This window comes from Clupea harengus, chromosome 19 (assembly GCF_900700415.2).
Source record: "Clupea harengus chromosome 19, Ch_v2.0.2, whole genome shotgun sequence".
NCBI classification, from domain to species: domain Eukaryota; kingdom Metazoa; phylum Chordata; class Actinopteri; order Clupeiformes; family Clupeidae; genus Clupea; species Clupea harengus.
This window is the reverse complement of record NC_045170.1, coordinates 24,321,077-24,386,346: the sequence shown is the minus strand read 5'-3', so window position 1 is coordinate 24,386,346 and position 65,270 is coordinate 24,321,077. Positions and strand designations below refer to the sequence as shown.

At 41.8% G+C, this 65,270-nt stretch overlaps 3 protein-coding genes and 1 long non-coding RNA gene across 18 annotated transcripts in view; 3 read left to right on the top strand and 1 right to left on the bottom strand.

Annotated features, from left to right (window-relative positions):
- clasp2 (cytoplasmic linker associated protein 2) overlaps nucleotides 1–18,990 on the bottom strand; it is a 64,414-nt gene extending 45,424 nt beyond the window's left edge. For 13 of the 14 annotated variants that reach the window (XM_031586206.2, XM_031586211.2, XM_031586209.2 and 10 more), the window contains exons 1-7: nucleotides 18,179–18,990; nucleotides 12,449–12,527; nucleotides 11,897–12,000; nucleotides 11,369–11,460; nucleotides 10,987–11,062; nucleotides 9,566–9,663; nucleotides 5,821–5,885 (exon numbers count right to left, since the gene is read on the bottom strand). In XM_031586206.2, coding sequence (XP_031442066.1) covers nucleotides 5,821–5,885; nucleotides 9,566–9,663; nucleotides 10,987–11,062; nucleotides 11,369–11,460; nucleotides 11,897–12,000; nucleotides 12,449–12,527; nucleotides 18,179–18,376 — 712 coding nt within the window. In that variant the 5' untranslated portion in view covers nucleotides 18,377–18,990. Of the gene's footprint in view, nucleotides 1–3,065; nucleotides 4,325–5,820; nucleotides 5,886–9,565; nucleotides 9,664–10,986; nucleotides 11,063–11,368; nucleotides 11,461–11,896; nucleotides 12,001–12,448; nucleotides 12,528–18,178 lie in introns of those variants that run through there. The other variant, XM_031586217.2, reaches the window with a different exon arrangement.
- Nucleotides 18,991–21,340: 2,350 nt separating this feature from the next.
- On the top strand, nucleotides 21,341–36,394 carry LOC105907716 (programmed cell death 6 interacting protein). 2 transcript variants are annotated; one of them, XM_012836082.3, is made up of 18 exons: nucleotides 21,341–21,671; nucleotides 24,877–24,925; nucleotides 25,277–25,346; nucleotides 26,003–26,130; nucleotides 26,301–26,454; nucleotides 27,640–27,740; nucleotides 28,136–28,252; nucleotides 29,326–29,548; nucleotides 30,003–30,126; nucleotides 30,644–30,821; nucleotides 31,648–31,759; nucleotides 32,363–32,532; nucleotides 32,698–32,946; nucleotides 33,595–33,729; nucleotides 34,419–34,513; nucleotides 34,708–34,840; nucleotides 34,927–35,108; nucleotides 35,362–36,394. In XM_012836082.3, the coding sequence occupies exons 1-18, from the start codon at nucleotides 21,466–21,468 to the stop codon at nucleotides 35,552–35,554; spliced, it is 2,619 nt and encodes an 872-aa protein (XP_012691536.1). In that variant the 5' UTR covers nucleotides 21,341–21,465; the 3' UTR covers nucleotides 35,555–36,394. The 2 variants fall into 2 exon arrangements, with proteins under 2 accessions (XP_012691536.1, XP_012691535.1); XM_012836081.3 differs by having other exon boundaries at nucleotides 28,121–28,252.
- A 4,362-nt stretch (nucleotides 36,395–40,756) lies between these two features.
- Nucleotides 40,757–46,757, top strand: cyhr1 (cysteine/histidine-rich 1). Its single transcript, XM_012836083.3, has 5 exons — nucleotides 40,757–41,268; nucleotides 41,765–42,122; nucleotides 42,781–43,019; nucleotides 44,035–44,246; nucleotides 44,397–46,757. The coding sequence occupies exons 2-5, from the start codon at nucleotides 41,817–41,819 to the stop codon at nucleotides 44,786–44,788; spliced, it is 1,149 nt and encodes a 382-aa protein (XP_012691537.1). The 5' UTR covers nucleotides 40,757–41,268; nucleotides 41,765–41,816; the 3' UTR covers nucleotides 44,789–46,757.
- A 3,339-nt stretch (nucleotides 46,758–50,096) lies between these two features.
- On the top strand, nucleotides 50,097–53,279 carry LOC122133783. The gene is made up of 2 exons (XR_006152984.1): nucleotides 50,097–51,332; nucleotides 52,533–53,279. It is a non-coding gene; the product is annotated as an uncharacterized LOC122133783 (long non-coding RNA).
- The last annotated feature ends 11,991 nt before the right edge of the window (nucleotides 53,280–65,270 follow it).

The following is a 65,270-nucleotide window of genomic DNA, read 5'->3' as shown; positions in this document are numbered from 1 at the left end:
AATGTCAAGTGACTTCACATTCAGAACATGAAATAGTCAAGTATTGCTCACAATGTCAGAAGAATTGTTGATATTGATGATAAATCCTTTGTATTGTGTGTGCTTGTATTTAAAGTGAACCAAATGAATATGGCTGTGTGTGGTTAGAGCTGCACCTTAATATGTTAGGATAACCTAATAGCACACCATGTCTACCATATATATTATACACTATTTCAAGTGATTCAAACTTTTCAGCACAGCATGCAACTGTTGTGATGAGTCAACCAAAATGTAATCCTTCTTTCCCTGGAAAACAAAAGGCTTGACCTTGACCTATAGTGCCATTGCACTTACAACTTTCAAATACGAAGTCTAATTCAAGCAAACAAATGTTACGTTAAGATTTTTAGCCTTCAGTGTTAGAATTCTGCACCCTCTCAACAAGTGTTGTTCATGGCCCCATGCCGAACTGACTGAATAGCCCTGCTATCCTGCTATTCTGTATACCACCACAAAGAGTACAATGTACTACATACTGCTGTCATTTACAGTATAGATGTATGCCGTTTTTAAGGACATCTGTGTCCAATTTAAGGCCCCCTTGTTATGCATTAAAGTTTGGCTGTGTTAGGAAAGTTGTCGCCTCGCTAGTTTTCATCATAAACATCCATGCCAATGTTATTTATGAAAGAATTCGACGTAGGCTGTAACCTTCTTGGCGTCATCCCTGTCTCACGGAGATTTGTAGTTTTTCCAGATTTCCAAGTCATTGACCTGTTCTGTATCCAGGCTAGCATCCAAATAAATGAATCTCACGTCAAAAAATTGATCAGTCTTCATCAATCTCACGTCAATAAACCTTGGAAGTTTGCAACCTTAAAAACATAACTCAGCTAGCTTGTAATAAATGACACCTATCATATGCATATTAAAGCATGTCACCACAAAATTGTATTAGATTACACATACTCCACATTCAAACGCTTAGAAAACTATGTATATGGGCTGAAAACAAGAGCAGTATTTCAGCTAAATTCAAATTTTTCAATCAAAAATTTATTTTTTTATTATTCCTTGGTTATGTTTGTGTTCATCTCCAACGTCCCAATAAATAAAACTATGCAGAGTCCTATTTGTGTAAAATCTTGTGATATTACTCTACCTTGTAAGTCTACATGCTTCGTTGGCTTATGCTGTTGTCTTTGCCTGTTCCATATCCTTCAGCTTGTCAACAAATACACGTGTACACTGTCCATAAGGGGTAAAACAGTGGTGTAAAAGTGAGCTACCCTCCGCAACTTTAGGGGGAGCCAATTCTCACCGAATGGGGCTTTAAGGGACGCAGAAAAGAATATAAAAATTATTTTGTGACATTTTTCTTTATCTTTCTAAGCTCCTCATAAGCCATATAACCAATTCCACTGCCTGAGATACTACTTGTCTCACCACCAAAGCTGCTACAATTGTAGACTACCCTTATAACAGTTCCCATGTTGATAACTGTAATTCTTACTGCATTCTTACTACCTTTAAGCGTGTGATATTGTGTGACACATTAAACTAAGCATCATAACATTTAACATGCAAAGGTTAGCGTCCTGCACATGATTCATAACCATTTATTAATTTTACTTTAAACATGCAAAAACAAAATTGACCCCTTGACCTGCAGAGAAACTGAAAGCCTGTGTTTGAGCCAATAGTCCAGATATGTCCTGGAATGTCATGTCAATTATGTGAGTGGGTTTCCCCCTAGCTCCCTTCACTTCACTGGAATGCATCAATAACTGAAAGTGGATGCAAAAGAGCTTGGAGCATGATCAATGCAGCGGGAGGCTGTCCATTAAATAAATGATGCATGCCATTCTTTTCTATTACTAAACGTTATGTTAAGGAGTTAGGTTACATTTTGATATGGTATGGGGAAGGTTTGGATTGACATGTCAATTATGTGAGTGGGTTTCCCCCTAGCTCCCTTCACTTCACTGGAATGCATCAATAACTGAAAGTGGATGCAAAAGAGCTTGGAGCATGATCAATGCAGCGGGAGGCTGTCCATTAAATAAATGATGCATGCCATTCTTTTCTATTACTAAACGTTATGTTAAGGAGTTAGGTTACATTTTGATATGGTATGGGGAAGGTTTGGTTTGAAGTTAGGGACACATAATTAAGCAAGGTCAAAAACATGTTTTGGGTCCAAACTCCATGTGCTAGTTTGCCCTGGAGCAAGCTGGTCTATTTATGTGCACGTCGCCAGGAGAAGGGAGCCGATCCTCTCCTCAGTCCTGATGATGATCAGATTCAGCAGCCAAATTGGGGCTTTTGTGATTTTAAAAGACTCTGGCTTCTGATATTTTCAACAATAAATTCATTTGAAATGGGCTCAACACTACCAACACTGTTCAATTCCTTCCAATCATTTCTCTATATTTCCAAAAAAATGGAACACATGACATTGAGCCAAGGATTTCAAACAATTTTGATTTTTTGATTTGATTTTGATTCATAAGCACTGATGTGAAAATTTTCAAACGGGCTTTTATTGCTGTTCGTTTCAGGCTGTTAGTTCAGAGTCAAAAAGTAATTTCTCTGCATAATCTTACAATTAAAATAATAATGCAAAGAACCCATGACACACCAGACAACACACGCCGACATGATGCCAACCAGAATCATCCCTGCATACCAAAACAGACCTATTTTGAGATGGAAACAGAAACACTGTCCCCTCTCTCCTCCTCCTTCCCACGCCATCTCGCCCTCTAAATGACCGGTCAGAACAAAACATGCTAACATAACAAAACAATGACTAAAGATTGCTTAAATTCAATTTGGAACTGGGAATTCTTGAGAACTTTCCCAAACACGGCCATCCAGGAGAAAGATTATTCATTCTCTTTGCATCAGACTGACTCTTTAAGTGGATTCGTGAGACCATATGCTCAGACCCTCTGCTTCCATGATGCTTCGGAAAACTACCAAGAGAAAAAGAGGAACTAACGCTCTTCAACCCAAAGAAAAAGGAAAGAGCCACATATATATACACAGACAGACCCAGACACAGACACAGAGACACTCACCATCTCCATCGTCCCCCATAGTCATGGATTCTCTGCAGGCACACACTGACACTTCTTTCTTCCCCTCGCCCTGTCACACTGGATCAGTGTGACTCAGAGACAGGCACGGCTCTCTCTCTCTGCCACCATAACGCTCTGATTCGCCCTCTCCTCTCCTCTCCTCTCCTCCTGCCTCCCTCCTTGTATGAGCAGGGGTCACACAATGCCTCAATATCTCATTCAAAACGGCCATCTGCAGAACTAGTTAGATCAGGAGAGGGTCCAGACATCCCCTTAGAGGTCTTAGTGTTGTAAGCCCAACTCTTAACCTTCGCAGTATATAGTGAGAGACGCCTTAATCCTTACGGCCAACTGCTGCCCACCCACACAGACTGAGCAGCTGAGAAGATTCCCCACCTCTGAGGACACGGCTCCAGTGCATGGTGTTGATGTGACCAGACACCCTGCTAACGTGCACACACGAGTAACAGTCAACACAGCCTGCCATATCTTGTCGTTTCTCTTAATTTAGAACTATTCTTGGCACACTTTACAATAAGACCACATGGAAAACACACATGACGAGGCACTAACATCGACTTTGGACAAAATATTGAGGCAAATCGGCATTAACTGATTAATTTACTTTAAGGTTGTTTAGGTTTTGTGTAATTCTATGTTTTGTTCGGGAAAGCTCAAAAATTGAGGTTAAGCATTCCACCGATGTCACCAGCTCGTGACCTATGCTGACCACTCACCAGTGCCAACATCCAATTAGGGTGTTCTGTTTCAATCAATACGCAGCACATTAGCACCAAACCTGAACTTGAATGGTGTGTGTTAGATTCCTAACCCTAGAGCTACAGATTATTTGCACATTTTTGTAACATTCAAGCCACAGAAAACTTTCCATCTTCTATAAATCTGCAAAATGAGATATACTGCTCAAACCACATACACACAGTCCTCTTAAAAGGTGCAGTCTTTGATTCTAATCGCATACACTTTTTTTGTCAAATGTAGCAAATTGCTCCTTATGGTCCTCTAGCTGTCCGTTCAGTTTTTGCGCCAAAAAAAAAAATCTCTGTTGTACGCACAGTCCTGGCTCTGTAAATGGGAAACAAACGTAGTGGTTTGGACCGAGCCATAAGCAATCCAAGCCAATCAACATACGTGCTTCAGAAGCACAGAAGGGCGGGGTGAAATTTGATTGGATGTTGAGCACAAATATGAACAACGTTTTGTGAAACCAAAATCATGGACTGCATCTTTACAAGTCTTTTCAACACTCTCCCCTGCACCAATCCCCTGCCTATACTCCATGTCCCTGGACCCACCACCATCACCACCACCACCACGCTAGCTAGCTAGGAAGACAGCACTGACAAAAAGTCACTAGCAACATAATGTTTTACATTACTGCTCATCGCCATGCTGCCAAAACTTACCAGTTTTGCTGATCATCACAGAGACACAGATATAAAACCTGACACATCCTGGCAAAGTTCGACCACACAGCGAAGCTGAACCCAAACCTTCCAACTAGCGGTGGACTGAACATCAGAGTTTACAATGATTTGCACATGCAGTAGCCAGGTTACCCTATATCCTTGCAGTTGTTATTTGACTGTGGTAAGGGTCGAACAACAAACCACTCAAAGTATGTATGTGGCAATGCTATACTAGTGCTAGTTACACATAGGAGTAATTTAGCACAGTATTTCAAGAAGACTAAGGACTTGAGGCAAGTCTCTTTTCCTGCAGTGCTTATTTAAATGTGGCAGAGGTGAGCGACTGTGTACAGAAACTCTGCATACCCACTGCCTAGGTAGGGATATCTTCTTTAATGGCTTGTTATGACACAGCACTTAAAACGGAATGGTTTGACTTTTTAGAGCATTTAAATGACAAACTTTTTTTTTTTTTTTCTCGTTTAATTTTTTGCTGGAATGCCCCTTTTAGACGGATGTTTTTCATATAAGCCCAACTCACTCGTTATGGGATGGCATGTTTGTTTGGTGAGTAAAGAACAGCTTTTGACACGGACAACAATGTTCTCATTTATATTAGTATAATGAACAGTTATTTGTTGATCCACTACTCATGTTTGTCCTGGATTCACAGTTTTGATAGCATGTCATCATTCCACATCTAGTATGGACTAAAGGATATCATGGGAAAATCCTTTCAACCTTGGAACCTGTTTGTTACCAGTCCTTACTGAACAGCCTCCTGCCAGCCTGAATTAAATTTCATACGAGACAAGTCACGGAAGCTGTTGTACTATGAACATATACAAATGATGGAAAATTATGCAAAGAATATCAACAGCAATTTTAATTACACCAGACATGCAGCTACATTTATCAAAAATGGGACTAGTTTCCTAGAGGGAAGAATATGTGGTTGTGCTCTGGTTATATCATACCAATGATATAACAATCCTATTATGACACATGAAATCACTCCACAGGGCAGAGTAGATTTACTTTCAGTTTTGCTTAAATTGATTAATAATAGAATAAAACGTCATAGATATCCTAGATGAGATACTACGTTGTAGTATCCAAGACCTGAATTCTACCTAGAGTTTTCATAGAGGGTTATAAACTCTCAAACTCCTATTGTAGTGGTATTGCATCAGTTCAGTTGTAACAAGGAATGACATGTTTTGAAACTGCCTCTGGTAACAGGCAGGTAACTATCAATTCATGTCACATTGTACAATCCAGAAAATGCCTCTTCACCAGTGAGGGTGTTAGGCTACAGCCTTTACCTTGACTGAAGCTCACATTTCCAGAGTGAAGCATATCATCAAAGCGGCCCAGAATCAGCTGGAGCCTGTAAAACACAAAACACAGTCCAGTTAGAATATGAATGATTAAATATGCAAACCTCAGTTCAGTACAGCACAGTTTGATCATTTCATCCTGAAGGGCTGGTGGAGCAGCAGAGGCCAGCAAAGATTTTTAAAAAGTCAGTTAAGTAAAAGATGTAAGAAATATGATAAGTAAATAGGATGTTTTATTTTAAATACCAAAATGATAATATTTACTAAACATTTCATTATAAGAAGTTCACAATTCAAGTCTGTTAACTACAAAGACAATCCAACACAGCTGAATATGTAATACTCCACAAAACAAACATGCTGGAAAGGGTCCTTCTCATTGTTTGTCCATTTCATAGGGAACTAGAACAGAAATCCAGAAGAGAAGGGAAGAAAACTGATCTGTCCTGGGCCATAGTCTCCCCAAGGTAGAGCTCAGACAAGCACATTTCACTCACTAGAGTCTCTCAAGCACCACATATGGGGCTAAATGTTCCACATCCTTTCTGAGCTGTGATTAATGTTTACATTACACAGCAATCAGACATGAATGGACTCAAACATATAGTCTTTTTCAAAAACTAGGGGAAATGTACAGCCACTTCGATTCAGACAGGGTGCACGAGTGTGTGAGACAGAGAAAGGTCTTTTCAAATGACCCCTACACCCTCTACCCACCCAATTTCACTCCGTGTTGACACTCCTTGTGTCAATCCAAAGCAAGAAGGCAGGTAGCGGTTGTGGGTTATAACAGCAAGCTCCAAAAGCAAGGTTGAGCGAGTGCAACAGGTTTTAAGGTCTGTGATGCACCTCAACTCGACTGGTGAGTTGTTTTCCAGGCCCCATGGCCGTATTTGTTACTAAAGGAGTAATTATCAACAATAATCAGTAAAACTGATATTAGCAGGAAAATAAGTAATACACTGAAGACCGACAAGAAGCAGACCAACATTATACAACATGTGTGGGTCTAGTATGGAAAAGTTAACATAAATAAAACATAACATGATCATTTTATCAATTAAATTGTCTTTGCCTTGAGGGCATCCTGAAATTTTCCACTGATTCCCAGCCTATGCCTTCATTTAGAGTGCCCTGCCCAGGCTGCCCACGAGGAGTTTCACCCAGAGATGAAGGGCCCAGGCTGCCCACGAGGAGTTTCACCCAGAGATGAAGGGCCCAGGCTGCCCACGAGGAGTTTCACCCAGAGATGAAGGGCCCAGGCTGCCCACGAGGAGTTTCACCCAGAGACGAAGGGGACAGGCTCCGGTTTGAACAGGGGCCAAAGACACAAGGGAGGGTGATCACACCCGCCCGCAGGTGAGAAGTGCAAAAGGCATCCATACTCCCTCCATGATGTGCAAGAGACGTCGTCAGTAAGCTTGTGTATATATGCATGCGTACATGTGTGTGTGTGCGTGCACATGTGCACAGACCAATCCAAAACCCAGATTCTGTTCTCTTTTTCCCATTTTTTTTTTTCTTCTCTCCCTGTTCTCTTACGTAACCTCCAGCTGGGCACAAACAGCTTGGGGTGGGGCCAGGCTCCAGCTCGGAGTGCAGCACCACCCCTCCCCCACACCTTGTCTCCATCTGCCTCTCTGCCACTGCCAGACACTCTTGCGGATTTTTCCATTGTTTAAAGGCTTGACACACCGGCAGGGTGACGGGGGGCGATCTTTGCAACTTCAAATTTAAGTGACAAGGATTTCAAATTTCTTGACTATTAAGAGTGCACCAGCTAACATTGTGATATGTCTGTATGGACGTTCAATATTTAAACATTTAGTATGCTGTGAAACTCGATCAAACTTCTTCACATAGGACATGGTCAAATGTATAAGCAGGAAGGGATCATGTATAAACCTTGCATAAACACAAATGCCTGTACACCCTTGGAACAATTTTTACACAATATTTCATGAATTAAATCATAGAAAAGCTCCTGCCTTAAGGACATCCAAAAAGGGCTTATCCATACACACTGACAACATTCCAAAACTGGTTTGTTATGCCTGTTTCTTCTTCTGGAATATCTACATTAACCAGCTAGTTTCCTATCAGTAGTGCATGCCATTAGTTCCCCCTTCCTGCTGTTGTCACATTGGCATAGGCCTAATTAGCTTTACTTGAGATTTGCTGCACATGCCCTCAGGGTCCAGCATATCCTCAGGGTTGTCCCAACATCGCCTTGAAATATGTGTCTAAGCCATAGTGGCCGTACTGGGCACTTTCTGACTGACTTAGAATCATTCAGATTGATCGACATTAGGCATGACGATCAGAACCATCTTATCCTTGTACATGTGTTGTGATTCACGTGGAAGTTTGAGAGAGCTTGGTGCATAAAGTATGATCGTTTTAACTATTAGAGAATGAAATCCTTTGAGTTTACCGTTTAGTGTTTTTCTATGTATTTATTTCTGCAAATCTGGTGCTATTTACATTGAAAAAAAAAAAACAATTAGTGATGGTGCGATATTCAGAACGTGGATTGGTACCATTTGAAAAACAGGTTCAATACAATAATACTTGAAACAAATATCAATTCAAGGTATAACATTCAACAATTATATTATATATTAAAGGATTTCTGGGTGGTAGACTGCACCCCTGAGAGTTAAACACAGTCATTAGCCGATGTACCCCTGGGAGGGGGTCACTTCCCACCCTCTCTACTTCTAACCACTGTGAACATGGTTCAAACATACAGGGACATAGCATGAAGTTTACATTGAACTATATGAATGTACATCACATAAAACTTAGATTGTAACTGAAAATGTACGTTGTGTTTCCTACACAGACCAATACAATAATTTAAGTAGGTTTTTGAACCTTAACTAGGTGGCCGCGAAAATAACACGCATTAAAACAACAGAAATGATTGAAATATTGCTATTGGTAAATCACAGAATGTTCCCCTGTTTCCGCCAAGAGGAAAGTTAATGTATTTGTCCACCAAAGGAGAGATTTGTTTCAATCAAGAGTCGGTTGCCAAATACTCTCAACACAGATCTCTGTCGTCTTATCTTGTTGTCTAGGATTTAGTGTGGCACTACTACTGTAGCACTACTGACCTGAAAGCCAGAACGGTCAGTAGACTACGCCAAGGCATTGGAGACAGGAAAAACCTTTCCCATTCTTACACTCATACTAGCATTAAGTTTTATCCATTTCATTCAATTTTTTCCCCACGGTCATATGAGTTACTTTGGTAACATGTTGATGAATATGAGAAGATGTACAATAAGTTATTGTTTAATTGGAACAATAGATTATGTTAGAACAATAGATTATATTACAACAATAAGATTCTCAGTTCAAATTCAAAGTGGTTGAATATGCATTTGCTACATACCACTTAGCTAGAACAAGGTTTGGTGTGCATTTGTGAATATGTGCAAGACTGGTTAAAGACACCAAAATAAAAGGAAAGTTGCTAAAAATGTTCTTTGTTTTTGTTTTTCTTTTGATTAGCAGCATGCTTTACCAATTACATTTTTCAGTTGAGAAGGTCAGTTAAGGCCAGGAAAACTCATCAGATCAGAAGACACTCCTGTGTGGTACCCAAATAATTACAAAACTTGACAAGAATGCAGGTTTATTGTTGCAAACTATCTGTCATGCTTTAATCCAAGACAAATGATGGGATGTATTCCAAACGTGTGACCCTTATCTGAGTGCTTACCGCTGCTGGGGCAGTCCACTCTTGCTCAGGTCTGCCCTCACTCTCTCCCCGACGTGACGATACACATCCACTAGTGACACTATGGCGGCCTCCCTCACCTACAACAGAAAGGACATTTAACTCAGCAGACCATAACATGATAGCAATTTACACAACAAACCAGACGTTCTGTTAACGAATGCCACATGTTCATATTTGTACAGACTTTTAAAGGAAAAATGTATTCAAATAATTTGCTTTACTTTGTCTGTTTAAGGCTAGTGTCCCCTAGCTTCTGTAGAAAATCTTGCTACATAAAATAGCATAAAAGTAGCCCATTAACATTCATTAAAATGGCAGAGATATCTTTTTACTAGTACTTTAATAACCAAGCTGAACCTGGGTAGTAACACATTTTTTTCCAAATACAATTTATTGATCATTATTATCATGACAAAAAAAATCATTCCAAAGAGGCCCTTTAGTTCCCTCTTCTCTAGCTCTCTCTACTAGGAGAAAGTTAAGCAAAAGACCTTTTCCCATTCAACGCGTTCATGCCTAACCACCACTTAAGAAGAGAAATCATACATCTCCGACACACTACCAACACAATGGGCTGGTCATCCATCTGCAAATAACTGGAAACAATGCAGCTCAGGCCACCTCAACCACTTCAAGCTGAAAGTGTCAATCAAAGATCAGAGGCAGAGGTCTCATTAAGGTTATATACACTTACAGGGGTATCCCTCCTCCAGTGTCACCATATATAACTCAAAATAAAGATCCATCTGTCTGATCAACTATCTGATCTTCATCCACAGCTTTTCCGTTTCATTTATGTTCATAAGCAAAGCTCTGCTACACATAGCACAGACACCATTTTTCTGTGGAGACAGGAGCTACTTGCCTCCTCTGTGGCAGTTACTGATTACCCTCTTGCTGACACTGTGCATCGGAGTGTTAAAGTAAGTGTTTAGCATGTCAGCATGCCAACAACCACTTCTGCCTCAAGTGCCATTGTTTTGCTAGTTCCATAGGCTTGTAAGAGGGGTTTAAATACAGTATTTATGCTAATTGAGATGCCATGTCTTCTACGACCAAGGCTTTTTTCAGCCCTCAAAAAGCTAATTCAAGATTGAGGATTCATTTCACTATACAGTAGATGAAACAGTAGTACAGAATGTGGTAGAGATCACACAGTGTGATTTTTTTTATAGAGAATCTGTAAATGAATGAGCGCGCATCTGATCGTGTGCATGTATGAGCCGGGTTGGAAATCACTGCTGATATTGTCAAGAGCGACTATACCACAGTGGTTAAAGCAGAGAATAGGAATCATGTATTGGAGCCTCTGGAGACACGTAAAAAAGACGGTCACTAATTCAAATACAAACAACAGAAGATAGTAAACACAGACACTTTAAAAGGGATGACATATTTACCTGTGGGTTTTGGTCTCCAGTTAATGTGCAGAGAAATGGCACGATCTTACTGAGACTCAGCGGTTTGGCACCAAACCTGTGAAAGAGACACCTGCGAGTCAATGTGTGTGGGATTATATCCATAGGCATCCATAGGACAGCCAAGTCTATGTGCCTTGTCCTGTTTAGACTGGCTTGACCGATCTGTGCCATTTGGGAGCAAAAATCACCATAAATGTTACCATAGTAAGCTTGAAAGTATGTATGTGTGTGTGTGTGTGTGTGTAATCAGGATCCATACGACGTTAGCTGTATTTTCAAGAGTAACAATGGTCATAGTGTGTTTGTGTGGGTGATTTGTGTGTACCGGTGCACATACAATGTGTGCAATGAGTATACTCACGTATTAAGGGTGGCAACTAAGCAGAAACACACTCCTTCTCTACTGCGGAAGTTCTTGTGTTTAAAGCCGGTAAATAATCTTTCCCAAACAAACTGTTAATAGAGCATAGGTGAGAAAGCAGAGTTGATAATCAGATAAACAGCCACATCTTCAATCATTTATAGAAAACTATTCTGAACAAATGTTCTTCAAAGACATTGATCTGTGCAGAGAAAATGATCCTCACATGAACAGAGCAATAATATTAAAATCTAAACTCAAGTAACTGATACAAGATGCCACCTATTACATGCTTAATACAGGGATCGCTAATGGTCACCAAAACACATTCTTACAGATAGACAAACACCACCTTTTCCTCACCTTAAGCTAGTCAAAAGCATGCTAAATAAATGTATCAATCCAACACAGCATGTGTGCTGTGCCCTGTCTGTGTGTGTGTGTGTGTGTGTGTGTGTGTGTGTGTGTGTGTGTGTGTGTGTGTGTGTGTGTGTGTGTGTGTGTGTGTGTGGCACTGATGATGCTCACCATGGGATTGGCACTCTGCTCCATGAGCTTCAGGATGACAGCCTGGGACTGCTCACGCACCTGGTCTTTAGAGTCGCCCAGTCGGTCCACCAGCGCTGGCACAACTGCAGAGAGAAACAACATATGGATCATCAACAGATCTCATGGACTGGTCTTAGTCCATAATACATACATTACTTATCCTGTCATAATATTGTGCCATTAAGATGAATTCAGAAATACATGTCTAGTGTTCTGAGCCAATTTGGGGGATATTTCTATTTTCTCTATGCATGTTTTACATGGTATTTTACATTTTATTGATAAGATTGCAGTGTCCAAGGTTCTTGAAATGGACAAATGTCAAAACATCACCCCCTATCAAAATGAAAGGTCTACTCAAGACGAACATACCTGTATCTCACAATCTACATACAGTGTCACATGCTATACACACACACATAAAACTTCCATATTTATCAACACATACCCATACCAATACACACACACACAGGCCCACATGTGTACACACACAGAAATACACTGACATACAAAAACAAAATCACACCTTACCTGTACCCACATATCCTCTGAACCGCTCATTCAGTCTGTCAACAAATGCTGCTACAATATCGATCCCCAGCAAGGCCACCTGATAAAAACACAACCATCCAAACATGAGCACGCATATCCATCAAAAGGTCGATCAAAAGTGATGATGTGAATATTAAGCACAAACCAGAGGTTAAACCTACTAGTCATACTATAGTTTACTTCCTGATTTTCTCCCAATAATGGGCTTCAAATGGAACAGTGACTGGTGCAGTTTAATTTGACTAAGTACTTGCAAATGGATACATAACTATAGTAGCAGCAGCAGACAGTGAGAGACAAAACTTACTTAAATACAGCATAAAGCACAAAAACTTAGGTGGGATCATTTTTTTTTTTTACAATTCAGTGATGATGTCTATATGTTGCAAGTCTATATATTACTAAAATTTGAATGAATCTTAAAATGTAAATGTCATTTCAGTCATGCCTCGGAAACATGTGAGGATAGTCTTAATTGTTTAGTTTGTGCTTCTGAATTGGTGATTAGCCAATACATTTGTCATTTTGTAGTCGCAAGGTAACAGATTTGTTGGATTTCAGATTAAACTGGCCATAAAAACATGGAATATCTAAAAATGGTTGTTCCTTAGGACTCTTTCCAGTCCAGAGAATAATGTATTTATCCAAAAATGACTGCAAAAGTTTGAAATGTCCAAAAATAATGGACCCTAGAAGCAACATATCAAGGTGCAAAAACAAAAAAAAAGGAACCCTGGGCCTCATTCTCGAATATTTTCTTAAGTGTCTTCTTAAATATCTTCTTCCGAACTTCGAAAGACCAACGTAAGAAAATACCTAACTTCACTGGTGCAGAGGTGGAGGTACTGTTGCAGAATGTAGACGAGTCCATTCTATTCCACTATTGCTATATCCACGAAATTGAGTTTAGTGCTTATTTATTTATTCACTTACATTTGCAGTGTTCGTGTAGTGCTTTTTTATTTATTTTAGCGCATCACGATGCCTCGTAGAATCATGACTATTAATGTGAAACGTAATTGTTAATGATACAAATATTCTAGTATTTATTATTATAATTATTTAAATCTGAGGGTGTCTGTAGAATTGATGTGAACGCAATCACCAACGATTTCTCACAAATTCAGCCCTTAAGAACAATCTGGCCGATTTACGACTGCTATTTAGCGTTCTTAAATTCTGGTCTAAGTTAAGAACGAATCCCAGATGAGAAAACTTTCGTGAATGCCAGAATTGTCCCCGGAACGTTGTAAGTGGAGTTAAGAAGACATTTCTTCCTAACTTGTTCTTAACTGCGTTCGAGAATGAGGGCCCCCTTGTCATTCAGTCACCTTTGGTCTGTACCAGCGGATGCAATCAAAGTGGCACTGATAACAGCACTTTCAATACATCATTCAAGATGGCTGGGTGCACTAATCACGCAGAGCAAGTATTACAGCAGCACACAAGACAAGGGAAGCAAAGCAAAGTGAGGGGAGAGCATCCGACACAGCCTCAAACCCAGGTCTACGAGGTAAGAACCCTGCACCCTCACAACAAAGCCAAAGAGCCAGGCGCATTGGTATGGCAGTCAGAACACAAGTTCAACCCCTCCCTTCAGGAAGCCTGCCCATGCACTTCATGCACACAATGGTATCACCCATGCTGCCGTGCATTATCACATCATCATCATATTGTCACATTCTTTCGTCAACTAACATTCTGTCAGTGCACTGTTGGTACCCAAATATTTCTTTATTATCTATTTTAGATACTTATCTTGTTCTTGTAATCGTTCTCTTTGAAAGATAATCAAACATTTATAGAGATAGACTTTCACACCACAAGTTTCAATCTAGGTTACCATAAATCACTTTTTTGATTCTTTTGTTTTTATCCTCATCAATCCTGCATTTCCACACATAAACAGACAACTTCATGATAGTTTAGTGCAATTCACATAGCATTGTAAACCATCTAATATAACATATTTAATACATATAAGCGTGAAGCTTTGACATACTACATTGTTAACTGTGCCTATAGCTAGCTTTCTTTAACTGAAGGTGCCTAATCTACTAACTCACAATGAAGACAGATAAAGTGCTGATGAGCCTTAACCTGATACTAACTTCCAGATGAAATTTACATTACAAGAATTTTCATTGACATTGAAAGAACTAATGATAACTAAAGAACTAAACTAACTAAAGAAAATATTGCTTGATGTTGCAAAGAAAAAGAACTCAGTCAGCAAGGATGGTAAGGGACGTGTGGTATCAAGAATGGCTTTGGTATGGGTCATTCCATGTGAAATCAACAGAGGCCTGGATTAGCTTCATACTTTAAAATTAAGCCTGTATCTTCTTTAGGATCTGAGATACGGACACTTCAAAAAGAGGGCATGGTCCTAATTTAACTGCAAAATTACTAAAGTTACTAAGAAAACGTATTACAAAGTTATTCATGCTAGGTGCATGACATTTTCAGGGATTGTTCTACACTATTAGAAGTCTTTAACCTCATTAAATAACTGCAAACCACAGTTGCATATTTGCCAAAGTATGGCTTGCTGATAATGGAAGGTCCTTTATAAGGCTACTTGAGTATCTGGACCATCAGCAGTTGTGGAATTGATTATGGTCTAAAAATGGTCAAAAAGAAACACAAGCTTTCTTCAAAAACCCAAAATTACTGTTTGAAGAAATTCCATGCAAGAAATTGGCAAGAAACTGAACATAACCTCCAAAGGTGTGCACCTTGTCCTTCACAGAACACAAGAACCGTGCACGGCAGATTTAACCAAGATACTCAGAGAAGGAGGAGGCCACAGAGCATGACTGTGCAGGTGGAGAAGAACAACAGAATCTCTAGTTTGAGATCCAGATACCTCACAGGTCTTCAGCTAGCAGTTTTATTAAATATTACTGTAGCGAAGGTAGAGCGTAGTCACCCCACCCAGACTTGAACCCGGGTCTACAGGGTGCCAAACATGCACTCTGACCACAGCGCCAAAGAGCCAGGCTCGATGGCATGGCAGTCAGAGCACATACTCATCTGTAGTGACGGCACATCGTCACAAGTACCCATACAAAATACCAGTATGATCATCAGCAGTGAAAAGGCTCTGGAATGCTTCTGGAATGCTGGCCTTCTAGGCAGAAGAAGCCATATCTGAGACTGGCCTATGAAAAAGTCATATCTGAGACTGGCCTATGAAGAAGCCATATCTGAGACTGGCCTATGAAAAAGTCATATCTGAGACTGGACTAAAATGGGCAAAAGGAAACACGTACTGAGTGGAACATGACTGAAAATAGGTTATAGACAGACAAGTCTAAGTTGGTGTGTTTTGATCACAAAGAAGAAACTTTGTCCAGTACAGAACAAATATGATTGTGAAGGGGTCTGGGGGTGCTTAGGTGCTGGTCAAGTATGTAATGTGTACGTACATTATAAAAGGAATCTTTAACAGGGAAGGCTAGAACTCCATTTCACCATGACTCCATCGCCATGCCAATTTGATCCTACAACAAGAGACACCAAATTGGAGCATTGCTCCAAATTCTGCTAGACCTATTTAGTGAAAAAGCAGTCACACTGTAGTGCTGCAAAGTTGGGAATTGCTGCTAATGGAGAATTATTTGATGAAAAGCAATTTTTAATCGCTAAATAGTCATTTCCCACTGAAATAATCATTTCCAACTTGGTCAATGTCTGGATTATATATTTGATTACTTTTTAAACGTATTTGATGGACGATTCCAAACTTTTTAATGGTAGCGTAGTTGTGTGCTTCAACTTGCCAATTATATATCATTGCTGATGTCAGCAGTCTACTCTACTGTATCGGTCCATACTTGCTTAGCCCTATTTGGAAGCTGTTGTCAGGAGCTGCTCTCGGTGCATAACAGCAGACCTAGACTAGTTTAGTTTAATCCTTCTTTTGTCGGTTACTGTTTCACACACAGGTCTGGATTTCCATGTAACATGGCTTCGTCTTTAGTTCCATGCCCTACTGGTGAAATGCTCAGTTGTATTGAAGACAGTCACACATTGGATCATGCAAAACACTTTAAAATAATCAGTTCAACATATAATTTAATTTTCATATAGGCTTTTCCAAGTTATCATTATACAGATCAGACTGGGGACAGTTTCTCGCTTAATTTCTCAGATAGTGTCTAAAACAAGTGAAACTCACAGCCAACATGTGTGATGGCATCAGCATCTCTCAATCTCTGTCCAACGTTCTAAACAGAATGCACTTTGTGTGGCAAATTTGTAACTAAGGTTTGCACAAGATTTTGAGTGCACAATTGGCTTTTTTACAATTTTAACACGCTTTACCATGGTTGCAACCAGCAAGCGTAGCTAGCAGGTGAACTAGGCTAGCAATTATTATTTATTTATTTTTTAAATGTGACGCCCTTGGTTTGTAAGCGACTGTAAACAAACGCTGTAAGGACTACGACTTACAGAAAAACCCTTATCCACCACTTTATAGGTTTGAATAATGCATGGTCTTAATTTTATTTTTTACTTTTACTGGCATGTTAGAATTGTCCTCGGTCACTGTTCCAAATGTCCCCGACACGTTACAACGGTCCCCAAAAGCAATCGCTGAATTTAGATGAAAATTAAAGGACAAAGTAAGGCACATGTTTTTGAATAAGTGAGAAAAATAGAGACAAAGTATGTAGCCAATATTGCATATCTGTTAAAATGACAACTGTCACTTATGCCGATTTGTTTGCAACAAGACAAAACGTACAAGAAAGCAAACTGTGTTACAACAGTCCCCCGTCTCCCCATTGATTTTGTAGGACTTTCAATACTGTAGCAGTTTTGGATAACTGAATGAATGAGCTAAGGTAATATTAGCCTGCCATATGTGAGCCGTGTCCGTTACATAAATGTACAAAGAAATTGATTTTAAGTAGTTAATATGTTCTCAACAGCATATCCAGGCAAACCCTTAGCGAAGGGACAAACTAACAGGCAATGAATCTATTCTCATCCCAACCCAAACAAGGGTTAACGGCACACGGCTAGACAATAGCTAATGAATAATCCATCGATGCTCCGCCCAGAATAATATTGAACTGCAGACGACTAATATTTTAAAACGCCGTTATTTTAAGTCAGAAATTACACAATAACCCAAACCATGACTGTTTCCTCCCATTGTGGCCGCTATGGAAGAAACACCCATCCCTAAGGACCAGTCGGTCACCCTCTAAAAACCAACGCGCAAAAACAATAGCCCTATACCCTCCCCCGCCGCCCCAAACACACGCGCACAGACAATCATGAACAGATCTCATCATAAAATGAGCAATGCTACTATTAGCTTATTTACCGCGGACCAATTTTGGCCACAAACGCGAGAACGTGCCATACTAAAAGGCAATATCCATTACCAAGGCTTTCAAGCAAGCTGTGAATTACACAAATAGCTTACTGGACAATTGAAACAACAAACCTTCCAGTTCAAGCATTTCAATTACGGACCATCATTAGCTAGAAGCGAAATTACCATTGTCCCAAGCAAGCCATAAAGCTGGGACACACAGTTTAGGTGTGAGCGTGACAGGCGAAAGTAACGTTAGTAGGATAACAGTCTTATCAGGATGAGTGATGAGTTACGGTCTGATGTGGATGACAGGGGAGTACCGTTATAACATTATGCTACAATGCAACCTTAGTTGCTACAAATGTTAATGTTACCTTGAAATTGCTGGAGTTGACCCATCCCGTTAGTTCATCTATGGTCTTATCTAACCGTGATTTGTCCTGCTCAACATCCAAAGACCTCTGCGGATCATTGAGGTAGTCTATTAAATCTGGGCCGACCTGCAGTCGACAGGTCACGTCCTTCTGCAAAATCTGCTGGTAAAAATAGTCCATGTTGTCATTTTCCCCCATCGAAACCGAATGTATTGGGCCTGCAGAAGCCGCTAGAACACAGTGACGTTTCAGTTCCCGTTTAGTGTTGAAGAAAGCGTGAGGCTCTGTCACCAAAATCTTGGACTGTCCAGTGAGGTCGGCTTCCTCTTTTTGTATGATATGAGACTATCTATTCAATGTAGAACGCGTGATTAAATGGCAGTGTAAGACGTCCCAGTGAAGCTAATAATCCATTAAGTTGTTGGATAAACGCGAGATATTCAAAACGTCATAGTTGCGACAAGGAACGGTCACTGACGCGCATTAATAACAGTTAAGCAAACTGAACACTGGGGTGATCTAGCAGCCTAGCTAGCTAAGTTACCAACGTTAGCTAGCTAGCCAACAATGCTGACGTTATGGCTGGCTGGGCAAGGGCCTAACGCCTAGTTCATAACTCCTGCAACCCATGGTGGGAAATGTCCGTAATATGCAGGTATGGTAAATTAAATGAAGCCACAGCTGAATTGGTTGTCGCTCCTTAACTGCGCGCCACCGGTTTGTGAAATCCGTACGAGCCTCTCAGCCTCCTAGTCGGCCTACAAAATAACACCAGCGCAGCGGTGGATACAGGGTTTGGGGTCCTCTAGCGCCGCACAGTTATCCCACTGAGCTGCCTGAGCATAAATGAGGGTATAGTGCAAACCGACGCCACCTGCTGGTTAAAGATTTTTTTTAATGTCTTCCACTGCAATTTTCCAAAGCATGTTGTAAAGATAAGGCAACAGTCCACAGTACTGCAATACAATTAATTGCATGGTAAACGATTAAGCAACAATGTGTTGCCAAGCTGTTGTGATGCAGTGCCCCCTCTCAAATCTGGAAGTCATAATCGTGGGCTACATCAATCAATAAATCAATACATAGATAAATAAATAGAGAACATTACTTTAATTCATCCTTGTCACCTCCTGCAATAGACATTTTTCATGAGTTGAATAGCTTTCACATCAGATTACTAAAATGAATTCCAGTAGGGCAAATCTGTACAGCTGCCTCCATCCAATTCATCCAATTGCTCCTCTTTACTAATTCAATAGATACTCAGTATCTGTCGTGGTTGATTAGATAGTTGTGGAAATTTAGATCTGACATGAAGCCACCAAGGACTTTATCAGACATATTTTCTTGTTGCTTCAGATAACCAAGGACAGTGAGAAAAAACCCAGCTATTTCAAATATGGGAAAAATACTGAAGAAATGCTTAAATGAGATTCAAGACAGATTTGAGAACATCAAAGGTAAACACACTAAAATGCTATTCACACACACCACCTTTGCAATTGATAGATAATCTAAGACCAAGTTCTTATTTTACACTTGAGATTCTGTATAAGTGAGGGAACTCCTTAACCCATCAAATTTGGAATGATTCATTGTGTGTGATGTTACAAGGAGAATACAATACAATCAATGTAGGTATAATGAAACCCTTGACCTTGATGAAAACCTGACCACGTCATGACCATGCAGCCCTCTTATCTAAGGATGCCATGAAGAGGACACAGAGATGGACCCAGAGACATGCGTGATGACAGTTGGAGACAGAATTGGGACAAGTCATTGAAATTGTGGACAAGAAGCATTTTGGAAATGAATGCTTGCGAGGCCTACTCCTACGGTTTTCCCTACAAGACCCTGTGAAGGAGTGCCGCCACTATGGTTGAGTATGTGCTCTGACTGCCATACCAACGAGCATGACTCTTTGGCATTACGGTGCAGGTTTGGTACTCGGGTTCAAGGCTGGGCGGAGTGACTGCTCTCTCCCTTCGCTACATATGGTGTCAGAAGTGGGATGGCTTGCTGTAAGTATGCCGGTATGTGAACTGTATGAGGGACCACCAGGTAAGGTTGACCCCTGCTTTTAGCTAAAGACTTTCTTCTCAATCTTTCTTTGAGCTCCGCTTCCAGGGGGCTTTGGGTTAGCTTAGACATTTCAAATGCCATTAATTCTATTATTGTCCACATTTCACCATGGTGGTCTTCACAGACTAATGAAATGGGAACTTAACATGAAAAAGTGCGTATATGCATTCAGGGTTTGCAAAGTTTAGGAAGGAAAAATTCCCGAGACATTTACTCTGTATAAATCTTTCTTGTAATATAGTCATAATTGATTACAGGAGGTCATAGTTTGAAATGTGCCGTTTCAGATGGCTTACTCCCCACAAGTTAGCTACATTTATTAGGCATGCTTCATTGCATAGCTCCACCTTTTCAGAGGCCTAATTTACACAGAAAAATGCTGCGATCTGTGATCAAATGAATAATATTTGCTGTATGCAAGAGCATTGTATTTAGGTGTTCCTAATGTGTAGTAGTTTATTTAAGGTAGGTTCTAAAACAAACTTGCACGGACCCCGGGTGTGTAAAAAGTTGTATTGTTCTTGTGAAACACATTGTGTTGTAAAAGGTAAATGTGCAAATAAAGTTTTTCAATTTTCAACACCTAACATATAATATATTATTCTGATTCTGATAAAGGATACAACAGGTTATCAGTGGTCCATGTATTGTATCCGAATGAGCATGTTCTATTAAATGGAAAGCAATGAACCACTTTGTTTCCCATTTAAAGAACCAGGACTGTTTTTTAGCGCAAACGTCGTTGGCCAGAGGGCGGTTAGGAGACATTTGCTGAATCTGACAAAAAAATGTGTATTCCATTAGAATCATGGACTGCACCTTTAATAGAAGAACCCCTCTTTTGTTTTGATTAAGAAGCTGTATTCGTAAACATTGTTGTAGCCTAACTGTAGGATACTTTTACATAAAAATACAGCTTGCCGATTTAAGTTGGTAAAATACTTTTCTGAAAGTATTCTCTCCATGTATAATCATGCTCATTTTCCACCTTCTCACAAGCGCCCTCTTGTACATGATCAGAACCCGGAAGTTGTGAAGTTCTAGAAATTCTCGATCAACCCTTTCCTGCCTCACACATGACGTAACTGTTCTGACGTTCCAGACGGAGCGAGCAGTACCCAGGAAGTTAGCCACTGTTGTGTTTCTTCAGGTGTAGATTTCCGTTTTAGTGAGAAAAAAAGACGATAGTTCGGCGCGCCGAAATGGCGACGTTTATATCTGTCCCGTTAAAAAAGTCAACAGAAGTCGATTTAGTAAAACCACTATCGAAATTTATCACAGCCACGTATCCAGTTGGTGAGGAACAGGCAGAATATATACGTGCGGTAGAGGAACTCAATAAGCTGCGCAAAAGCGCTCTCGGAAGGCCCTTGGACAAACACGAGAGCTCCTTGGACATACTGTTGCGGTAAGCATAGTTGTAATGTTAACTTTCCAGATTACTTTGCGAGTTATACAACTCTATGAGGTGTTGTTTTCTTTTGTCAGATGACACGGTCCCTTCTGTGGTAACCAACTAGCTAGCAGTGAGTACGTCTATAGCTGATTGCCGCACCCATGATTACGACAAAGTTACCTGTATATTGGGCTGCGTTTCTCCAAATTATTGGACTAACGTTAGGTCTATCGAAACAGCGGGTGTTCAAGCGACTGTCTCTCTTATTGCATTGGTCGCAATAACAAAGTTTGGCGAATGCTCTGTGGTTACCAAAAGCAACGCCATGAGCTTGTTATGACTTGTGTCAGCTATGGCTAGGTAGTTAGCATCCTGCTTGTTCGTGAAGGTATGATTTTGTGTTTATGTAGACTGAAATGTCAGCTGACTAATTTGCTTATTGTTAAGTGCATTGGACGGTCTCTCAAAATGACAATAAACTAGTTAACGTTACCAATCGCCTGTAGCTGACTCACACTGGGGCGGGTGCGCCCCTCTGGGACTCATTAACGTTAACTAGTGTTAACTTATTGCCGCACTTGACAATATGGCCTAAAGATCGAGTACCCTCCGAGCTAAAATAGTTCTGTTAGCTAATTTGTCGTCGTAGTGAATGTCATGTTGGTCCGGACTTCATTGGCCAAAGTAGCAACTGAATCGTCAGTTTCATATCAGACATTCTTGAATGCCTGAACTTGAAAGCGTTGGCAAACTAGCATTTGGATTTCTGTGCTATCAACGCAACGTACTGTTAGCACGGTACTAAATTGCCATCACTTTACTTAGTATAATCTGTCTAGCCTGCCATACACGTGAATGTCATTTGCATGTGAGGATATGTAGTTGGAAGCCGAGGGTAGATAGTGCGAGCTTCCTGGTGATCCCACATCTATGGCTCATGCATGCAGTCTGGAGGATGACGTTACTGTTACATTGTTTTCATAATCGTTGGAAGCCATAATATATTATTTGCACAGCCCTACATCAGAAAGATTAACTAAATTAGTAGTTTTGAAAAAAAAATCTTCTAGTTTTTTAATAATATTTGTTGTGTTATTTTACTCGTTTCATTATTGTTTTTGTTTCAAAGATATGCCTATATTTCAAATACCCGCTGTCCTGTTAAAATGTTGTGAATTCTGCACTTTATTGTCTCAAGACCCTTTACAGAGTCCAGGGCCTGAACCGCATCAGAGCATGCAAGCTCATTCATTCATTCATTCATTCATTCATTCATTTATTCAACCAAACAACCATATTTAGACCATGGTCCTCCATTGTTATCTTCAGGGATTTATTGTAATTAATATCTGGCTGAAAAAATGCTGTCAATATTGCAGAACTGTTGAAATATAGCACAGGCTCAGGGGGAAGGAGAACCATACACTTGAACAATGAACTTTTGCAGCACTGCTAGACATTCAATAGGCCAGCCACCAACAAGTATTTCTGACTGCAAGTAAGCAGTTGTGTACTGTTGGGTTACAGCACTTTGTTCCATGACAAAAGGAAGGAAATTTAATAAGTGGAGGCCGAAGTGATATAGTTTGATTTCATTCAGCGACTTTCAAACAGAATGCCTTTATCCATTAATTATTGGATTGATCAGTACCCTATGGTGAATAATATGAGTGTATGGGTTCCCCAGCAAAGTAGAAAGTTGTGAACAGGGATGGATGTTTTTTATGAATGGATCTCAGCTTGAGGTCAAAAGGTGCAATTTGGATTTTCTTTTTTTTTACACTTCAAGGGGCAGGCTTTAAATGGTTAGCTTCAGACAATTAGCATTATCTAGCTTATAATAATAATTAAGACCTTTGTCAGGTTTTTAATGGCACACACGACACACTGGAACACACACGTGCATATATGGAGGCGACACAGGACACGCACACACGCAGGTGGGCCTGAGGTCGCGGTGAATTTATTTTCTGCTTTTTCCCATCCTGGACTGTCCTTCCTCAAGGACCCCCCAGGAGTAGTGGGCAGCTTGTAGCGCCCGGGGACCAAGTGAAGTGAACTGTCCATCTTTGGTCAGGGATGGACATGTGTTCTGATATTTTAGCTTACCTCCATTTGAACCATTTTGTTGTCACAAAGTTTGTTACCCATAGGCAGGTTTTAATAATGCACTAGGGTACGGTATTTGGTTACTGTAATCATCAGTCATGTGGCATTTGAAGCCTGGGTGATTGGGTCTTCTTGTATTCTTGGTGCCAGATGTGAGGATATGTTTGATGGTTAGACTAACATCCTTTAGTTTGCAATAAAGGTTTGGACATAACATGATTCATTAGATGATTAATGCCGTTCACAAGTGTGCAGGTATATTTGTAACCGTATTAACTGAATGTTATCAACTTTTAATACAAACAAATGACTGCTTTGGCATGATATAACGGCATGAACAGAAAGTGTCAATTTACTGTATCACTGTGCATAAATTGACATAAATCCTAGGAAAATTGCAGGAAAAAGAATTCAAATTCCTCTGCTGCCTGAGTGAGAGAAATACCCCCTTTCAAGTTGATATGACCTAACTTAGCGATTTCGGAAGATTTTTCAAAATCACTGTTCTCACAAAATTACATATGTATTGATTTAATGAGCAGTATATTCTGAATGGAATGCTCCCCATGAAACCATTCCATTGTTTGTTGGTTGGTTAATTTGTTTGTTAGCAGGATTACGTAAAAACTGCTGCTGTTTCATGAAACTTGGTGGAAAGGTGTAGCATGGGCCAAGGAAGCACCCCTTACATTTTGGAATCGGATCTGACTCATGGGGCGCCTGCACAAGTGTAGTTTCTCTAACGTTGTGAGATACGGCATTTACCCTAGGTGGAGGTATGCGTGCCACCGAAAGTGATTGTACTTAGTACTATTGTTAATGATATAGTAAGACAATGCGACCGCTTGGCTAAATACAACCTAGTTCTTCCCTAAATCTCACCAAGTGAGGAAGTCTCCAGAGGGCCAAGCAGCAGGTTGATTTGCATGGAGAGGAAAAGTTCCCAGGATTTGTTAGCCAAATAGATCAGTGTCTGTCCACCTGTGGCTGGATTACAGCAGCGTGAAGTAGGAACTGAACTGTGGTGTGGCTATGACCGATAGACTGATATGCTCCAGGCCTCAACTCCTCCTCAGTAAGAAACTCACCTTCATTCTACTTCCTACAGGTACTATGATCAGCTCTGTGTTGTTGAGCCCAAATTTCCATTCCCAGAGGTAAGAATCTCTTTTAGTGACTGCGTTAATATTTGATAACGGCCGACAAGAATAATGTGTACTGATAAGCCCCCAGATATTTGCTTTGAACTGTGTAGCACACACAGGCTAGTTTGAGATAATTGCTCATAGTTTCCCTGATTCTTCTGATGTTTCTTACCCTCTCAGGGTGAAGGACTCTGCCAAATGAGTCCAAACTAACCAATTGTTACTCTAATTTTAGAAATGAAAGCAATCCCTCTTCAAATTTAGGTTACATTTTAGTATAGCTGTTTTTGCCAGTTTAGCCAATTGTGGAACTTCTACCTGAAATTCTCTGCTGATAAATATTAATATATGTGTGTGTTGCAGCTCTGTCTCACATTCACCTGGAAGGATGCTTTTGATAAAGGATCACTGTTTGGAGGTTCTGTTAAACTTGGTGAGACTCATCATACAATCTCATACATACAATGTACACTTAACATACACACTACTAGGGATGTAAGTTTTTCAATTCTGAACTGTGAAACACCACATGACTATGAAAAGAAGTATTATTAAAGAATCATGAATTTGGGGCCTCTAGGTTATCAGAACTGTATACAGAGGCCTTGTAACCTTGTCATGCAATCGTGTTCTGTCTGTGAATAAACAGATTGGAGCTCACCTGTCTGAAAATGTGATCACATTAGTTTGGTATTGGACCTATGAGCCTACATTTGTATTGTTAACAGCAACTGTGTGGATGACTGGAATAAACTACATTTAATACAAGATCATGGATCTGAGAAGAATACTTTTTAGTTAAATATAATTGTTAGAAAAAAGGCATGATCAATGTGATTTATACATAACTTTTAAATGTAATATTTAAACTGTTATGTTATTTGTATCACATTAAGTACATATTCAGTTGGTTGAAAGCTACACAGGCAATTTTCACACTGATCACTTGCAGGAGGGTTAAATGTATGAAGCCTGACTCATGTATTTCTCTTATGTCTATATGTCGGAGGGATCCTTTGGAATATGGATGTTTACTCATGGGGTGTGGTCAATGTCTTTGTACTTTTTTTTTTCTGTGGATCTATGTAGCCTTGGCGAGTATGGGCTATGAGAAGACCTGCGTGCTGTTCAATATCGGAGCTTTAGCCAGTCAGATTGCCTCTGAGCAGAACCTGGACAGCGACGAGGGGCTAAAGGCTGCTGCCAAGAACTATCAGGTGAGCAAAACCATTCAGATTGAACTTGTGTGCACTCACATTCCCGTTCCTCCACCCTGTTCCTGTGTACACAGCAGTATATCAGACGGTCACATAGAGCAAGGACAAAAAGTATCAGTGGAAAAGGCCCTCAGAACCCTCTCCCTTTCATCCCACTTGTATCTCCGTAGCTGGCCAGCGGTGCGTTTGCACACATAAAAGACACTGTGTTATCTATGCTGTCCCGGGAGCCCACCATGGACATCTCCCCTGAGACTGCCAGCACCCTCAGTCAGATCATGCTGGCTCAGGCCCAGGAAGTCTTCTGCATCAAAGCCACCTCTGGTAAGCCGTCCTCCTCTTCAAACCATTTTGCTAATGAAGTGTTACATACTACTGGTATGGCAGTCGTGCCAACTGCACATGGCAGTAGCGAAAGTGAGTGAGACCTCAGAAGAAAATTTAAATAAATCTTTCAAATGTCTTTCAAATGAATAATCTGCTGTGGGGGATAAATATGCATTAAAGCATCATAAAGCTACAAATATGTCAATAGTTCATGCATAGAGGTACACTGAATTGTTAAGGAATAGACATTAGCAGACATCCTGGTTTTCCAGGGACCGTCCTGTATTTCAGTCTCCACCCAGGTGTTCCACCCAATTTGAACTTGTATACATATGTCCTAATTTTAAAGTGGGTATTTCATGCCATGTCGTACTTAGACTGGTGGCTAAAGAGGGAAGACTTGTTTTATGTAAGCATAAAGTCATGAAAAGAATGTTTCTATGCTCCATAAAACCGTCACCATACACTGTCTGCACCACACATTTGCCTTGTTCTCTGCGTTGTCATGTAACTTAGTTCGGTAAGGACAGGACAAAGCTAAATGATTCCAAATGTCATCCATGCAGTGATTACTTCTTGAGGGAGTTACAGTTTTTAGTATTATTTATATCAAAACCTGATTATTTGTCCTGTTTATTTTTCATGTTTATACACACAATATTTCACAGGCAAGTACAAAAATCTCTAGAGCCCTAACCTATAGGGAAAGGTCTCCCTGACGGATATGAAGAGAGTAATTATGAGGAACTGTGAACTGTGCAAATGGTTAACCGTTTTATAAGCATCGGTGTTATTGGGGAATATGATGAACATAATCTGTTGACGGCAACAAAATGTCAGCAGGTTGTCTCAAGACTTGTACTCTTATCCTTAAGTGACAGTCACATCTGAGCTTGCAAGACCGATGGAAAAAAATCATTCCGTTTTTGTGAAATTGCATTTCCCTAAAGGGTTGCACAATTTTCCACTGCTGCCAAAAAGTTCTGGAACTCAAAAGGGGAGTCAAAATGTGTTAACTATACTATAACCAAATCATACCAATAACATTGATGTCTGAACAACGATAATAATGATTATTATTTGTATTGTTGTTGTTATTATTATAATAGGAACAACAACAACAATAATAATTTAGGATTGTGTCCCTAATTTAGTTTATACTTATGTTTTGTGTTTCTTTAGATAAGATGAAGGACGCCATTATCGCTAAACTGGCTAACCAGGCTGCCGATTTCTACGGTGATGCATTTAAGCAGTGCCAGTATAAAGAAAATCTCCCAAAGGTTAGTAAACTTGCAGTTGCACTTGCAGGCACGCACGCATGTACGCACGCACACTCCACCACACAAACACATACCCCTTTTAAAGATTGTTATACCCAGGACTGGGCACACCACAGCCCCTGAAATAGTCGCAGCTGGTAATAAACTTGAATCCTACATGTGAGTTTATATTTGTGTGTGTGTTTTTGGAGGGCGTGGATCGGGGGGCGTGCGCGTGAGTCTTAGGGGTTTTGCTCTGATTTTCTTGTTTTTTTTTCTCTCTTCCTGTACCCCGTGCTGTGTGTCTGTGCTCCTCTGTGATTGCTGTGATGTTTGTTTGCCTGCTTGCTTGTTTTGGTGGTTGCTGTGGTGTTTGTTGCCGTGGTGCTCTCCCTGGTCAGTATTTTTATTTCCAGGAGGTGCTCCCGGTCCTGGCTGCCAAACACTGCATGATGCAGGCCACTGCTGAACTGCACCAGGCCGCACTGGCCGATCAGAAGAAGCGTTTTGGAGAGGAGATTGCTCGCCTCCAAGTGAGTGTCTGTTTGTGTGTGTGTGTGTGTGTGTGTGTCATACCTCTGTATGTGATTGCACTCACATACACACTATTTGTCTAAAATTGAGTGATGGTATACAGAGACATAATTATTGCTTTCTGTTGAGGTTTAACTTAAATTTAAACAACATTGAAAGACAGTATGTATCAACAGGCCTTATATTGTGAGCTTCATGTCATGTTTATATTCTGAGTTTTTCCATCTAATTTAGCTAAAATAGGCCGACCATTATTGCTCAAACATAACACATGGTTTACCTTCAGTTCTAATTCTCAGGTTTACACAAAATAGCAACCTGAGATATTACAAAAATTAATCAGAATATGTAGCACCTCATGCTAATGATATATAGCATCATATAGCCTCCAAAACGGCTGCGGTTAACAGCCGGCTACTTCAGGGATACAGTAGATGCCAAAGACCTTCCGTGAACCTCTGATGAATGTCAGTCATTTCATGTGATGTTTCTTGGCACTTTTCCATCTTTCAGTGGCCATAGATGTTTTGGTTGTCTTTTGAATTTAGTATGATTCACTGCCCACTGTGACCCGTAGCCTTTTTAGTACACAATCATGCTATCTGAAAACGAAGACTTGCAATTGTAATTGTACATTTATTGTACTAATTTGATGCTATGCTCATGCACAGTTAGTTTGAACTGTGTATAAGATTCACATAGACATATTTGATGCTCTGCAGCTTGAGAACTATTTCTTCTGTGATTTATGTGGTTCAGCTCATATTTACTTTGAATTTGAGGTATAGAATGTAACACATTTCTACATGTATATATATTTTGACTTGCAAAACGTTTTGATATTTTAATGAAACATTTTCTCAGTTTGGTGGTGGTTATTAACTTCCATCAATAGTAATATAAGTGATATTTGGATAACTTTCTTCAGAATTGTAGTTACACAGGTCAGATGATCAGAATATGTAAACACATTGGATTATAATTGTTGGTGGATTTGGTTTGGTTTTCCCAAAGACGATCACATATTTAACATTTTCTTTGTCTTTGTGTGTTCTTTTCTGTATCCCTGCAGCATGCCGCTGAGCTGGTGAAAACTGTTGCATCACGTTATGATGAGTATGTGAATGTCAAAGATCTGTCTGAACGCGTAAACAGAGCTCTTACTGCCGCCAAGAAGGACAACGACTTCATCTACCACGACCGTGTGCCTGAGCTAAAGGACGTTGAGCACATCGGCAAAGCAACACTTGTCAAGGCTACCGCCATTCAGAACCCTCTCAGCCAGAAGTTTAGCGGTACAAAATCAATTACTTATTAACTCCAGAATCCTTTCAGGCAGAGGTTCATTTGTGTAATGTAGGCGTACGCAAATTGTTTTGTGTATATCACCTTTCCACCAATCTGTGTGGTCTGAGGCTCTATTGGTCAGTGCTTGATTAACTAAAATGATCAAAGCTCTGATTTCTCAAAAGATGCAGTCAGAGAGTGGTTTGAGGTTAGGGAACTTATACAGACCACTACAAACTGTATCACTTGAAGCATGTCCTTGACCATGATGTACCTATGCTATACACCGTCCAACGTACTGCCTCCCTTGCAGTGTTTTGTAATTAGCCTGTAAAAGGGTTTTGACTTGCAGTCTCTATACTTGGATTGTCTGTAATTGTGTGTGTGTGTGTGTGTGTGTGTGTGTGTGTGTGTGTGTGTGTGTGTGTGTGTGTGTGTGTGTGTGTGTGTGTTCATTTGTAGACCTCTTTGAAAAGATGGTCCCCATGGCCGTGCAGCAGTCAGTGAGTGTGTCCAACCAGAGGAAGGCCGATACGGTCAACAGACTGGTGGGCGGCCTGAGAGAGGCCACTAACCTCTGCAACGGGTGAGGAGTTGTTAAAGTGTTCGGTCTGTGATCAAAAATGCAAAATCTTCTGCCACTATTAGGCTTATGTGTGTGTGTGTTGTGACACAATGGATTTCAAGCCTGTGGTGACGCTCTTGATCTATCAGAGACCACGGTTAGCATCTACAAGACTAAAATAATTTCTGTTTTTTATGTTTACGCCCCTAGTGTGAGATTGAAAAAAAAAAAAAAAAAATGCTTTAAAATGGGCACATCAGTAGTGCTCCACCCCTTAAGATCACCCTTTAATAAAAAGCACTCACAGTTCAGCTGTATCCATCAGACAATTACTTTGCCTTCATTTGGATATCCACTGATCATATCTCTCAGAATTGATAGCGAGTGGTAGCTCTATTTATTTTTTATGTAGTCTAGTTCTCTGTACTGTCAGTTTAGTTTGAACTAGCGTCTCTTTCGTGTGCCGTCATGTCATGCAATCCCATCCAACTGGTTCAAAGTGACTATGTGTTGATCCCTTTCCTGTGTGCATCACCAGGGTTCTGGCATCTCTGAATCTGCCGGCTGCCCTGGAGGACCTGTCTGGTGACTCTGTCCCTCAGTCCATCCTGGAGAAGTCCCGTGCTGTGATGTCTCAGGGTGGACTACAGAGTGTGGAGATGCTGATCAAGGAGCTGCCAGAGCTTCTCACGCGCAACAGAGAGATTCTTGACGAGGTCAGACACACAGTCACAGATAAACAACCCTTAACCCCTGACCTCTCATGTCAGCACTGTTTGTAGAAAAGGTCCTCCATATAAAACACCTGTTCTGGATGTCAATGTAGAGATGATGCATTTTTAAATAATTTAAGATCTATTTTCATGTCTATTTTTTCTTTTTTTCTAAAATACTATTGTAGTTAACTTTTTTTTATTGCAGTTTTCAGTCCATGGACCCTAATTTCATTGACGGACAACGAGCAAAGTCCATCCCGTATGAACTAAAGCTATAGCGTGGGAGCATAACGCAGACCCACCCATGTTTGCCCTTAGGATCGTGCTCATGGTATGACATCAGCTTTAGTTCATGCGTGGCGGACGTGCCAGTTACCCGTCAATGGAATTAGGGCCCCATGGTTTAACTGCATGCTGATGGAGAGAGGGGCAAAGCAGGGTATAAATGTCTAACTCAAAGTGGTTTTGAGAGGCTATGATGAAAGTCATCCATTTATGAGATTGAAGGGGACATTTCCCTAACGAGAGCCTTACCGGAACTATAGAGACTGCCCATTACTTTTTGTTGCATTTAACACTGCAGTGGTTCACAGAACATGAAACTATGAAATGTCGAGAAAACCTAGATGGAATATTGTAGAGTTTATTTTTTTGGTCAGCCAAGTACACTTTAAAAACATTAACTAGCTGTTCCCTATCATTTGTCTTTCTGATTGTTTTAACATGTTCCTACTGATGTTCTGTGTGCATGCGTGTGGATATGGTTGCATGCGTGTGCGCTCACATTGTAGTGAGTGTGTGATTACATGTACATGTTTGTATATAGTCTCTTAAGATGCTGGTTGATGAGGAGGCCACAGACAACGAGTTGAGAGCCAAATTCAACCAGCGCTGGAACAGAACACCCTCTGGCGACCTGTACAAGCCCCTGAAAACAGGTACAATCACAGTCCCTGATGTCTGGAAGAAGCATGCATCCATCCATCTGGTAGAGAGATCACCAGATAAGACCACTACTCAGAAATCCCCAAACCTTCTTTCACCCTGGTACACTCACAAACACCTAAACCCCTAAGACAGACAGACAGACAGACAGACAGACAGACAGACAGACAGACAGACAGACAGACAGACAGACAGACAGACAGACAGACAGACAGACAGACAGACAGACAGACAGACAGACAGACAGACAGACAGACAGACAGACACTCACCTGAGCCAAATACCACTTCCCTCCATCTGCGTAATGTACCTGCTCCTTCCTCTGTGTAATGTACCTGCTCCTTCCTCTGTGTAATGTACCTGCTCCTTCCTCTGTGTAATGTACCTGCTCCTTCCTCTGTGTAATGTACCTGCTCCTTCCTCTGTGTAATGTACCTGCTCCTTCCTCTGTGTAATGTACCTGCTCCTTCCTCTGTGTAATGTACCTGCTCCTTCCTCTGTGTAATGTACCTGCTCCTTCCTCTGTGTAATGTACCTGCTCCTTCCTCTGTGTAATGTACCTGCTCCTTCCTCTGTGTCCTCCACCTCCCCTCCAGAGGGAGCCAACTTCAGCAGTGTGCTGGACAAGGCGGTGTCAGCTGACCAGGTGGTGCGTGAGCGCTTCAACACCCACTGTGAGATGATCGCTCTTCTGTGTCGCTCTGAGGCGGAGCTCAGTGCCGCCATCCCCTCTGCTAACCCCACCAAAACACTACAGGGCAGTGAGGTATGCATCCTGACTCATCATGTGTGTGTCTGTATATTCTGTCTATATTATATTTTATGGCATATACATATCAATTGTGTACATGTTTGGGTACTATACCTGTGTGTGTGTGTGTGTGTGTGTGTGTGTGTGTGTGTGTGTGTGTGTGTGTGTGTGTGTGTGTAGGTGGTCAGTGTGTTGCGATCACAGCTGGCTCAGCTGGATGAGGTCAAGCAGGAGCGTGAGGTTCTGGAGGGAGAGATCAAGAGCGTCACGTTTGATCTGACTGCCTCCTTCCTGACTGCTCTGGCTCAGGATGGCGCCATCAACGAGGAGGCCCTGAGCGGTGGCGCGTTACACACACACTATGGCAACCACACGGAGCGCGTGCAGAACAGCCTGCGCTCTCAGGAAGACTTGCTCGCTAAGATACAGGTACGCTCACAACCAGGGGGGGGTTTGAGTAAGTTAGTTGATCACAGAATTTGAACTCAACTACAACAAGCCACTCGTACTCTCAGAGCAAAAATATGATTAGAAACTAAGAGTCTGTAGCCTGTTGAGCAAGCTGTTGAGGTCATCTGATTCTGGGTTGAGGACTGTTGCATGCATGCATGCACTCTACAACAGTTGTTTGATTGGCTAATGATTGCCATGCTGATAATACTGATACTGACTTTATGTCATCTCCTTGCCGAGCCTATAAATGAGGTTTGTGGTTAGCCATACAGCTAGTAGGTTAAGAGTAATAACTGATTCATGATGCATCACAAAGAATTGAATGTGAAATGGTGTGTTCACATAATTTTTTCATGTCCGTTATTACTCAATATTGCATCTTAGTCAGACATTTAATCAAGGGACTTCCTTACATTTGACAAACCTTATGTACACACTTTTAACTTCAGACTATGTCCAGAAGAATTTCCACACACACAGAGGACAGGCTTGCTAAAGGTTGAGCTCACAGAAACCCCCACAGTACCTCCTCCACCCAAAGCCCAGGCATGCAGCAGGGGTGTTTGCTCCACCTCCCGTGTTGAGTCACTCCTCTACTCCCCCCCTCTTTGTGTTCTATCGCAGACCTCTCACCAGGAGTTTTCAGCACTTAAGCAGTCCACCAATGAGGCCGACGCCAGGGACGACGTCCTGAAGAAGCTGGCCGCGGCTCACGACAGCTACACAGAGATCTCTAGCAATCTGAAGGAGGGCACTAAGGTACATGCACACAAAGCTACGCCAGTATCTTCAACAATTTGATGGTGTCCATGCGGACTTAAACATGCGTACTCTAAAGTACACATACATTGCCTTCAGTGTGAAAAAGGGTGCAACTATACACACTTAAAGGCGGAGTCTGCGATTTTGGGGGAAAGGTTGTTGATATTTGGGCTTAACAGCCAATCAAATGACACCCTCCCCTCTGTGCTCTTGAAGCAAGGTTTTGATTGGCTGGAATAAAAAGTGTATTGGTTTAGAATAGTGGACTCTACCTTCTCGCTGAAGTGCGTGCACACTTGCAGTCGGACTGAAAATATCAAGCAGAAGGAGGGCATTAAGTCAGCTGGTACTCCTTGAACTACACAAACATCACAGGCCACTTGTTATTGCACAGAGGGAAACAAAACACAGAGGTAAACTGAGAACTCCATCAACCTTAAGGAGGGCACCTAAGCCACAAACAGACATCATTATTTCCAGTACACAGAAGATGATCGAACACCACACACACACACACACATCCACACATCCCTCTATCCTCTCCCCCTTCAGACTCAAAAAGGTACATTAAATATTCACTCATTCTTATTCCATTTAGTCCCTTATTTAATGTGCTCCTCTCTCTTCTCCTTTGTCCCTTCTTATTTCTTTTGCTGTCTGTCTCTCTCTCCATTTTCTCCCTCCAGTTTTATAATGACCTGACTGAGATGTTGCTGAAGTTCCAGAATAAGTGCAGTGACATTGTGTTTGCACGCAAGACAGAACGAGACGAGCTCCTCAAGTAAGAACTTTCAGGTTCTCTGGTTGTGATTGACTGCAAGAGTGCACATTATGGTGTGAAATGTTGTTGATATGAAGATTTATGAAATGTGTGTGTGTGTGTGTGTGTGTGTTTTTTTTTTTACTGTCTGTGGCGCATTTGTGATGTGTTCATGTATTAAACGCCACTAAAATGCTCATTTCTGTGGATTACAGAGAACTGCAACAGAGTATTGCTCGTGAGCCCAGTGCCCCATCCTTCAACGTTCCAGCCTATCAGAGCGCTCCCAGCAGCACAAATCCCGCCCCTGGCTCGGGCCCCACTCCAGCTCCACGGACAGTTTTTGTTGTAAGTATAAAATCAGAGCATGCTCCTGTTTAGGACTCTCCAGCCAGGACCAGGTTTTTGGTGTAACCGTTCATGTGTCCTTGTAGCCCCCTCCGACTCAGGCTAAAGGCACCCCCCCTGCCAGACCACCACCACCCAGCATCACTCCACAGGCTGCAGGCAGCGCTCCTCCTGGCGCTCCCCCGCCCGGCAGCAACCCTCCACCAGTGGCTCCTGCTGCTTCTCAAGCCCAAGGACCCCCATACCCAACCTATCAGGGATACCCAGGGTAACGCATGGACACACACACACACACACACACACACACACACACACACACACACACACACACACACACACACACACACACACACACACACGAACAGCTGGGCACGCCTTTGAAGCAGTAGGTGTTTGCAGTTACAACACAGTACTTCACATTCCTTCACAAATCACACGCTAGTTGGTGTCACACCTATGTTTGTTAATCCAACAGTAATATGCTGTGTGTCTGACTGCTTGCCTGTCTTCTTGTGTCTTAGGTACTACCAGATGCCAATGAATTACAACCCGTACATGTATGGGGGTCAGTATGGAGTAGGAGTTCCCTACATGCCGTATCAGACGCCACCAGCACAGGGAGGCTACCCAGCACCTCCTCCCAACCAGCAACAGCAACCTTATCCCTACCCTCAACAGGCTGGCCAACAGCAGCCTTACTACCCTCAGCAATAAACACTTCTACCAGTCTTTTTCCTACCCTTTAAAATCTTCCCCCTCATCCCTCATGTTCTATACCTATACCATGGCTTGAGTCCTAACACCCTGAGGCCTACCTTCTAACCCAAGTCCTTGTTACACATCAGTAACTAGCAGAGCTCAAATGACTTGACATGGTGTTTCCTCAACACTTTGTAAACCACACCTATGTGACTACTACCCCAATAACTTCACCACAGACACAGTCCTACTAGCCCAGCAATAATTACTTTTATGTTCTTGTACCCTTGCACTCCATCCTGAAACTAAGCACTGCCTTTATCTTCCTTTTACGAGTGCTCTGCACCACACACCCTAAAGAACGAGTTCCTTAAATGGGGAGCTACCTCTGAAACACTTATTTTTGGCTGCATGTGAAGAACGTAATGCTGACTGACAGTTATTCTCCCTCAACAGAATCCACAAACTTTATTCTTTAAGCCCAACCACCTCCCTTCCCTTGCTCCCCCCCCTCCCTTTCACTGACGTCCAAAGTTAGAAAGGCGCTTGTTTGGGGCATGCGTCTTATTTTTATATCGAAAACTTCAGTACCACCTTAACTTGCTTGAAGGAGTATAATCATATAGGAGAGTAAGCAGTATATTCTAGTGGGAGTTCATAATTTTGTGTACATGCTGGTCATTGTTGGGAGGTACAGTCTCTTTAAAGTTTTCTTTATTGCTATTCTTTTTGTTGCTCTACATCCATCATTTTAGTCAGTGCTTTTGGAGGGCTTCACTGATGTAATTACTTTATTAACAATCAACTATGTTTGTGTTTTTATGTTTCCACGTGGGATTAAAATCTGGACATAAACCAGGTGCTCAAGTGGTCTGTTCTGATCTCTGTGTGTGTGTGTGTGTGTGTGTGTGTGTGTGCACGTTTTAAGTAATGTGTGAGTATCCATCCAAAAAAAATTATCAAAAAGGCTATATTTGGGGTGGTGAGGGAGAAGAGGGAACAGCTAGTTAGCTAGCATACTTTCATGTTGGCATGGTAACTAGCTATTCATTGTTTTTCAGAGATTTTGGAAGGCAATTTGGTAATGGTACATGTTATTGTCCTCAAAACTGGTATATAAATTAAGGTAATCACTGCAGAATATGGGGCGTGGAGGAGCTATGACTGCGGTGGGACATAACATATTGCCCCGCCCACAAGTGTGCTAAACGACCAATGACCAACTAGGGAGAGAAAATAGACCTCTGATGTCATACCAGCACTACTTGGTAGACGACCTTTTGCACTCCACACAGATCTTTGCCATTCCAGTGCAGGCTGCCATTAAGGTTTGCTTGTAGTAATCTTAGGACACCAACTTGAATGCATCCATCTAATAGCTCAGATTGAGAAATTTCGCCATCCCAACTCTGCTCTTATACTTAGAACAGGAATTCAATATTTGATCAAGTTCCGAGGTCTAGTCATCAAATTGTAGAAAGACAAATACCAGTGAATGTAGCTATGAAGCAATGGTGTAACTTGCCTCATAATTCACTCAAACTTATGATTGTGTTAGACAACCAGATATGTCAACACCACTGACACAAGAAGCATTCTTGTCTGAAATAATTATTAACATTTCTAAACAATAACTCCATAACTCAAAAGGCATCTGATCAATGCAGGTATGAGTGGGACTTTGGTTGTTAGCCTAGTAATCAGTCAATCAACAAGTTATAGCCAGATGTCAAATTGATTGTCCGAGCTGTGTGTTAGCAGAGAAGAGTAGTGGGAGCAATCTCAGGTCAAACTGAAGAGAAAGATGTGCCACCATTCCATTCCATCAGTCATGAATAACTAACAATTTTATTGTGGTTGTGTTTTTTTTTACAAAAAAAAACTGAAAAGGTTTCAGAAAATGTCTGCAATGGTTTCAAGATAAATATGGTTTCAAGGTAAATATGTACCTGTTGATTAATATGCAGTAAAAAAAGGTCACAAAAAATTCAAATTTGCTAGTGGGTATTCATGTACATTGACATAGAAACCTACCATACATGCCCTAAATGTTAAAAGAGAATTACCGCTGTTGGTCAGAGAACCCTCTTTCGTGTGCATTGATAGAAAACTAGCAGAAATTAGTAGAGCTTGTACTAAGATGATGTCTTTGGCCTTACCAACATGAACACAAACTTGTTTCTCTCTCCAAGAGCCACACAGCCTTAGAATACACATAGCAAGTTGAATACCCATGTAATAGAATAATCCTTTTGGATATATCCATTGAATCAAACTACCACCATTCATGACAAAAAGATTCCCATATTCCCAGCACCGACAAGAAATTACTCAGAGTAATCAAGACTTGAATGTATCTGTCATTCTCAACTTAAATGCATCTGTCTTTCTGTGTTTCCCTAAACATGTAGACAATGCCACCACTCCAAAGAAGAATGCTATTACCAACAACCTGAAGTCTTTGAGTAAGACCATTTCCAGCAGAACAGGTACTGTGACATACCATTCACCTGAAAGACCCCACTCCTCTCCCTCAAGGGCTGTACTGGATACCTAATAAAGTTGTGGAAACTGACTGCAACCACGACAAATTGATAGATAAGATAAGCATTTACTGTGCCAAAGAAAGACGTGTTTCTCTAGATAGGCGTGGACTTCTGAAGAGGAGCACTATGTTGACATTATGAGATCAGATGGACAGGTGCCTCAAGCTGACTGTCAAAAAGATTCAGATTAGGCACAGGCACTCATGCAATGTCATCAGAAGCTTGTCAATTATAGAGGGACAATGTCCGAAAATGACTGAGACACCCGGTTTCATTTAGCCAGTATGTGCATTTGAATTCTCTCAGTCACAGTGGTTCTGCAGAACACAAGAGGCTGGAAAAAAAGCTGAGAAAAATAGGAAAAGTTGTAGAACCCCAGGAATGGGTGAGCTGCATGGTTGCAAGTCAGAAAAGAGAAAGGTGAGAATATGCATGGATCTTAAAGATCTAAATCAAGAAGGAGAAGTACTCCATGAAGACAATTTAGGAGGTATACAACAAGAATGGAAAAGCTACAATGTTCGATAGGCTGCAACATTTCTGATGTTTTTTTTCTGCTGGCATTCCTGATGATCTTAAGCCAAATGGGATTTGTTTGAATGTGAAACATTGGGATGTATAAAGAATGTATTTTCCAGCTCTGACATTGGTTGTTAACTATGTGTGCCCAGCTGAGTTGTCATGGCAACGATAGTCAGACGCATAGAATGTTCCTCAACTCATTTTACGTCTGCTTTAGGCGTTCACAAAGATGACCCTTGTATTTCACTTGTCAATATGTCAATAGGGCTAGAGGGCAAGGGGGTTGGAAAGATACCGCATTCGGATCAATGAAGAGTTATGTACATAAAGTCTTGGAAACTGAGCAGGTAAGGGCAGAGACCTTTGTTGAGTTGCAGGATGCCGTGACTCATCTTCCAAACCACACTGAGTGTGGAATAGACTGAGCCGGGGCTAATTGCAGCAACCTGTATGGGTGGAATGTAATAAGGATGGTGGAAATAAATGCATTGATGTGTTCAGTAATTGCCAGTGAAGTGCAATCTCTTTGGATGACATTTTGTTGACATCAATTCAGCATTAAACTCCAAAAAAAATGGAGTGGAGAGATTAAGTGACTTCCAAACAATATAAACAATACATTACTCTTCAATCTGTCAGGTCAAAGAAGTAGTTCAAATACAAGACAGCTGATGTCATGATAGCATTGCCATATGATATCGATTCCTCCCGTAAATTATTTAAACTGATTCATCACACTTTAATGACAGTATACAGATGTGCAGTGGATCACACTTTAATGACAGTATGCAGATGTGCAGTCAGTGGATCACACTTTAATGACAGTATACAGATGTGCAGTCAGTGGATCACACTTTAAAGACAGTATGCAGATGTTCAGTGGATCACACTTTAATGACAGTATACAGATGTTCAGTGGATCACACTTTAACCCTCCTATTATGTTCAAATTTTACTCACATCTATTATGCTTGGGGTCAATTTGACCCCAGCAATTTAAACCTCCAAAAAATGATTATAATATTTTTTTTTACCCAAGTTTATGTGTCAGGTACCTTAGGTTTGTTTGTTGACTACCTAAATAGCCCTTAAAAATAAAACAATACCCCCACCCACCCCCCTTATACATCCAGAATACATGTTATGCTACTATGGAGAAATATGCAGATCACCATCAAATCTCACTGATTGACTTAAAATTGGAAAGAGATATCCTTCTGGTGTTTTATGGCTCCATATTATTTCTAAGTACATATTGTTGTTATCTATAACATATGGAATAGAAAACTATTTCTGTTATCAAGAATAGTAACAATGTGATGAAAAAAGTTTATATTTCTTATATATTTTATACAATTAAAACAGCCTGGGGTCAAATTGACCCCAAACAACACCTATGCGTAAAGCATGTGTACAGGACATTGAAAACATATCATCATGTTCATTTTGTGTTTACCCAGTTGTCCCCATTAGATTACGAAAAGTCATTAAATATGAAGCAAAAAAAACGATGCTAATCATTTATTTAGAGACGTTAAACATTGAAAAGGGTCAAATTGACCCCAAACATAATAGGAGGGTTAATGACAGTATGCAGATGTGAGGTGGTTGGTTTTATCAGTTCATCTGCCTATTCTTTTATGCTACGCTTTTCATATGATGACTACCATTGGATGATTAGGCTACTCTGCAGACAGATAGCCTGTTTGGTAAATACAACCTTCTGATGTTACTAGATTTGTTTTAAGGACAGCCAAATGCTCATCTTCTGCAAACACCAGGACGGTTTATCCCACTGGTTGCAGTCAATACAACAGTGGTTTTGACTTTTCTTTCATAGTTGAGGAAGTGTGTTGCACTCAAAAATGTAAACACAAAATACTACAATTAAAATAGAACAGTGCTTTGGATCAAGGCCAGATTCTCCATTTTGGGCGATGATTTATATTAATTTATATTATTTATATGCAATTTCACTGAGTTTGGAGACAATATGGGCAGCACATTATGCAAGTTCAATCAATGTGTCAATCTTAATTGTTTGGCATATTTGATAGTTGATGACAACTGTTTCACTACGGCGCATTTTCAATTTCCTTGCCACTGCTTTTAGTCTGCACAAGTGATATATGGCGAATCGTGTGCTTGCCAGAAATGGAGTGGAAACCATATCCAAACGACACAAACTCGGCATGTGGCCGGGTGGGTTTGGGATCGCACCCACTCTGACCCCCAGAGGCCTGTTGAGAGTGACACAAAAACCTCCTCATAAGCGCAGTTAAATCGAGAACCCATAGGATGGGACCAGCACAGGAACAAATCAGAGAATATCCGGCATCACAAGGACAAGTAAAAACACCGTCAACATTACCAGCAATGCGACCTGTGATTCGGTCGGGCACACGACTGGCTAGTAGCGATGTTGCGGATTGGATGCAAAAGAGGTCGGAATAGTTGAGGGGGAGGGGGAAGAAGGAAGGCTGTAAACCAGGCTAGAAAATATATGGTAGTGAGAAACCAAACGCTTCTGTGCAAACATCGCAGAAGGGTATTGAGACAGGCACGGTAGACGTCATAAAGTGTCGATAAGGTTCGGGAGACTAAAACGAGTCGTAAAACACAGACGACGAGTTGTTGAGCAGCAGATTCTGTGCTGTCACGGTGAGGGAACGGTGTTGACAGAATCAAGCTGATCCGTCAGTTGTTTGTTTTGTTCTGGCAGCTAGCTAGCTAACGTTAGCTAAGGGGACCTTTACAGTTAATGTTAGCTAGCTGGCGCTAGTATTATGAGAGTGATTTGCCACTAACGTTAGCCGTGTATGACCAAACGTACTAACGTTAGCTCTTAAGTTTTGGGATAACGTAAATGTTAACGGCATACATGCAATTTAGCTGTTTGTCAAAGTATACATAGTGTCGTCCCCGTTCTGTACGAGCGCGTTTCACTGATGTTAATAACAGTGCACCGTTGCTTAAATATTACTGAACGGATCTGTAAATTACGCCAGGTCTGACCTCTGGTCTGTTGGCTAGCTAGCTTCTTGCAGTACCATTAGCTAACTAGCAAGCTAGTTAGTTAGTTCGCTTTCTGCTTACATTACAGTTAACAGCTCATTTTGCAGTGAGACATCACGGTGAACTTTATCTGCGGCTGTAGTTTATCCTAACCTAGCACTCCGGGAGACACTTGGGAAAAGCAAGATCCGCCAATGGCTTCGTTAGAGGACCGTGGGGATATGGGGGTAGCGGCCGCCTCAGGTTCCTCGGGAGGGGGACACGTAGTCGGGGCCATGGGAGGAGGCCTAGAGGCCGGACCAGGGGGCGCTGGACTGCCGGGGATTCAGGAGGAGCCAGGGCTGCGAAGAGAGGCCTCCAGTACCGACGCTGACCCAGACGCACCGCCGAAGAAACGCGTTCGACTACTGGAAGGCGAATCTGGAAAGCTCGAGGAGCGGCTGTACTCAGTGCTGTGTTGTACTGTATGCCTAGACCTGCCAAAGGCGTCGGTCTATCAGGTAAAACAAACTTTGTCAAGTAGCTTGGGAACGCTAACTCACGCTAGCTAATCTGCTATGCGATGAAACGTCAGCTAGTCCCATAACCTAAATTCGCACGCTTGCAGAAAACTTGGCTATGTCCCAAGCAGTCAGACCAGATACGCTACTTGTCTGGACATGTTAAGCTAATTACTATGACCTAGGACGCGAGAGGTTATAAAGGTGACGTATAATTAGGGGTAGCAGAGAGGGTTAATGAGGGTTAACATATTTTGGGGGTTAGAAGGTATGGACTTTCTGGTTGGCAGGGATTGTGATAAAGAGGAACAACTGTGGTGGTAATCTGTTCTCTCCGGACATTTTGAAAGAAGGTCTTTAAAAATAAACCTATGGAAATTCAACACTGGCATTTGATTTCTTGTTTTTCACAAAAGAGTTCAGCCAGTTACTGTCAAGAAATGTATATTCTTATCAGCAAGTGTAGTGAATCATTGTGGCAAAACCACCAGCACTGAATGAATCACTGTGGATTTAATCCCATCACAGTATCCAAATATCTGCTTTGTGTTTGCTGAGGCAGTTTGTTCGTTAACTAGTGTAGCTCAACCCATTACATATATGTGTTTGTGTGTGTGTGTGTTTGTGTTTGTGTGTGTGTGTGTATGCATGTGTGCAGTGTACGAATGGGCATTTGATGTGTGCAGGCTGTTTTATCCACCTGCTTGCCGACGCACGTCTGAAAGAGGAGCAGGCTACCTGCCCTAACTGCCGCTGCGAGATCAGCAAGAGCCTGTGCTGCCGGAACCTGGCGGTAGAGAAAGCAGTCAGCGAGCTGCCCACAGACTGCACCTACTGCCTAAAGCAGTTTCCCCGCTCCAGCCTTGAGCGCCACCAAAATGAGGAGTGCCAGGACAGGTCTTTGCACCCCAGAATGCACACAAACACGCACAATTGTTCAGAAAGGGAACTCGTATCTCTGTGTATATATGCTGAAGACAAAAAAAGTTGTAAACATATAACATGAACATATAACGGCAACAACATATTCGATCACCCATATTTCTGTCTATCCACTATTTTACATAGACATAGTCTGCCATTGGTTTTCAGGAAACCTTTAGAACTACAGAGTTTTTTGGAATATGTTTTTATGAAGAGCCACACCCTTCATGTCTTTATGGCTAGCATTTGTTGTATATACAATTTGCCAGTAGAATTGTATTTTTGCATAGCAAACTCAATATATAGTGTAGGAGAACAAAATGTGGAAATTGCTTGGAGTGTTGTCATATTCTGGCTGTCTGCCATTTTTGGTCTCAACTCAAACTTGACCTTAATGGGAAGGTTGCATCTTGACCTAGCCAGGTGGGAGACACAACAGACATGCTTCCATTTACAGTGCACGTGATAAGATGAGATAACATAAACACGATTTCACAGATCAAGTCTGTTCTCCATTATTTGGTTATGGACATTATCAAAAGAAAAACAGAGTGTAGTAAACCTATACATTGATATTATTTGCAAACCAACTGTTCCTGAAGTGAAAATGCAAGACAAATGTTTCACAAATTGGTAAATGTGTGTTGTCATTTTTGGATCGAGCACTCACCTGTAGGCCTAAGTAAGCTAAGTTAGGACTACGGTTTGTACATTTGCACATCATGCATAGAACTCATGTTGTAGGAAATCTGTTTTTGTTATCTATAAAGGGGGTATTTATTTAAAATGTGATCTGATATTCACAGTTGTACAGCTGCTGATTTTTCTGAGTTTATTTAGCTAATTCTGATGCGATGGAACATGATCAGGTCGGACCACTCTTATTCAGACTACTGACAGTTGTTCCCCAAGCTTGCAGACACACACATCTAAAGTCAAAAGTCATATGTAACATTGGCCGGTGTGTGGTGTGTGACTTGTTTTGTAGAGTGACAAGGTGTAAGTATGTCAGGATCGGCTGCCCTTGGCAGGGGCCGTTCCATGAGCTTCCAGCCCACGAGGTTGAGTGTTGCCATCCGAGCAAGAGTGGGCAAGAGTTGATGGGCATCCTGAGTGACATGGACGGGCAGCACCGCAGGGAGCTCACACTGTACAGTTCCATCTTCAATCTGCTCTGCTTTGAGAAGATTGGCTTCACAGGTACAGACACTCACATGCACTGTTAACATGTGCACAACCATGGCGTTAATGCTTCACACTGTAAGCTTTACGCTAACTTACTAAGACAAACCCAACGTCTCAAAAACACATTTTGACCCGGGCCTTGTTATATCTGCTGTTTGGTTCCAGAGGTGCAGTTCCGGCCATATCGCACAGATGATTTCATCACACGTCTATACTATGAGACGCCACGATTCACAGTGCTCAATCAGACATGGGTACTGAAGGCGCGGGTCAATGATTCGGAGCGTAACCCCAACCTGTCCTGTAAGCGTACACTCTCCTTCCAGCTCCTCCTCAAGAGTAAGGTCAACACTACACTGGAGTGCCACTTCCTCCTGCTGAAGGGGCCCTATGACGACGTGAAGATCCAGCCAGTCATCCAGTACCACGTCTTCTCCAATGATGCCAATGAGACTGAATACGCCCCCCTACCCATTAACGACTCGGTGGAGTGCAACAAGCTACTGGCTGCCAAGAACATCAACCTGCGTCTTTTTATCTTCCAGATCCAGAAATGAGAATGGGTGGGGCCGGAGGGATGGAGAGGAGAGGATAAGAAAGGACAGGAGAGAAGTACCACTGAAACACAGATACCTCTGTATGAGTGAGAAGAAACGGAGAGCAGGACAGAAGGAAGCCAAGAGTTCGGTATTGCTGCAGCTAGGTCTACCGGTCACATCCATGTGTGTGTGCTTGAGTACGTGTGTGGATGGAGTGTGATTATGTCCCAAGCTTTAACCATGGCTTTAATCCTGGTGTGATTGAGATGTGTGTGTGTGTGTGTGTGTGTCCGTGTGTGTGGCAGGAAGGTGCAGTTTTTGCCAGTTGGGAGGGGGAGGGGGGGGGGGGCAGCGATTCCATCTGGATGTTTTTATTTAAAGTGTATGTGTGTGTGTGCATGTGAGTAATAGTAGTAATGTGTGCAGACAACTGAGTGCTGGGATGAGTCTTTGTCCCTGTAAGCTAACTCTGATTTGAATTCTTTTAATAATAGTGTGTGAGGACCTTTTTACTTGACTTGGATTGGTCGCGGTCCAAGCAGTGGAGCTGCCAGAGCCCTATTAGTAGTTAAATATATTTGAATGCTTTTTCAGTGTCCGCAGAAACACAAGGCTTAGAGCCATACTAGCATGTAAAAGCCTACACAGTGCATCGTATCAGGCATATGCAGTGACTTTAAATCCATATTTTTTTTTCAATCATATCCTGGGTAGGCTGATGGAGCCGGACCACATTCACTGCATTTTTGCGATGTTCACTGTGGTCCGTAAATCCTATGTCAGGATCTGTTTCCATCCATGGTTTTGTGAATGGGTGTTGACTTGGCGCATAATCAAAGCAAATCCAATCGATTACTGTGTGACAGTAATTGAGTGACAGTTACTGATTTAATTGCTACATGACAAAAATGTTTCACATTTGGTGATTTAGCTATTGTGAACGTCCTGAAAGTGTCTGACAAGCCACATCAAATTCGGCAGTTATCTTTAGCCAATGCTAAAAAGTTAATACGATAGGTCAAAGGTCAAACTCTTCATCTGCAAAAGGCTATTGCTTTTTGAGGGAGTCTGTCATTTAATGAATATAGCTCTATACTGTGAACGTGATGTTGAGTTTTCATGAAACTTGTTACTGGTAGATTTTGTCAGTAGTACAGTACATTTTTGCCAAAAATTCACATGTTCCCCATCATTAATCTACTGAAAAATTGTAGTTTAAAGAATCCGCATTCAATATGAAATTACATATGCAGTGACTTTTGTGATTTTTTTTTTTGTGTGTGTGTGTGTGTGTGTGTGCGTGCGTGCGTGCTTTGACAAATTGTAAAGTAAAACTGCTTGAAAGCCTTGAGCTGTTCTAAATTCTCCCCACTGGTGCATCTTCAGCTAAACTGCTTGGACCCTGTGTATTGCTGCTTGCAGCTCCCCCCCCCCCCCCCCCAAGGTTTCTATGTGTGTTTGATTGTGTCTGTGAATATCTTGGGGGGTTGTCATGGAAACACACCTCCAACATCCTTAGACTCAATCTGTCTGCTCTTTAAAGACTGAGCCCTGACAGATGATTTGGTTGTGATCAAAGGCCCTGTGAGTGTGGAGCCCTGTCAAAAAGGGATTGACGGTGATTAGCGAAGGTACAGGAGGTGTTACAGTCGGTCGAGTGTTTGAAGCAGGAATAGGACGAGCAAAAGTAACTTATGGGCCCATTCATAACACACACACTCACGCTTTGAATTTGGATGTGGTGTTTTGATGCACAAGGCAGACGGAGTGAGTCATGGTTTAGCCTGTGCACTCTGGACGTGGAACCCTCCTCAGAAGCCAGCCCTCAGCAGAAAAGACTTTACTTGAATTCATCTGAGAAACGATGTGTAGAGACTGTAATTATTCTACTAGGATATAGTTTGTGCTTATAACTCTTCTTTTGCCAACCAATCTCACGCAGTCTGGCTGTACATGTGCCTTTCTATTAAAACTAATCTCAACTAAATATTGTGTGTCAGTGTTTGTCAGTGATGGTGAAGCCACTCAAACTGCTGCGAGAAGAACACATTTCAGAGTGAGTAGGTTTAAACAACAGACTATATACTGGAATGGCCTTCCTGACCTGGATGAAAAATGGATACAAACAGCAACGTCAGGTGGGGGGGACTAACCTACTGGGTGCATCAAAAACCCAAACGTTTCATCAGCATTCTCCAGCTAACTATGGTTACAGCTACCGCCCTAGCCTTTTGGTGGCTCTTTGGAATAACATCATCCACCCGGTGGTCGTCCCAAGCTATGAACAATTGTGAAGGTTTCCATCAAGCTGTAAGGCTTCAGCTGTTGCAAAAGAGTACATTCTGGGAGGTAGGGTGACTGGGCCTCCCCTTCTACTGGAACATGATCTGGACCAACTCGACTGCCACGTCAAAACACAAGAACAGTCCACCAGCTGTTGAGGTAAGTAATTAATATGAAATAACCTTTATTTCAAACCAGAATTATGTCCATAGTTAGACTATACAGAATACACGAATCATGTAAGAATCAGACTATTGCCCCTCAAAAAAAGTCAGCTTGGTATTGATGTCAATGTTTGCTAAAACCATGCTCCAACCTTGAGTAGACCAACTATATTAACAATGGCAATAACATGGTTACATGCACTGAAGTATTTGAATCCTGCAGGTTTTGTGACCCTACTGGTTTCATATGCATACTTTATTAGCTGCACCCATTGTGGGTTTGTGGATCATATGACAGTTAGTCCATCCTACTTAACGGCCTGAATGAAGACGACAACGGCATTTTGAGTATACTGTGTATCTCTTCTGAGTTGGATATAAACTATTGTATGACAACAGTTGTTACCACATTTAGCCTTACACGATTGAGACAAGACCCAGTAGGAAGCTTAAAGTTGTATGCAGAGGTTTGGGCGCCCCTGAGAATGTTTCCTTAAGTGAACACAGACATTCAAAAGGAAATGGAGACTGAAAATACTATGCACTGTTACTTTGTATTATGACCGCTGCTGCAAACGGGCAGGCTGTCACACGAAGTTGTGAACGTGTTTTTGCTTTTTTTGGTCGACGATTTCATATACTTCACCAGTCCACAATAAACCGTGGTATGTAAGTGTGTGTTGCACTTGGTGCTAGCGCCCCGTGAAGTGGGTTAGGGTTAAAGCATTTTTTGGCCAATTGCACAACAACAGTTTGGCACGTTCTCAAATGTTCATGGCAAGCTCGCGTCAAGGAGACATTACCCTAGCTAATTACAATTCATTTGTAGAGTGTCGCCATCTAGTGGATAATGGGCAAAGCAACCACTATCTTGTGAGATAAAGGTTGAAAGTTGAAACTAAACGAAATGTGACATCCTGCATCACCTCTGTCAGATTAACATTTGGTTTATTTGTTAGTATGATACTTCATATTTCTTGAGGAATTGTAGGGCATACGTAAAAAATGCAAATCTCCTAACAAGAGTATGTGTTTGAAACATGCCTGTGAAAATAAATGTGTTTTTTTGTGTCTGACGGGTTAACAAAAAAAGCTAAAAGGTGCCAAAACATATCTCTGCAGGTGTTTATATCTTAAATACATTCATGCAGTGAAGTTTATCATAGCATACAGTTTACATTTTCTGTCCCATGTCTCCAGAATGACTGATCCGATCTGAGTGCTGAGAACAGATTAAGTTAAAATTGTGTTGTTCGGCCATAATCACCAAAGGGGTGTTTGGAGAAATTATTTCGGTTTGATGAAAAAAAAAAAAAACTCTTGACTACTGTGGGTGAATAAGCAAATTCCGGATGCAATTTCATGAAGCCAGTCCAAAAACTGAAGCCTACAAATTGTCTTCTTGAGGTGTATCTGTTGTCTGTGGTAGTGGCATGTATTCACTAACCCATCATGAGTATGTAGGGGTGGCTCTGGGATGCCAGACACCACTGATAAGCATTCTGGAGGTGCCGTGGGCCTACTTTTAAACATGTAAGGAGGTGCCTGCTTGAAAACTCCAGTAAAATGTTCACAAAGGTGGCTTTGTTATTGTTGTTGTATGTTGTTGTTGAACAGTGGATACAAATTCATAAATAAGTCTTTTATGTATAGAGGGAGGGTTTTGAGAGCATAATGTTAAGTTCAAAAATACTTCAAACACCCCCAAAAGTCAGTAGGCTATTTTAAGGCCCAACTTCTCTATTATAATAAAGTCAATTTGTATTTGTAAAGCATGGTGTGCATATTTGCAAATCGTGGAGCATTTATAAATCACATTATGATTGTTTGCAAATCATGCAGTATTTTAAATAGTTTTTGTCACTAAATTGATCCCATAGACCTAGCATAGCTTCTGGGCTAGCAACCTGAGAGTAGTTGATACTGTAAGATTTCTGTATATGGTGTGCAATTTTAAACTATTTTTGAATTCATGTTACTAAACTATCCACTCCCAATGTTGTCATCAAGGTTTTCATCTCCTGCCTTGACCATGTTCAATCCATGGTTGACGTCCATAGGGAAAAGGTGGTCTACAAGGGGCAAATAATGTCTTCTCAAACTAGCTTGTATATTAAGCTCATTTTGTCTGATCATTATTAGAAATCCTTTCTACTTGACGTCTGATCTCTGATTGGCAACTGCCTGAATGGACAGGTTATGCTGGAGTTGTTGTGTCTGTCCCAGCAGGGATGGATTACCGAACGGGCCTACCGGGCCCAGGGGCCCATGAGCTCAGGGGGCCCCTAAGCTCGAGCCTCTGCGTGAAGTCGCTGTTATGTATCTGTTATTTGTGGTTGAAAGAGGTGTATTTTGTTAATTTGCTGTTGGCTTTAATTAAGTGTACCTGCGCTGTGTTAGAAAATGTGCATGTGCGCCAGGGGCATAACTATTGACAATGCAGCCAGCGCAGAGGGTTTGTAGTCAAAAGAGGCCCTGCCTTACTACTTTTCTCAGACATACTGTATGACTGTCATATTGGCGCTAGTTTACTGCGACTGTGATCAACGATGAATTTGTTTTGAATTCTCAATGATACCTTATGTTTTATATGCCCTCGAAATGGTAAACCTGTCTGTCATGGTTTTCATCATTTTTGGTAAAAAAAATCGTCAGTAGCAATTTATAACACAATTATATGCTTATCCTACATAAACTAGAGAAACTGTAAAAAAAAAAAAAAAAAAACATTCAATTAAATGCATACTTTCTTATTTTCTTTATTTTTGTCATATACAGTTATGCAATGATGATTGCTGGGTAATATGTATCTTGTTTTCCAATGTCAAGTTTCTATTTGATCATGTGACGAGACGGTACGCTGTAACTAGTTTAGGCGCAAAATCTGAACGTCAAGAACGTCAAAATCTGAACGTTTACATGTCCAGGCCCAGGGGCCCATGGTTTCATAATCCGTCCATGTGTCCCAGTTCAGAGGGTGCATGGCTTCCAGCGTGGTGTGGTAGCAGAGATGGGCAAGAAATAACACCCTAGAACATGGGTGTGTGCAGGGGTTGTCTATTTTCATGACAGTCTCTAAGAATGCCGTGAGATTGGCGAGGAATATTTGTTTCTCTCCTTTATGCTTAGGTCAGGGAAACTGGTGGAGGGCGACACTAAAAACTCCTGTCTGGCAAGGTGTGCCGAGTCATTTTCAGTGATGCCTGACCATGCAGTTGTGAAGTGCCTTTTTGTTCTCTGCAATCTGATCTGAGAACAGTGGTTAGTTGTTGTTTTCCAGTAAGCCAATTATTCCCCTTTTGGCAGAGGAGGTGACGGCACATATCAGGATGTAGGACATTCACAGCAGGAGCTTGAGCAAGATCTAAACACCGGAAAAGGCCAGCGGAACGGATGATATCCAAGCAACCTTGCAAAACCAAGCAGGGACTCATTGGTATTGGAATGGTGATCTTGGGCCAGAGAGCAGTGAAGGACATTGCTCAGAGACCTACCTGCCATGCTCATATCATCGCCTCATGAGTGGATGTTGACGCCAGGCTGGTCCACATCACAAACAAAGATGGAAAAAACAAAGATGGGCCTCACCATGGCCTTTACATGCTCATGACACAAAACACACACACATGAACACCAACCCAGCCACCTACTGTGAGGAGGATTCAGCGTCAGGAGGATTCAGCGTCAGGAGGATTCAGCGTCAGGGTGATTCAGCGTCAGGGTGATTCAGTGTCAGGGTGATTCAGCGTCAGGGTGATTCAGCATGAGGAGGATTCAGCGTTGGGGTGATTCAGCGTCAGGGTGATTCAGCATGAGGAGGATTACATCTTTACAGCGTGAACTGTGAGGATGTGTTGTGAGGGCGATTCGGTGTGAACTGATCACATCCACTACTTCTATCCTCTTTCTGTACTTTCTTTTTTCTTTTTTTTTATCAGTTCATGACTTCACAGTTTGTTTTACAATACAATGTTCACCACACTCTTATTAGACAGTCCATCTCAACACACATTTTTCTCTGGAATACCAAAGACCATGTCATTCATACCTTTTGTGTTTCTTGTCTGATTTCAGTGTGGCCTAAGCAAGACATTTTCCGCCACATCTCCCACCAAGTAAGTTTCAGACATGTGGTTCCAAGCATTTGTGTGATTCCTGTAGTTTGCCGTGTCGGGTCCACATACCAGGGGGGTCGGCTCCACACCAGGGGGTCGGGTCCTCACACCAGGGGGTCGGGTCCTCACACCAGGGGGGTCGGGTCCTCACACCAGGGGGTCGGGTCCTCACACCAGGGGGTCGGGTCCTCACACCAGGGGGTCGGGTCCACACCAGGGGGTCGGGTCCACACACGAGGGGGTCGGGTCCACACCAGGGGGTCAAGTTTTTGAAGGTTAGCTTCAGCCAGTTAGCAACCCGTTTTGAAGCGCCACAAGTTTATACATGTGGTTTTCTGGTAGGGGTTACATTTTGCAGGACAAAAAAAACTATAAGTAACCTAATTAAAGTAGGAGGTTTTGTACGCCCAGTGTGTAAGGTTTGCAGCACACTATCCATCTGATGGCAACCTAATTACAACTCAAAATAATGTACTTACTGGTAGAAGTGCACCCACTTATGAAGGTGAATTATAGTGCAAGTACCAGCAGAGTATGATTATATTTGAACCATTATAGGAGAAAATTCCAACTCAAAAAACACTGTCCTGGACCAACACAATCTCACAGAGAACTGCTGAAGCAACTACTACTACTACTTATATTTATAGCCCACAAGAAGCTGTTGCATAGATCTTACACATGCATTTTAGAAATCATGAAAATTAAGACTTATTTATATTGTACAGAACACAACAATAATTATATTAATGGGTGCTAATGTAGGATGTTGTTCAACCTCCAGAGATATGCAAAAAATCAATTTCTTCATTCAAAGTCATCATCATATCACCTACACATTACACTTTCATATAACACGACATGACACCATTTAATGATGTTTTTTTTATTGTTTCACATATAGCCGAAATATAAGGCTAATATAATAGTAGATGCAAATCTCAGCAGACAGTCAACTTTATCGCTATCCTGCAATAAAGAATGTTGTCAACATGCACGCGCAAGGAGGCTCATGCCCTACACTAAACTCATGCGTCAACTGGCAGTTTTCAAGCTGGGAACATCCACCAAACCACATAGATGACATACATCTGTGGCCATCTGTAATGTAGCAACTAATTGGTACTTCCTGGGCTGAACTAGCTAGCATAGCAATGGCCATTGAGATTAATGACGGTGGTACTTCCTCACTCTCTCCAGGTCCATACAATACCTCCATGCTCCATACCTGCTGCCATCTCCAGACATTATGTGCCACAAAAAAGGATCACAGATGTGACAAGCAGTGTCTTTTTGTGGAGTCTCCCAGGATTCGGCATGGCGAGGCCCAGACTTGGCAGCACAATCCTGAACTCACTGAGGAGCTTTTGAAGGCTTTTTTCCTGCAATGTATATGGAAAGGATGGAGACATACCAAGGACCTGGATGACAAGTAATAGAACATAACGACATCTGTTTTCATGAGGAAATAAGAGACACAAAGCAAGATGGAGTCACTCTTCACACAAGTGGAGCGAGAGCCATGAAGACTTACTCAAGAAAAGTTCACCGTGTACAGACCCATTCTTTAAAGAGGACACACGCGAGGTCTGACACATACACTTGTCACCTCCTTGAACAGACTTTTGTGAAAGGCAAAGAAGGTTTAGAGCCAGAAACATTTGTTACTTCCAGTCGATTTGTCACTTCCAGTCAAACTGATAATTACAGACAGTCATGCTAATTAAAACTTGCCTGGGCAGTTGCATAAAAAACAGATTACAGACAAACGGCTGGTGTCACTGCAGTATTCACACTCTTCTCTCTCTCCCGTGCACTCCTTTCTTTTCCTTCCTCTCCTCCTCCTGCTGCTGCTGCTGCTGCTGCAAGGCTGGCCTGTTCAAAAGGACTTGACATTATCACTGTTTGCACAAGCAATATGAATACAAATAAAGAAAGCAAAAGTGAGTAGTTGTTTACTTTATTTGACCTGACTTTCTGACAGTACAGTAAATGCCAACAGCAATTTCAGGGACAATTTAAAACTGGGATTCAATAGAACATGTGTCATCTAAAGCCTCAGCTCTCTTCTGATGTTGCAGCCTGTATCACATGATGATGATGATGAGGAGTAGAAGAAGAAGAAGAAGGACATTTGATTAAATGGCACCTTTCATGACACTCAAGGTCACCTCACCATATCACATAAGATCAATGAAATGCAGTAGAGAAGAACATCCACAATCCAAACAGGCAGGAGGAGCAAAGCTGCTACAGATGTGTTTGCTTTACTAAAATTACTAAAAATGAAAAACATGCTGCATATGTCTTTGCATAACTAAAACTCAAGTGATTTAGAGTAAACCTTTTGCAGTTGATTAAATGCCTCTTTAGATAACTTATGAGACCATGTCTACAAAGGTTTACTGAAAAAAATCTTACATATTGTAATAGAAAATTGATGTGACATTTCTTCAATCAACTCATGAAGGTAAGTCTACAGAACCCGTACATTGTTACTTTATGAAATAAATCACTCTGAAGCAAAGATAATATTGCATTGTTTTTAGCCATATGTCTTAAAATAATGTTACTATTACAAAGCTGCCATCACAATTATAAAGTGTAACTCATCTAAAAAAAAAAGGAAATTATTTGTTGGGGACGAAAAGAAGGACATTTGCTGCAGGCATCTTTGCTTGACCAAGATCACCTTATTAAGAATATCAGGTATTCAGCTCACTAAAGACATCTACAGATCTTCAGTCAACTCATAAAAGCATGTCTAAAAAAGCAATATATTCTTGCTTTTTTTTTTTATCTCTCAGACAAAAGGGTAACATGAAATCGCTATATGCATCCAATGTGTAGTTTGATAGGGCAAAACAGTCCTGACTATTTTAAAGCATCACAACTCTAAAAAGGGCCATTTTTGTGGTGCATCACCACCCAGATACAATTGGTTGAGCAAGGCCACTGTATAGGTCTTTGCTTTACTAACCCCAAGTGGTTTACAGCACAGCTTTCTCAGTGGATTAAATGCCTGCACATTCCTTCAGACAGCATACTAAACCATATCTACAAAACTCCTACATGTTTATTTCTTCAAGAAAATCATTCAGAAGAGGGTAACATTAAAGTGCAAATAGCACTCTGTTTTAACACAAAGCTACTATTACAAAGCAGTCTTAACTATTACAAAGTATCACAATTCAGTGAAACAAAAGTAAAACAAAAATTGTAGTAGGCCTATAACTGTTTACAAAAAAAAAACAGACACATTTCCAGTCATTTAAAGTTGCCAGAACAAAGGTAAAATACAGTGAATTAACCGTGAGCTTTTTTAGCTTTCAGCTGCTCGTCGCAAAAAATATCTTCTATCTACCCTTACCGAGATGCTACAAAAAGGTTACTTAGTCAGCTATGCATAAGTCAAACCAACATATGAAAGAATGGAAACTAACCCGAAAAAAGTGCACAGTCGTAGCCTAAATTGTAACAGAAGTCTGTCGGCATTTGCTGCACCTTACACATTTCCTATTAGTCACGCGCATTATACTTTAAATGTTAGTATTTGAATCTCCTCTATATTTTATACGAAATCTCAAGTCACTTTTGAAACAAAAACAAGAAAAAAAGCTTAATCTGAGAGTATTGTCGTCAACCCCATTTACACTGTAAGCCCTACTGTGACTGTGCATTAGCATTTCTGGCTAAATACATTCACAGCCCCCAATGCTTAATGTTTTAAACGGTCTCAATTACTAGACTGAGTCCATAGTGCTGACGAGCACCCCTGTCTGTTAATATACTCACCCGGCATTGACTTACCAGACCAGTGTGGTGCCAACTGGACGTTGCTTGGTTCTTCTCTGGTACTGTCCATACCAATGATCGTCTGACAGGCTTTCACAGTTTCACTTGATAAGACACAAGGGTTATTGAGCAAAATAATGTGCTCTAAAAAAAACAGAGAGGAAAGGGGTAATGTGTAGGGTGTCTGCCGAACTAGTAAGTAGCTTATTTGCCGTCTTGCTTTGTCTTGTGTTGCACTTTCTTGATGTTTGACTGTGTTAGGACAGTTGTTGGGTAATTAGTTTGTCATGGTGTCAAAGTAAGCACATTTCAAGAGGTTTCGCTAGTTTTAGCCACTAGCATCTTGTTAGCGATTAGCAATTCTTCCGTTATGCTGCTTTAAATGAGAAATGTATTATTACAAAGGGAGATGGGTAGCCTGACGATGTCATACTCATAATTCTAGTCAGAATATGAGTCTGATATCGCTCCATTGGGCTGTGATTATGGGGCGTGTTTCAACCGAACCAGGAGAAAAAATGCCTCTTCGCTCAATTGGTTACCTACAACCAATCAGAACAACGTAGTATGTGACCAGGGGCAGCTGATACATTACACTTTTACCGGATCCCGTAGGAAGGAAGGCAAAAACATCTTTTCGATTGACAAATGCCTTAATCGCGTTTCTCTGTTCCTCTTTCAAAATGAATGCACTGTCAATGTCTAAATGGACTCGAATCTATATTTCAGCTCTCCAGCGGCAGCCATGTTTGTTGAAAACGAATTCAACTCGTGTGTTGGTGACGTGGTTGGTTACGTTACTGTTGATCATCTGTCCATCATCGTATAAAGCCCGCCTTAACAATTTGATTGGTACGGCCGATATCGAGCCGCAGATAATTTCTCCTCAATGGAGTAATGCCAGACCGAACTTCCCAACCAAAAACATTGTGGGCGGGGCTAAGTTCGGTCTGGTATCCAGGCTAGGAGATGGGAGGAATCGCATCAGAAATGAACTGAAAGTATTTACAAAGGCAATAATCACACCTTTGTAAATACCAAAAGGGGGAGCTAAAGGTTTGTACTTTTCTTTTTCTTTCTTTTTTTTTTTGCCCAAGGTGTAGATGAATAGTCAACCATGCACATAAGATTATAGCAGCAATACGAGATCTACATGGCTTCAGTGACTTGAGTGTACATTCAAAAATGTATTAGGACAGTTAAAACGGACAGGTTGACGGCAGCAGATTGATTACATGTCAACCCTGGAGAAATTTCGCATGAGTAATGCATGTTTATAAGGTTTCAAAATGTATTCAAGACATCTGAGAAAAACTTCCCTGCTCAAATAGCCCAACTTTGCACGATTTAAACTACGCTCAGCATACAAGGAGAGGACTGTTGGCTCTCTCCAGTTTCATCTTTGTGCGACTGTCAGAATTTCCATACCAGACAGATATTGATGCAGTGATGCGGCTTTATAGAAGAGCACCAAAAGGTGTTTGTTGACATGAAACTTTTTCAGTTGTCTGAGGAAATACAGTCTTTGTTGGGCTTTTTTTGATAAGGTGGGATGTGTTGATATCCCATTTCAAATTTTGGCTGATGTAAGAGCCCAGAAATTTAAAGGACTCTGTAAGGGTTATGGGCTGGTCAAATATATTAACTAAGGCTTTGGTGTTAGGCCTTCTTCTCAAGTCCACAACTATTTCCTTAGTTTTTGAGGCGTTAAGATGAAGCTTGCTCTACCTACACCAGTCTACAGCTCAGTTCACCTCCTTGATGTACTGAGACTCATCCTCACCTCTGATTAGGCCGATGATGGTGGTGTCATCTGCATATTTGAGCATCTTGACGGAGTGGTGGTGAGATCTCAGGTCATTTTTGTAGATGGAGAACAGAAGAGGAGATAGCACACAGCTGTCAGTTTCCCTTTTGTGTTTCCTGATTCCTGACATGTGCTTTTTCCTGTTTGTTTATGTTGTCATGTGCTTGTTGTATTTGTCTTGTCCGGCCATGTGTTTCCTGTCTTTGTCCTGAGACTCCGCCCCAGCCTGCCCTCTGCCACTTCCTGGTTTTTGCCATCACATGTTCCCAATCTTCACCCTGTTTGTTTCCATGATTGGTTCCTCCTGTGTCTTGTTAATTCCCCTTGTTTAGTTCACCTGTGTCTTGTTGTCTAGTTCCACCTTTGTTATTTAAATTCAGTCTGTCCTTTGTTCCATGTAGGTTCGTCAGTTTAATGTCAGTCGAAGTCCTGTAACGAAATGTCCTTGTTACGTCTCTGCCTTTTTATGTGCTCTACCCTGTTTTGATCCCTGCGTTGGGATCTTCTGTTCCATGGATACTAAACCCTGATCTGATTCCTATGTTGGGATCTTCTGTTCCTTGGATGCTCAACCCTGTTCTGGGGGGTATTCGTCGTAGCTCGCTAAGCGGTTTAGCGAGCTAATTTTCAGGCTAAGATAAAAAACGCCCCTCTTTTTGGTTCGTGGAAGCAACTTTTGATAAATCACCATAGTTACATATCGATTAGCACTAACCTGCTCCAGGGCAGGCTAACTTAAGTGTAGCTGGATAAGCTTGCCACACCCCCGGAAAAAGGAGGGATCCCATTGACCAAGGACTGATATTAGAGTTAGATTAGCGGAGGGAGAGAGTTCTTTGCGATCGCCAAGATCCATTATTCTTGTATGAGCGCTACCGATTCAGCCGACAAGGAATCATTAATTTACAAAAACCTTCTCGAGTCATTTATTGCAAACACCACAGTCGAACATTGACTGTCTTGCGCTTTTTTGCGAGTGGTACATTTTTGTAGTGTCGGTGATGCGGAGAACAAAGCACTCATAATTATATGAGTGTTATTAGTAGGCTACACCATAGCATATCATTATTGTAGAAAATGATTAAGGTGGACTCATGATAAGAATAGAGAGAAATACAGACAATTTATTTTCACTGCTTCAATTTATTGCATTTGTTATTAATACATTTAGTCATTTAACAGACGCTTTTATTCAAAGCGACTTCCAAGGAAATGTAAAACTACATCGAGGAAGGAGGTGAGGGGATTTGAACTAGCAACCATGCAGATTCAAACCGGTAATGGAAACCTCTGCACCAGTGGACACTTGCCGTCAGGTATTCATACATAGATATCACCCTATAAACATCCCAACACACCTTGCTCTCACAGCGGTCGTGGTGTTGAATTTTGCCATGATTATGGTCTTGTATTCTTCATAAGCGTTCATGTTCATCTCCTACTCGCCAGCGGAGAAAAAAAGAGCCCTTTTCTTTGAGTTTAGAACCATTATACCGTTAGAAAATCATGGTTTTGGTGATCGACCTTTCCTGCCTTTTGAAGTAGGACGTGCACGCGCAAATGCCATGATAACTTTAGCCTGGTTGAAATTAACCACATGATTAGGATGCGGATCAGCCGTTAACGAACCGATATTTGCTGTTCTCAATCAGCTCGCTAATCTTAACGGGCTAAAAGGCCAATTGATTAACTTAGCTTCAATCCTACGACGAACGTACCCCTGATTGCTAGGTTGGGATCTTCTGAGTTTTTTTCCCTTTTTGGATTTTTGTGCTTGCTCTACCCTGTTCTGATTCCTAGGTTGGGATCTTCTGAGTTTTTTCCCTTTTTGGATTTTTGTGTGTAACATTTTGTAAATAAAACCTGAACTCTACTGCCTGTGGTCTGCAATTGGGTCTCTACCTTTCGAATCTTGACACACAGCCTTGCGGCGCACCAGTGTTGAGGGTCAGAGGGCATGATGTTGCGTTGTTGACTTTGACGGTTTGAGTTCTGTTTCTCAGGAAGTCCAGTATCCAGTGACACAGAGCTATGTCGATGTTCATGGCTTGCAGCCTAGAGAAGAGAATGAGTGGATCATTTGTGTTGAAGGCTGAGCTAAAGTCAATAAACAGCATGCGCGCATAGGTGTTACTTGACTCCAGATGTTGCAGAGTAGAGTGAACAGCCAGGTTGATGGCATCTTCTACATATCTGTTAGCCTGGTAAGCAAACTGATGGGGATCCATCAGCGGTGATACACTGGATTGTAGGTGAGAGAGTACTAAGCGTTCAAAAACCGTATATATCAAGTGTTTACAGGATTAAATTAAAGTTCGTAGTCAAAATGTTATTTATCTACAAGCTGTAGGTACACCTGGAATGGTCCATTGTGTTTGACTTTAATCAGTAGCTTGCGTCTGATTTCAGCCGGAACCTACGTCAGATTTTACCTGTCATAAAAATGTAACCGGATGCATTTCTTAACCACGCCCACCTGAGCGTGGATAATAGCCGCATCTCCCCAGATGTGACTCTCTCTCTGTCGGCGCCCACCTGGCCAAGACCTCTTTCTCTCCGCTGGCCTTCCAGCCAGGCGCACCGTCTTGACCTCTCCTCATCTCCAACACCGCTTGGAGCACACCGTCACACGGTGAAGAACTACTCTCTTTGTTCTCACGTCTTAGATCTCTGTCAACGAACTGCTCAGTGAGACGCAGTAAGTTTAGCGAAAGCAGCTAACAACAGACCTGCTAGCTAACTCCACACAACGGGAACAAAAGGCAGACTGCAACGTTCTGAGCGATCAAATCCTCCGATCTAAACTGCAGGGACACAGACATCACAGCAAGGACAACTTTCTCCATTTACGGACGGCATCATCTCTTTTCTGCCTCATCCACGTCGGACCAGCTTTTCCCAAAGGACTGGTAACTCTGACATTAACTGGGCATTTAGCTATCCTAGCTATTCACAACCTGGCTAAGCATAAGACCGTTTACATGCCATTGTTCATGTGTTTCATATGTTTTGTTTACTGAACGTAACTGTTTATATATATGTTCATTGTTAGCTGGTAGTTGGCTTCGCCACACCATCTAAGGGTTATCGTTAGGATTGCTTCTCAGACACATCGGGTCTTGCATGCATCACTAACCATTTCCCTCTTTCCTAACATGGCATCTTAATCGTGCACGATTACACATACATTGGCCTTCACATAGCCTCACACGCGAAGAGAATACTCGAACTTCGCGCTGCATATAGGCTCGTCCTTGTTCACATCACATGTATGTTCGCGTGCGTGCACACACATGCACGCGGAACTACGGTGATCAGACAAAGGAACACACACACACACATTCTTTCTGGCGCGCTCCTAACAGCGCAACCCCGAGCTCACAAGCTCACACACACACTCCCTCTCGATTACACATACACCCATTCCTTCAATTCATTGGTTAGTTACATTTAGCTAGATTACATATTGTGTGCTATTTTCGTATCATTGTGTGAATAAATACTTTGATTTATATACGCTGGTTTATTTAATGTTGCACAAGAATGGACGTTGCCAACCTCTTCTATTCAGAATTCTAATGACCTTCAACTATACTATTAGTAAGGTAACTTTGGTTGTAGTTATTAATTTAATTATTAATCAGAGTTCCAAATTGATAATATAATATATTTTATGAGACTGATATATTTAACGAGACTGATTTGTGGATTATCATTATTTTGACCACGTGGAGGACACTACACTTTGTGTGGCGCCCCCCAGGTGTTCAACTTAATTGATCTGCCTTTGTGTTGAATGGTTGATGCCTGTCCAATCGGGTGAGACTACCAACATATTGTTGCTGTTGCAAGGACAGCACCAGTGTGTCTTGGTGGCCCTCGCAAAGACGGTATCACAATTTACACACAATTGCACCCACATTCACCCGGCTCCTGCTCACAGGGTAAGTTACCTACATAGTCTGGTACTCCCATGTGAGGCTGGTACCAATTTCACCTACATAATTTGGTGCCCCGTGTGAGGATAGTACTGTTGGCAATCATTCATATTTGTGCAATATTAATGTCAGCTTAATTTCAGGCCAAATTCAGAATTTTATATTCTAGTGTTAGACTAGGCAAATAGTCATAACACTCACTGCCACTAGTCTGTCATAGGACTAGGCACTAGCTTTACTTAGAAATAAGTACAAAGCTTTATATATCAAATTGAGCTCACAAGCTATTTGATATTTAATTAGTGAACAATCACTTTTTCCAGATCTTGGAAACCTTGGAACTTGCTATTGCTGCTAGCCATTCAGGTTAAACCTACTCTGTAGGAATTGTGAATTTCTGTCCAGCATTTGAATACCACGTATTCAATGCAACATTGTCAAGCTGTCAGAATTAACTGTGCTAAATCTTCTGCTTCCCTTTTTAATTAAGTCACAGCGTGCCACCGGCCCTGTGAAAGAGAGCTTCTACCTGACTGTTACTGCCATGCATTCCAGCCAGTGAAAGGAATAGAGACTGAGAGAGAGCCACAGCGTGCTACCGGCCCTGTGAAACAACTTGTGCACCTAGCTGTTACCACCACGTGTTCCAGCTTGAGTCTAGCCAAGGTAACTCCCTGACTGTTACTGCCCCGCATCTCAGTTAGTGTGCCCAAACTTTTATGCCCACTAGAGCCACTAGATGGTGCTGTAGCTATACCTCATTCACAGGAAGCTACCCCTCATAGCGTAGGTTACTACACTTTTAGGTTAGGCCAGTGTACTGCCCACGTCACACTGCAAGGTGTCTGCCACTGCAACACCATAGCCAAACACCTAAGTTCAGTCCTACTTTACCCTATTTTAGCTTACCCCTACAGCTAAACATAACGATGGATAACCCCTGTGTAGAGCAGTTTATCTCTTCCGTAGCGCAAAGCCTGAAACCCGGCTACGCTGAACTCATTAACAGTTTGAGTTTCAGTGAATGCAGGAGGGAGATAGACTCTCTACTAAGTAACAGGTATGATGCACAGACTGCATCCAAAGACCCATTGTTAACGTGCTTGCTACTGAACTTTCACAGGCAAACCAGCCTTGCCTTTCAGAGCAACGCAGCATTAGATAGGGAGGTAGAATACCTTAAAGCGCAGAATGCTAGTCTCCTCCACGAGGTACAGACAGCTAGCAAAAAAGCTATGCGCTACCTAGGAGACCTACACTCAACAGAGTTAGAACTCTGTTCACACAAGGAGGAGCTACTGAAGGTTAGGTCAGAACACCCTGCCCCACCACAGTCGTTCAGCCGATGTGAGTCAGGCTACTTTGATTCACACTCCTCCCTTGATGAAAGGTCTACCCCTCCTTCATTCAGATGGGAACACTTCCCAACTGACCCTCAGTCCGTGGGAATGAAGTCAGCTCCTCAACCTCCACTGAGAGACCGAGTTAACAGCCTGACTTCCCATCTGCCCCTAACAGACACTGAAGAAACAGGTAGTTTATCCTCCAGTAGACATACTGCCCATACTTATTCTCAGCCTCTGATCCATAACACATTCGTCCGTGCCCTTCCCTCCGAAGGCAGGACTAGGTCATGTCCAGACTGTTCAGCCTCCTCTCCATACAGCCACGAGAGTGAGCACCGCTGTCCAGCATCTGCCTCTCACCCAGAGAGAAGCACATTAGCATGTGATAGACATGTCCGTTCCCATGCTAGATTAATCTCGCCCTTTTCGGAAAAGACCTCACAGAGTCCCCGTCTAGAAGTGCTTGAACTCGTAGCTAAGGACATTGAAATGTTTGACCCACACAACCGTGATCAAGACATTGACGATTACGTTAGGGAACTAGACATCAACATGACTGACCTACCCAACGCAAACCAAAGGGAGAAAATTAAACTCATGTGGAAAACTAGCGCTAAAGCAGTCCACAAGTTTATTCAGGCACAACCTCCCCGTATCAGAGATGATTACGCCGAGCTCTGTCATGCTTTAAAAGAAGAATACTCTTCTCCCGCTGACGAGATCGCATTGTTGGTTGCTGCCTCCCAAATTAAACACTCCCGTCGAGAACACCCTAGGGATTTTTATAAACGTTTGAGACATGCATACTTCCAGGGCAAGAATGCACCAGGCTTAGAAGAAAGTTCCACTTTCAAGTCTCTGTTCTTGCGAAACCTGCATCCATGTGTGCGCACTCACGTTTCCCTCCGGACGCATCAAGGTAACCCCTCACTGAATGAGATCAGGAAGATGACACAGATGGCTTGGGAAACTGTTGTCAATTCCAAAGAAAGGGGAAAAACAACTGAGCCTGCCTGCTCAGATACCAGAGCGTCTCCCAAACTCACTGCCTCACAAGTTCACCCTCACTACAGTTCAAAGGGGGGTGACAAACGGCCTCATAGGGACACTGAGCGTAACCGCCATGTCCATCATCAGCGTCGTAATGGGAATACATCCCCTAGAAGCAGTAGAAGGCCATATTCAGAAATAATGGCCCAGAAACATGACCTGCCCCTAGATTCGTCAGGTGATGACTACCGTTACACGGACCGTCTCTCAGACCATGGCCGCAAGGCTACAGACAGTGATAGTGCCTCTGACTGCCCCTCTGACTATGGTTACCCAGAGCGTTACAGCCCTGAGCCACGAGTCAGGCGACACTCCAAGCGCATGAACTCCAGAGTTCGTTAATAACTGTCTGTTGAGCCAAACAACACAAGCCACCCTGCACTGACAGTAAGACAACTGCTTGCTCAGGGATCTCACTTTTCTTGTAGTTGTATGGGCCAACTTGGATTTGTTAGCAACAGCAGCAACTTCCATTAGTCTGAACAGGTACTTCATTTGCAGTAGCACACTAGCTTCATACATCCCAGACAAAGCTAGTCATGCACATGTCCACATTCAACACAAGTTTAGGACATTACCATACTGCCACACAAAACCCTGATACAGCCATTTGAGTTTTAAGATTTTGAGAATATGATGACACCCTTCCACGGCAGAACATGCCTGAAGGACAAAAACAGCAAAGGCTGCCGAGACTAGTCAGTCACTAGCCATCTACTAGTCAGTATTGTCATCCAATCTATTGAGTGGTCCAACAAACACACTCTTGGATTCTCCAGCAATGGCTTTATCATTGTATCAGGTGCCACTATCTCTGCATCTCAGCCTAACAAGTTGACATCACTAACATTTCCTATTCTCACTAACCCTGATGAGTAGATGACCCACTGGTTTATTTGTTGTATGCTATGTCATTGTCATTACTGTTTATTTGGACCTTGTCTTTTGTAACTTGATGACTTTGTACCTGCTTAGCCAGGATAGATAGTATCAACAAATGCCCAGTACTGATGTTACAACTTTGACTGTCTGACCAATGAACTTTTCCCACACATGGACTATGTACAGTTGTGCTCACTGGATCACACATCCGGTGCAATCCCGTGACCACAGGGGGGATGTAGGTACACCTGGAATGGTCCATTGTGTTTGACTTTAATCAGTAGCTTGCGTCTGATTTCAGCCGGAACCTACGTCAGATTTTACCTGTCATAAAAATGTAACCGGATGCATTTCTTAACCACGCCCACCTGAGCGTGGATAATAGCCGCATCTCCCCAGATGTGACTCTCTCTCTGTCGGCGCCCACCTGGCCAAGACCTCTCTTTCTCTCCGCTGGCCTTCCAGCCAGGCGCACCGTCTTGACCTCTCCTCATCTCCAACACCGCTTGGAGCACACCGTCACACGGTGAAGAACTACTCTCTTTGTTCTCACGTCTTACGGCCGACACACGCCTAAGATCTCTGTCAACGAACTGCTCAGTGAGACGCAGTAAGTTTAGCGAAAGCAGCTAACAACAGACCTGCTAGCTAACTCCACACAACGGGAACAAAAGGCAGACTGCAACGTTCTGAGCGATCAAATCCTCCGATCTAAACTGCAGGGACACAGACATCACAGCAAGGACAACTTTCTCCATTTACGGACGGCATCATCTCTTTTCTGCCTCATCCACGTCGGACCAGCTTTTCCCAAAGGACTGGTAACTCTGACATTAACTGGGCATTTAGCTATCCTAGCTATTCACAACCTGGCTAAGCATAAGACCGTTTACATGCCATTGTTCATGTGTTTCATATGTTTTGTTTACTGAACGTAACTGTTTATATATATGTTCATTGTTAGCTGGTAGTTGGCTTCGCCACACCATCTAAGGGTTATCGTTAGGATTGCTTCTCAGACACATCGGGTCTTGCATGCATCACTAACCATTTCCCTCTTTCCTAACATGGCATCTTAATCGCGCACGATTACACATACATTGGCCTTCACATAGCCTCA

Excerpts from the sequence above, each read along its gene's own strand:
- LOC105907716 (XM_012836081.3), top strand. The coding sequence starts at position 21,466 with ATGGCGACGTTTATATCTGTCCCGTTAAAAAAGTCAACAGAAGTCGAT. Across the intron at positions 30,127-30,643 it reads GCCACTAACCTCTGCAACGG|GGTTCTGGCATCTCTGAATC; the intron begins GTGAGGAGTTGT and ends GTGCATCACCAG. Across the intron at positions 35,109-35,361 it reads ACCTATCAGGGATACCCAGG|GTACTACCAGATGCCAATGA; the intron begins GTAACGCATGGA and ends CTTGTGTCTTAG.
- cyhr1 (XM_012836083.3), top strand. The coding sequence starts at position 41,817 with ATGGCTTCGTTAGAGGACCGTGGGGATATGGGGGTAGCGGCCGCCTCA. Across the intron at positions 43,020-44,034 it reads AATGAGGAGTGCCAGGACAG|AGTGACAAGGTGTAAGTATG; the intron begins GTCTTTGCACCC and ends CTTGTTTTGTAG. Across the intron at positions 44,247-44,396 it reads TGAGAAGATTGGCTTCACAG|AGGTGCAGTTCCGGCCATAT; the intron begins GTACAGACACTC and ends GTTTGGTTCCAG.